The 72089-nt window shown below is 44.7% G+C and overlaps 2 protein-coding genes across 2 annotated transcripts; both read right to left on the bottom strand.

Moving 5' to 3' along the window:
• Positions 1 to 26266: 26266 nt before the first annotated feature.
• LOC124672761 lies at positions 26267 to 32581 on the bottom strand. The gene is made up of 15 exons (XM_047208940.1): positions 32376 to 32581; positions 31489 to 31579; positions 31323 to 31398; positions 31125 to 31209; positions 30260 to 30329; positions 29715 to 29784; positions 29404 to 29449; positions 29266 to 29317; positions 29070 to 29138; positions 28514 to 28719; positions 28319 to 28390; positions 27645 to 27714; positions 27494 to 27574; positions 27175 to 27254; positions 26267 to 27010 (listed from the first exon to the last, which is right to left on the bottom strand). Exons 1-15 carry the CDS (start codon positions 32579 to 32581, stop codon positions 26899 to 26901), a joined length of 1386 nt encoding a protein of 461 aa, XP_047064896.1. The 3' UTR covers positions 26267 to 26898.
• Positions 32582 to 33809: 1228 nt separating this feature from the next.
• LOC124678494 (transcription initiation factor TFIID subunit 2-like) lies at positions 33810 to 49222 on the bottom strand. The gene is made up of 25 exons (XM_047214370.1): positions 49084 to 49222; positions 45388 to 46024; positions 45143 to 45294; positions 44975 to 45041; positions 44593 to 44792; positions 44301 to 44454; positions 43758 to 43842; positions 43573 to 43664; positions 42136 to 42261; positions 42010 to 42063; positions 41592 to 41648; positions 41354 to 41451; positions 40919 to 41254; positions 40757 to 40844; positions 39878 to 40003; positions 39755 to 39811; positions 39162 to 39241; positions 39007 to 39049; positions 37338 to 37424; positions 37136 to 37225; positions 36419 to 36477; positions 36243 to 36333; positions 35981 to 36146; positions 35728 to 35911; positions 33810 to 35206 (listed from the first exon to the last, which is right to left on the bottom strand). The coding sequence occupies exons 1-25, from the start codon at positions 49194 to 49196 to the stop codon at positions 34156 to 34158; spliced, it is 4293 nt and encodes a 1430-aa protein (XP_047070326.1). The 5' UTR covers positions 49197 to 49222; the 3' UTR covers positions 33810 to 34155.
• Positions 49223 to 72089: the final 22867 nt, after the last annotated feature.

Raw genomic sequence — 72089 nt, 5'->3', positions numbered from 1 at the left:
GTTCCGCTCATCGCTTGTCAGTGCTTGAACCATGCGCAGGCAATCACTTTCTAACACTGCCCTATCGCAGGCCAGGGCTTCCGCCTCTTCAGCCCAATCTCTCTCGTACACGTAGCTAATTAGGCTCAAGTACGGATGTACTTGTGGCTTCAAATTAAGTTCAGATAGGTTAAAAGTGCAGCGACGAGATGAGGATCTGTTGCTTCTTGCTCTTGTCTTTCCGTTTCCGCAGGCCGCCACTGCTGGACCGACCAATCGCCCACCTCAAATAGGCTAGCCAAGCTTTTTTCAAGAGGAGTTTGAGACCCAACTTCCACATAGAAAAGATGCATAAATCTTCTATTATTTATTTACATGACAAATGTCTGATAAGAGTATACATCAAACAACATAAAACCACTATCAAACCCAACAATGGGAGAGTTCATGTCATCAGAGCCTTGTGCCCTAGACACACAACAACAACCCACCAGCTAGATCCGGGGAATCACCTAGTCACCCGATGGCGAGCCGGGAGCATACATCTAATCCAGCATATCATCAATGTGTACCGCATGCACACGCTTCAGAAGCCGCCAACGCCATCGTACCATCAACACATCTTTAGAGCAAAGATTCGCATAACCCTCGCCATACCTGCCATTGACGCTGCCACGATGCCAGATAGCGCCACAGCCCTGTGCTCGTCGATCATAGTGCATCTACCACTTAGACCCGCCTTCATCGATGCGGTAAATTCCACTTTGCGCCACCTTGTTGAATACAACCATCTTCCACTGTCACTGCTCCCACAAGTCCCACACGTTGCCCCCAAGGAGGAGAATATATAACACTAGGCTCGCCCAACATCCGACTTGGAAATAGGATCTAGGGTTTCCTTGGGATCATTTGGGCATGAGCCCGAATTTCATCACTGACGTCTTCAACAAGGTTACGATACCAGTGGGTGCCATCTTTGATGGCTCCAACCGACACCAGAGCCATGTATGCATGCATCGGCAGTCCCGCAACTAGTATGCCTAGCAATTCACCCATGAACTGCTCCGCCGCAAGGAACCATGCCCAAGCCCCAAGTTCTTGCAGTTGAAGGAACTAGAGATTCATATCAATGGCTAAATTTGAGGCGTTAGAGCCGAGGACGTAGGGTCCTAGCTAAGACCGTCTTGTCGGACGCCTCGTCCGCTGCCCCATAATTAACATGAAGGAGAGGCATTTTGGTACCCAGGTGTTTTTTCAAAGGCAATTAGTTGGCAGCTCAAAATGTAAAAAAAAAACATAGAGAAAAATATTCGCTCGTATGTTTTGGGCATTCTATGTGTGATCACAAAGTCGTTTCACAAGTAACCAATATTGTGTGTAAAAAAGATAATTTTTATGCTAAAAACGATTTTCACAAGACACTTGTTTTGCCTTCTTGCACAGTACACAGAAAAGTTGATTAAAATTTGTTATGCACAAATATAATATTACTATGTACTCCCAAAAATGATTTTATTAACATTTTAAAATATTTTTTATGGGTGGCAGGATCATTTCTCACATGTTCATTACTAAATTTCTCCTGCTGCGCGCTCTATTTACACGAGAGTGAAACTAGGCTTATTTAGAGTTTTTTTTTTTACCTAAATGGTCTTTTTTTCAAACTTTAGATCACTCTTGGCTCCTCCTAAAATTTTAAAACTTCTATGGTCCTTAGTCACGACATGTCTGATGGCTTAACTGAAATACATGACACTCTAGTAGGAATTTCTAGACTGAAATGACTTAGCCGTTTTTGTCCCAAAATCAGTTAGGTCACGTCATTTAGGTTGGCTAGTTTGCAAAGATCTTGGACCATCTATGTGTTTTCGAACCCTCTGGGTGAGAAAACACGGGTAGGTCACGCTATTTGGAATGGCTAGACTCAAATGACTTAGTAATTTTAAGCACAAATTTTGAAGAAACTTGCCAACCAAATTGGCATGTCTTTCATTTCAGTTAAGCCATCTTGCATGGCGTGACCAAAAAGAACAATAAAAATATTAAAATTTTAGAATGCGCCGAAAATGGTTTAAGGTTTAGAAAGGAACCATTTAGGATAAAGAACACCCTGATTTGTCTGGATGGAAAACTACAGCGTCCTGGATCGGCCGATCCATCTCGTCTTCTTTCCGCGCCTGCATGCAGACGTGTGTAAAGTACGTACGCACACGTGCAGCACAGTACACTGGTCGTGTACGTTTTCCCCTTCCCCCCTGAGTGCACATAGTACACTGGTCGTTGCAAAGCAACATCGATAAATGGCTGGGAACCCTAAAAACAAGAATCAAGAACCTTCAACCCCTACACCCAGGCTACAGTGCCTGCCTAGCTATGGCCAGTGCGGCTTCAAGCTTAGATGAGGGTTCGGCTGGCACTTGCAACGGCCACACACGTAAGGGAAATAAAGCAGGCGGCTTTGCGGCCTAGCTAGCAGCCGTGCGGGCGCGACTGGGTCATGCACACACTACGGGAACAACTTCATATGCCGACGGCCCCGTACCGTCGGCACAACCACTTCAACCGTCGGCACCGGCTGTGCCGACGGTGACCGTCGGCACAGGCTGGTCGGCACATTTCCGGTCGGGGCAGCTCCCATCACCGTCGGCACGAGTGGACCACCGTCGGCACACGCCGCACCGACGGGCCGGGACGGTGGCCGTCGGCCGTGCCACCGTCGGCACGGGGCGTTGGTCGTCCGCAACGGAGTGACGGCGCCGGCGAAGACCGTTAGGCTGTGCCGACGGTGAAACCGTCGGTACGGCAGCCCGATTTTCCCGAATGCGTGGGCGCGAAAACCGAAAAATTTCGAAACCGGCAAAAAAACGCGCGTCGGGCCGGGCTGTGCCGACGGTGTCACCGTCGGCACGGACCCCGCCATTTGGCACAGCTACGGGCCTGTGCCGACGGTGACACCGTCGGCACAACCGGCCCAGTGTTTTTTCGGTTTTCGCCATTTTTGCTCTATTAGCTCAGAAAATTGCTGAAATTGCACATATTATAATATTGAATGCCCAGTAACATATATAGCACCATATAGCACAAAGATATCACCGTATAGCACCAAATCTCACAAATATAGCATCAAATCTCACAAATAGCACAAATATAGCATACAAGACCATGGTACATACACCGGATCCACTACAAAGATGAAGCGTGTCATCATGTGCTAGTACAATGTAGAAACTATGGTGGTGCACCACCCGAGTGACGATCTAGCTACGGTGACGAGCTAGCTCCGAGTCGGTGAAGTGAGGCCGCCGTATCTCGACGGTGCTCGGGGAGGTAGAACCACGACGAGAGCCACCGGAACCGTGAAAAATGCCGAGGTTCGGCGGAAGCACCAGGAGAATGGCGACCGGGGTGCATCGGCGTACCACAAGGAGTGTCGTTCCCGGATTCTCCCAATCCCTACATGTTGGAGGGAGTTAGCAACTTAGCCATGTCACACCAAGTTAGCAACTTAGCCAAGTTAGCAACTTACCGGGGTCAACTGACGCTGACGCTTGTACATGATATAGAACTCCTCCTTGGACGGGAACACTGGCGTCGGCCCCGGATGAGGTGGCTCGGGAGTGGTTCCTCTCGCACTCCGGTCATCATGAACCGAGTGAAACTCGCAAGAAACGGGAGAGATTGCTCGGATTCAAACATGGGGACTTATGATGTTTTGCAACCATAGAGATTGAAACTTACCGCCATCTCGGTTGCTCGTCCACTCGGACATAGGCATCTTTCACAAGGTCATGCTCCTTAACCTTCTCGAGATACTCCTCGTAAGCTACCGCGTAGGCCTCCTCGAGCTGAGTCTACAATTTCAGAAATAATGCGTCTCATCAACATAGCCATTCGAGAACAAGAGTCAAAACAGAGGATGAAAGTGTGGATGACTTACATCTACCTCTACCCGAGAACGGCTCGTAGTCCGCGAGGAGGTAGCGTAGCCGCCGGAGGGGAGGGTAGCCTTGATCTGCGTGAAGTTCCTCCGAGGCTTGAAACCCCCGGCAAGGCAGGCAGGACGTCCATGCGGCTGGCCGGACCCCGCCGAGCATCATCGCCACCTCGTCGACCGGCTCGGTCATCGGGTCCTCCACCTCCGGATGGAGCTTGGCGTACTCCTCGCGAGATCTTTCCTTGCTCTCTTTGGCCTTGCCGTAGTACCTCTCGTGCGCGGGCCGAGGCTCGTTCGGACCGGGCGTCACCAGCTTCATGTGCGTCCACGCTTCCATCTCACCAACTTCCCTCCCGAGCTTCTTCCCCGCATCACAAAACAAATGTTATGCATATCATCGAAAATCAAAAAATGCAGCTTGTTCCATTTTTATATGTACCGTACGCTCCCGATAGCGATCGGTGCTGCTGCTCCCCGCACCGTGTGTTCCCCGGTTCCCACGGTTGGCCTTGTTCCGGCCGCTCACGGCCTTGAAATCGGGGTTTTCGCCGACCCAATTCTTGACCAACTCCATGAAGGCGGCCCTCTTATTATTATCAGCCCAATGTGGTACAACCCGCAAAATCAAAACTCATTTGAAGAACAAACAATATAGTTGCAAGTTAGCCGCAAGTACATAGAATCGCATTGACAATTACTTACCGACATGAATTGCTCTATCGTCATAGCCGGGGCGAGTCCCCGCACAATCTCAGGCTTTGTGTACCTTACGCCCGCTCGGCATAGAAGTGGCCGATGCACGTGATCCTCCGGTTGTACCACCGCCGCCGTGTCAACTTCCGACACATGCTACGGAGGATCACGTCCGCCCTCTCCTTATGCTCGCCGCCACCCTATAATTGCGCCGCAATCAAGCATAACGTAAAGTGTGAGAGGCATGAGTTATCACGGTGGGGTTATCAACTACATATGAACGAAACCCAAAGAGTATGCATTACGTACCCAAAACTTCTTGATCACGGCGTCGGCGGCGGAAGTAAAGCCAGGGTAAGGCGCTATCTCAAAGTCTTCCCAAGTGTAGGCTAGCTTCGACTCGCCCCCAAGGACCGGAGTGTACATCCCCGGCCGCACTTCCTAATAGCAGCTCCAATCGGACTCCCCGGCACGCGGACATTCCCCGTGTATGTGAAATTCCTGCACAATTATCAAACATTAGAAAATGCTAAGTGTCATAACGAAAATGAAATCACCTTACTACTTACTCTGTCTTTCCCGGGACAAGGAGCCACTTCTCATCCTCCGTAGCAGGTTCCTTACTCTCATCGGGAACCCGCGCTTCCCCACGAATCCGCAACTTCTTCGGAGCCATCTCCGTCGAAGCCTCCTCGTCCCTAGACTCCTCCTCCTCCTCCCTAGTGTCCTCCTCCTCCTCCCTAGTGTCCTCCTCCTCGTCCGGCCGACCGTGAAGCCACCGAGCCGAAGCGCAGGGAATGTCGCCTAGAAGGAGCCGTGCATTCCCCCTCGTCCCTCCGCGCCTCGTCCTCCCCCTCGTCCCTCCGGCCCTCGTCCTCCCCCTCGTCCCTCCAGCCTCGTCCTCCCCCTCGTCCTCCCCCTCCTCCGTCCGCGTCTTCGTAACGCCGGGTGGGAATAATGGGTCTTGCACTCCGTCCGGAAGCACCCGGCCCCGGCTTCCGCCGATGCATCCGATCAAGCAAGGAGCTCGATGATGCCTTCCGTCCGCTCATATTGGGCAATTACCTCGCATAAGAAAAAGAGAAAATAATTAATAAGCATGTTGAAAATTAATAAGCATAATGACAAATATAGGTACTAAGCATAATGAAAAATGTAGGTATTAAGCATAATGACAAATGTATGTATTAAGCATAATGATAATGTAGGTACTAAGCATAATGACAAATGTATGTATTAAGCATAATGATAATGTAGGTACTAAGCATAAAAGACCCTCACCATTCATCACCACTCTCATCTCTAGGCATTGGGTTCTCAGCCTCACTATCAAAATCAGCATCATATGAGTATTCATGGTCGGCATTGGGTTCCGGTTGAGTCTCGACAATGTTGTCTTTGCTCGCATGGCGCTTGGTGAGCATAGCTATGTCCTTCAGGTCCACCACGGTCTCACCACGCATTTGTACATCGTTGTGGAGATCCCGAAGACCTATGTCTATTTGAAGAGCCCCGAACCGCTCTTCCTCTTGATAGAAAATTCCCTCATATGTTACCGGGTCAATGTTGTTGTAATCGTCCTCGGAGGGGATGGGTAGCTTACCATGTGGCGATACTCGGAACACGACTTCCCAGCCCATGAGTTCCTCATTCCGACATGGGTAGGACAAATAATAAACTTGCTTGGTTTGGTGAGCCACAACATAGACGTCGGATCCGCCGTAGGTGGTTGTAGGCCTAACTTCAACTAAACCAATGGAAGGGGTGCTTCTCATTCCACCGTGTGGGTCAAACCAGTGGCATTTGAACACAAAGAGCTTGAGTTCTATGTTTGCGTTGTTGAACGTCAACTCGTATACCTTTTGTAACCTTCCATAGTAATCAAGATCATCGGCTCCGCGGGTGTAGACCCCAGTATTTATTGTTTTTGCATTAGGCCGGTTCTTCTCGGTGAAACTCCGTATGGAAGCGATACCCATTTACATCATACTTCTCATGCGTATGGACTCTACGGTTAAAACCCCGGGAAACGCATCTCAACTCATCTCGTCATCTCAACGTTGGGATCAGCTCCCTACAAGTTCGGCTCAGATTATTTTGTGCATTAGTTACGTGTAATAAGACAAGTCACGGATTGCAAAGTAAGAGGAACATTTGAGAAATTACTTTTTCATGGAACCAGCTTCACGAAGCTTTTATTTAAGGGCGGGGCACCCTCTTTCGTAAGAGTGTACCACCGCGTGGGAGTGGGACCATTTCTTCCCCGACCACATTTCATCATGGAATTCGCCGAAAGGAGAAAATACGTATTAGACCAAAACCAAGTTACCTGGTTGCAAAGTAATTGGTTCATCATTTTACCTCATGAAATCGACCACTTCCTCCATGTTCATAAGCACGTAAAGCATTATGCAATCCTTCTCTTCCGGCGAAATGTTCTCCACTTTTGAGGCACCGGCCTTGCCACCGGGATATTTGAAGAGCAAGAGCTTTGGGTCACGGTTGGGCTCATCGGAATTGTACCGAGCGACCGGGTTATGCTTAGTGGGCACATCATTGGCATAGTACATTGTCGTGGCGTCTCGCCATCTCATGGAGGAGAGTTGCCTCAGCTATGCATGCTTCAATCTTATTTTTGTTTCCACATTTGTACCGAATATACTTGAACTCCCTCTCAATACAAAACCGCCAACGATATCGCACCGGTCCCCCCAAGAGTGCCTCGTTGGCGAGATGCACGATGAGATGTAACATCGGAGTGAAGAAGCCTCGGGGGGAATATCATCTCTAACTTGCATAGCATGTCCGGCACTTGCTCCCGCAGCTTCTCAATCACCTCGGTACATATCCGCTTAGCACGTACCGTGCGGAAAAAATGGCTCACCTCCGCAAGCACTCGCCGTACATGATCGGGGAGATACCCTCGAAGCATCACCGGCATCGCCCGCTCAATCCATATATGATAGTCGTGACTCTTGAGCCCGTTTATTTTTCCCGTAGCAAGATTGACTCCCTTACTCATATTCGAACAATAACCATCGTGGAACATCACGTCATATTTGAGCCACGTAAATGCCTCCTTCTTGTCGGCGCTATCAAGACAAGTACTTGGCATGCGGCTTTAACCAACCTTTTCGATTGCCCTCGTGAGGCCGCATGTGTAGAGCCACCCCGTCACATATCTCCTCAATATCGACTCTAGCCGAAACATTATCCCTTGACTTGCCCGGTATGTTGCAAGCAGGTGTTAAGGAATGCCTCCCCACAATTCTTTTCGGTGTGCATCATATCGATATTATGGGGAAGTTCAAGGTCCTTGTAATACTCGAGCTCGTTATGCCCGCTATGTGAGTCCAATTGATGCGTTTTACCATATCCCTCAAATTGGTGGCCGGGTTCCTTACTAGGCCGGAGAGCACGTAGCTCAAGCATCACAGCTTGCACCATTGAACTTTGGTATTTCTTTATGTTCAAGCACAACTACGCCTTTCGTGAAGTTTTTCTTGTCGGATCTGAACCGATGCCCCGGATCGAGGAACTTGCGGTGTTTGTCAAAGGCAACATATTTGTGTCCAGCTTTTAGGTGCCCGAATTCTAGTTCGTGCCCGCACACTCGGGCATGGAAACTTACCAGCCTGTACTATGCCCACGTAATAGGGCGTACCCGGGTAGGTCATGCATCGAATAGTGGAACCAAACTTTCATGATGAAGTTTCTCTTTGATGCTCGGTCGTATGTCAATGTACCGTGATGCCACGAGTGGTGCAAATCATCCACAAGTGGTTGCATTAAGACACTCAATTTCTTCCCCGGATATTCAGTGCCCCGGAAGGATCATCGACAAGAATATGTTCTTCCTTTGCATTACGACTCCGGGAGGGAGATTGAGCGGAATAACAAACACGGGCCGCGCAGCTGTACGCGGCGATCGACATACCATATGGGTTGAATCCACTCGGTTGCTATCGCAATTCTAACATTCCGAGCCTCACTTGCCTCATTTGGGTGCTTTTGATCGAAGCGCTTCCATGATTGACCATCGATGGATGTACCATGGGTACCCGTTTCTGCTCGTCTTGCAATCTTATCCCGGTCTTATGCCATGTCATCTCGCTTGCGGCCTCCTCGAACATGTAAAGCCGCTGGATTCTTTTGATGAATGGGAGATAACGAAGAATCTTTATGGCTACTTTTGTCCGCCTCTTCCGACCATTGCCTACATCTACCTCATGATACCTAGAGTGACCACACTTGGCACAAGTACTTGTCATCCGCATAGTCTTTCCAAAACAAAAGGCAAAGTTTTGGACGGACATCATATGTTACATAATCCATTTTCAATGCTTTCAAGATTTTCTTCGTTTCGTACATGGTCTTGGGCAAGCAATGACCTTCGTGCAACATGTTACCTACCGTGCTCGCAGTCTTTTCAAAGGATGCTCGAGTACTCTCAAACATGCACTTGTCGGCTAGCAACTCGCGTGATGCCATCAAGTTGAGACATTTTTGCACCCGGTATAGAGGCCTCCTAGCCGAGGCCATCATATCAATGAAGGCCCTCGCGGTTGGCTCAGGGTTCCTCCTCCGGAAGTTCCTCCGGTTGTGGCGGTCCCTCCGGCTCGTGCGGTTCCTCCGATTCGGACCGTTCGTCCCATGGTAACTCTGGCATGTCAGCATCCCGAAGATCATCTAGCAAGTTTAAGATGCCATCGTTCTCATTGCCATCGATCCGCTGCCGCATCACCTCACCTCTATCACGTTCGTGCCGAGAAAAGTCGACCGGTGGGTCGTAGTCACGCATATACCCATTCCACCAAAGGTGTTTAGTCATCTCTAGAATATCCTTAGGATGACGCCTCCTGCAGACATTGCAAGGGCAACGGGGACGAACAATCCCCTTCGAACCACGAGCTAACTCCTTCACTAACAAATCGGTCTTCCATTTCCATTCATCCGTCACTTGAGTCGAACTAACACGGCCACCGTACATCCACTCATTATCAGCCATCCCGCTTTATTGCGTGACAAACAACAAATAGTAGCATGAAATTGAATGCATCATATTTTTACTTTTCTACCGGCGAAAACGCGTGCATCAACCTACATCTCTACTAGGTGGGCTCCTAGCAGCCCTCGAACCCGTAGTTGGGCACGCTCCACGTCGCCGGTGCGAGACGGAGCTCGGCAGCACCTCCCGCTGCTCTCCCGATACACGTCTCGGCAAAAGCCGAGAGGATGTGCATCCGGAGAACAACAGGGAGGCGCCGACGAAATCTCGTCTCGCACCCGAGCAGTAACGTGGAAAACGTACCCAACTACGGGTCCGGCGATCGTCCCGTAAATGCCACAAGCGTTACGGTTCAAAATATGCCGACCACTAATGCATATTTATCCGCGTAACGCTTGCGGACGGGAATTGACACCTAGGTTACGCGACTTGACGGAGAAATGAAATCTAATGACATAAAAAAGGCGAGGGGGAGTCGGCAATTCAGCTCACCCTCGGTCGTAGAGGAAGTAGTCGAACAACCGGCGATGTCGACGGCCGTAGAGATGCGCCGCAAGATCCGGGATCGTCACGCGGGATGCTCACTACTCGGACCTAGTTAAAATAATAAAAATTTGTCAATGCAAATTCATCAATTCATAAAACAAATGCATTTCTACAAAATTCTAATTTATTTCACTTCAATTTCCATTTCTATTCCTTCATTTTCATTTCAATTTACATTACAATTTCAATTTCAATTTCCAAATTCTTTACTTCATTTCAATTTCAATTTCAATTTGCAAGTTCTATTTCAATTTGCAAATTTACAATTACAATTCTATTTCAATTCTTTACTTCATTTCAATTTCAATTTGCAAATTTACATTACAATTTCAATTTCAATTTGCAAATTCTATTTTACTTCATTTCAATTTCCAAAATCTTTACATGTTTCTTTCAAATTATTTACATTTCAAATTACCTAGCTAATTGCAAATACTAAAAAGCTAAAAAAAAAAGGTAAGAAGCTTACCATGGCCGGCGGGCTGCGGGGCAGGGCGACGGCGGCCGGGAGGAAGGCGGCGGCGCGGGGCAGGGCGGCGGCGGCCGGGAGGACGGCCGCCGCGCGGCGGGGGCGGGTCGGGGAGGCCGGGCGGCGCCGGCTGGTCGGGGCGGGTGAGGGAGGCCGGCCGGGGCGGCGCCGGCTGCCGCGGGTTGGGGCGGCGCGGCGGTGGGCTGCGGGGCGTCGGCCGCTGCGGGTTGGGCGCGGCGGCGGCGGGCCGCGGGCGCGGCGGCGGCGGGCCGCGGGCGCGCGCGGCGGTGGGCCGCGGGATCCGGCGGCCGGGTGGCGTGGGGATCCGGCGGCGGCGGCGGGTGGAGGCGGGTGGTGGCGGCGCGGCGGACGATGGACAGCGGCGGCGCGGCGGGGCGGGGCGTGCGTGTGTGGCCGGCCCCGACCCGCGTGCGGGGTGTGGCCGTTATGGAGCCGTGGCCGTGCCGACGGTTATGGCTAGTGCCGACGGCCACCGTCGGCACAGTTAGGTTTATTTTTTATTTTTTTTAAATAAATACTGTTTTTTTTTTTGCGAAACAAGTACAATCAAAGAACGCGTACACACTCACCCCTATGAACGCACACACGCACACCCTACCCCTATGAGCACCTCTAAGAGACTGCGTTGAATAACTAATCCGGCGGGTCTTGAGGCAGTGGCGGCCCGCGTCGACCCCACTTAAGTGGGGTTCTGTGCCGACGGCCAGCTTGTGCATGCCATGTGGACACACACAACTTTTGGGGCCATTCCCTAGACCCGATGCTCGATTTCTGACGAAACCCTAGTTCTGTTGACCGCGTCGTCTACCCCTTTGACTGCATCCCATCGGGGGTCCCCCGGTGGGCGTATGCCTACGTTTGAGCTTGGTTAGGTCATAGGTACATGTGGAAACAAGTACCATCCCCTATGATCCCAAGATTCTCTCCGGTTCACCTCCGAGGGAGTTCCCCCCTATACATGCAGAATCTGCCTAAGTGTAGGAACCCCATGTCCGAGAAGCCGGGCACACCCGGAGGGGGTAGCATTGGATATAGAACCATCTTAAATCACTTTTATGCATGCCATGTGGACACACACAACTTTTGGGGCCATTCCCTAGACCCGATGCTCGATTTCTGACGAAACCCTAGTTCTGTTGACCGCGTCGTCTACCCCTTTGACTGCATCCCATCGGGGGTCCCCCGGTGGGCGTATGCCTACGTTTGAGCTTGGTTAGGTCATAGGTACATGTGGAAACAAGTACCATCCCCTATGATCCCAAGGTTCTCTCCGGTTCACCTCCGAGGGAGTTCCCCCTATACATGCAGATCCGCCTAAGTGTAGGAACCCCATGTCCGAGAAGCCCGGCACCCCCGGAGGGGGTAGAATTGGATATAGAACCATCTTAAATCACTTTTGTGCATGCCATGTGGACACACACAACTTTTGGTGCCATTCCCTAGGTCCGATGCTCGATTTCTGACGAAACCCTAGTTCTGTTGACCGCGTCGTCTACCCCTTTGATCGCATCCCATCTGGGGTCCCCGGTGGGCGTATGCCTACGTTTGAGCTTGGTTAGGTCATAGGTACATGTGGAAACAAGTACCATCCCCTATGATCCCAAGGTTCTCTCCGGTTCACCTCCGAGGAGTTCCCCCCTATACATGCGAATCCGCCTAAGTGTAGGAACCCCATGTCCGAGAAGCCGGCACACCCGGAGGGGGTAGCATTGGATATAGAACCATCTCAAATCACTTTTGTGCATGCCATGTGGACACACACAACTTTTGGGGCCATTCCCTAGGTCCGATGCTCGATTTCCGACGAAACCCTAGTCTCCGTTGACCGCGTCGTCTACCCCTTTGATCGCATCCCATCGGGGTCCCCCGTGGGCGTATGCCTACGTTTGAGCTTGGTTAGGTCATAGGTACATGTGGAAACAAGTACCATCCCCTATGATCCCAAGGTTCTCTCCGGTTCACCTCCGAGGGAGTTCCCCCTATACATGCGGACCGCCTAAGTGTAGGAACCCCATGTCCGAGAAGCCGGCACACCCGGAGGGGGTAGCATTGGATATAGAACCATCTCAAATCACTTTTGTGCATGCCATGTGGACACACACAACTTTTGGGGCCATTCCCTAGGTCCGATGCTCGATTTCCGACGAAACCCTAGTTCCGTTGACCGCGCCGTCTACCCCTTTGATCGCATCCCATCGGGGTCCCCCGTGGGCGTATGCCTACGTTTGAGCTTGGTTAGGTCATAGGTACATGTGGAAACAAGTACCATCCCCTATGATCCCAAGGTTCTCTCCGGTTCACCTCCGAGGGAGTTCCCCCTATACATGCAGATCCGCCTAAGTGTAGGAACCCCATGTCCGAGAAGCCGGCACACCCGGAGGGGGTAGCATTGGATATAGAACCATCTCAAATCACTTTTGTGCATGCCATGTGGACACACACAACTTTTGGGGCCATTCCCTAGGTCCGATGCTCGATTTCCGACGAAACCCTAGTTCTGTTGACCGCGCCGTCTACCCCTTTGACTGCATCCCATCGGGGGTCCCCCGGTGGGCGTATGCCTACGTTTGATCTTGGTTAGGTCATAGGTACATGTGGAAACAAGTACCATCCCCTATCATCCCAAGGTTCTCTCCGGTTCACCTCCGAGGGAGTTCCCCCCTATACATGCAGAATCTGCCTAAGTGTAGGAACCCCATGTCCGAGAAGCCGGGCACACCCGGAGGGGGTAGCATTGGATATAGAACCATCTCAAATCACTTTTGTGCATGCCATGTGGACACACACAACTTTTGGGGCCATTCCCTAGGTCCGATGCTCGATTTCTGACGAAACCCTAGTTCTGTTGACCGCGCCGTCTACCCCTTTGATCGCATCCCATCGGGGTCCCCCGGTGGGCGTATGCCTACGTTTGAGCTTGCTTAGGTCATAGGTACATGTGGAAACAAGTACCATCCCCTATGATCCCAAGGTTCTCTACGGTTCACCTCCGAGGAGTTCCCCCTATACATGCGGAATCCGCCTAAGTGTAGGAACCCCATGTCCGAGAAGCCGGCACACCCGGAGGGGGTAGCATTGGATATAGAACCATCTCAAATCACTTGTGTGCATGCCATGTGGACACACACAAATTTTGGGGCAATTCCCTAGGTCCGATGCTCGATTTCTGACGAAACCGTAGTTCTGTTGACCGCGCCGTCTACCCCTTTGACTGCATCCCATCGGGGTTCCCCCGGTGGGCGTATGCCTACGTTTGAGCTTGGTTAGGTCATAGGTACATGTGGAAACAAGTACCATCCCCTATGATCCCAAGGTTCTCTACGGTTCACCTCCGAGGGAGTTCCCCCCTATACATGCATGCAGAATCTGCCTAAGTGTAGGAACCCCATGTCCGAGAAGCCGGGCACACCCGGAGGGGGAGCATTGGATATAGAACCATCTCAAATCACTTTTTTGCATGCCATGTGGACACACACAACTTTTGGGGCCATTCCCTAGGTCCGATGCTCGATTTCCGACGAAACCCTAGCTCCGTTGACCGCGCCGTCTACCCCTTTGATCGCATCCCATCGGGGTTCCCCCGTGGGCGTATGCCTACGTTTGAGCTTGGTTAGGTCATAGGTACATGTGGAAACAAGTACCATCCCCTATGATCCCAAGGTTCTCTCCGGTTCACCTCCGAGGAGTTCCCCCTATACATGCGAGAATCCGCCTAAGTGTAGGAACCCCATGTCCGAGAAGCCGGCACACCCGGAGGGGGAGCATTGGATATAGAACCATCTCAAATCACTTGTGTGCATGCCATGTGGACACACACAAATTTTGGGGCCATTCCCTAGGTCCGATGCTCGATTTCCGACGAAACCCTAGTCTCCGTTGACCGCGCCGTCTACCCCTTTGATCGCATCCCATCGGGGGTCCCCGGTGGGCGTATGCCTACGTTTGAGCTTGGTTAGGTCATAGGTACATGTGGAAACAAGTACCATCCCCTATGATCCCAAGGTTCTCTACGGTTCACCTCCGAGGGAGTTCCCCCTATACATGCGGAATCCGCCTAAGTGTAGGAACCCCATGTCCGAGAAGCCGGCACACCGTGAGGGGGTAGCATTGGATATAGAACCATCTCAAATCACTTGTGTGCATGCCATGTGGACACACACAAATTTTGGGGCCATTCCCTAGGTCCGATGCTCGATTTCTGACGAAACCCTAGTTCTGTTGACCACGCCGTCTACCCCTTTGACTGCATCCCATCGGGGTTCCCCCGGTGGGCGTATGCCTACGTTTGAGCTTGCTTAGGTCATAGGTACATGTGGAAACAAGTACCATCCCCTATGATCCCAAGGTTCTCTCCGGTTCACCTCCGAGGAGTTCCCCCCTATACATGCGGAATCCGCCTAAGTGTAGGAACCCCATGTCCGAGAAGCCGGCACACCCGGAGGGGTAGCATTGGATATAGAACCATCTCAAATCACTTGTGTGCATGCCATGTGGACACACACAAATTTTGGGGCCATTCCCTAGGTCCGATGCTCGATTTCTGACGAAACCCTAGTTCTGTTGACCGCGCCGTCTACCCCTTTGACTGCATCCCATCGGGGGTCCCCCGGTGGGCGTATGCCTACGTTTGAGCTTGGTTAGGTCATAGGTACATGTGGAAACAAGTACCATCCCCTATGATCCCAAGGTTCTCTACGGTTCACCTCCGAGGGAGTTCCCCCCTATACATGCAGAATCTGCCTAAGTGTAGGAACCCCATGTCCGAGAAGCCGGGCACACCCGGAGGGGGTAGCATTGGATATAGAACCATCTCAAATCACTTGTGTGCATGCCATGTGGACACACACAAATTTTGGGGCCATTCCCTAGGTCCGATGCTCGATTTCTGACGAAACCCTAGTTCTGTTGACCGCGCCGTCTACCCCTTTGATCGCATCCCATCGGGTTCCCCCGGTGGGCGTATGCCTACGTTTGAGCTTGGTTAGGTCATAGGTACATGTGGAAACAAGTACCATCCCCTATGATCCCAAGGTTCTCTCCGGTTCACCTCCGAGGAGTTCCCCCTATACATGCGAATCCGCCTAAGTGTAGGAACCCCATGTCCGAGAAGCCGGCACACCCGGAGGGGGTAGCATTGGATATAGAACCATCTCAAATCACTTGTGTGCATGCCATGTGGACACACACAAATTTTGGGGCCATTCCCTAGGTCCGATGCTCGATTTCTGACGAAACCCTAGCTCCGTTGACCGCGCCGTCTACCCCTTTGATCGCATCCCATCGGGGGTCCCCCGGTGGGCGTATGCCTACGTTTGAGCTTGGTTAGGTCATAGGTACATGTGGAAACAAGTACCATCCCCTATGATCCCAAGGTTCTCTCCGGTTCACCTCCGAGGAGTTCCCCCTATACATGCGGAATCCGCCTAAGTGTAGGAACCCCATGTCCGAGAAGCCGGCACACCCGGAGGGGGAGCATTGGATATAGAACCATCTCAAATCACTTGTGTGCATGCCATGTGGACACACACAAATTTTGGGGCCATTCCCTAGGTCCGATGCTCGATTTCTGACGAAACCCTAGTTCTGTTGACCGCGCCGTCTACCCCTTTGATCGCATCCCATCGGGGGTCCCCCGTGGGCGTATGCCTACGTTTGAGCTTGCTTAGGTCATAGGTACATGTGGAAACAAGTATCATACCCTATGATCCCAAGGTTCTCTACGGTTCACCTCCGAGGGAGTTCCCCCTATACATGCGAGAATCGCCTAAGTGTAGGAACCCCATGTCCGAGAAGCCGGGCACACCCGGAGGGGGTAGCATTGGATATAGAACCATCTCAAATCACTTGTGTGCATGCCATGTGGACACACACAAATTTTGGGGCCATTCCCTAGGTCCGATGCTCGATTTCTGACGAAACCCTAGTTCTGTTGACCGCGCCGTCTACCCCTTTGATCGCATCCCATCGGGGTTCCCCGGTGGGCGTATGCCTACGTTTGAGCTTGGTTAGGTCATAGGTACATGTGGAAACAAGTACCATCCCCTATGATCCCAAGGTTCTCTCCGGTTCACCTCCGAGGGAGTTCCCCCTCATACATGCGAATCCGCCTAAGTGTAGGAACCCCATGTCCGAGAAGCCGGGCACACCCGGAGGGGTAGCATTGGATATAGAACCATCTCAAATCACTTGTGTGCATGCCATGTGGACACACACAAATTTTGGGGCCATTCCCTAGGTCCGATGCTCGATTTCCGACGAAACCCTAGTTCCGTTGACCGCGCCGTCTACCCCTTTGATCGCATCCCATCGGGGTCCCCGGTGGGCGTATGCCTACGTTTGAGCTTGCTTAGGTCATAGGTACATGTGGAAACAAGTATCATACCCTATGATCCCAAGGTTCTCTACGGTTCACCTCCGAGGGAGTTCCCCCTATACATGCATGCGAGATCCGCCTAAGTGTAGGAACCCCATGTCCGAGAAGCCGGGCACACCCGGAGGGGGTAGCATTGGATATAGAACCATCTCAAATCACTTTTGTGCATGCCATGTGGACACACACAAATTTTGGGGCCATTCCCTAGGTCCGATGCTCGATTTACGACGAAACCCTAGTTCCGTTGACCGCGCCGTCTACCCCTTTGATCGCATCCCATCGGGGTTCCCCGGTGGGCGTATGCCTACGTTTGAGCTTGGTTAGGTCATAGGTACATGTGGAAACAAGTACCATCCCCTATGATCCCAAGGTTCTCTCCGGTTCACCTCCGAGGAGTTCCCCCTATACATGCGGATCCGCCTAAGTGTAGGAACCCCATGTCCGAGAAGCCGGGCACACCCGGAGGGGTAGCATTGGATATAGAACCATCTCAAATCACTTGTGTGCATGCCATGTGGACACACACAAATTTTGGGGCCATTCCCTAGGTCCGATGCTCGATTTACGACGAAACCCTAGTTCCGTTGACCGCGCCAGTCTACCCCTTTGATCGCATCCCATCGGGGGTCCCCCGGTGGGCGTATGCCTACGTTTGAGCTTGCTTAGGTCATAGGTACATGTGGAAACAAGTATCATACCCTATGATCCCAAGGTTCTCTACGGTTCACCTCCGAGGAGTTCCCCTATACATGCATGCGGAGATCCGCCTAAGTGTAGGAACCCCATGTCCGAGAAGCCGGGCACACCCGGAGGGGTAGCATTGGATATAGAACCATCTCAAATCACTTTTTTGCATGCCATGTGGACACACACAAATTTTGGGGCCATTCCCTAGGTCCGATGCTCGATTTACGACGAAACCCTAGTTCCGTTGACCGCGCCGTCTACCCCTTTGATCGCATCCCATCGGGGTCCCCCGGTGGGCGTATGCCTACGTTTGAGCTTGGTTAGGTCATAGGTACATGTGGAAACAAGTACCATCCCCTATGATCCCAAGGTTCTCTCCGGTTCACCTCCGAGGAAGTTCCCCCCTATACATGCAGAATCTGCCTAAGTGTAGGAACCCCATGTCCGAGAAGCCGGCACACCCGGAGGGGGTAGCATTGGATATAGAACCATCTCAAATCACTTGTGTGCATGCCATGTGGACACACACAAATTTTGGGGCCATTCCCTAGGTCCGATGCTCGATTTCGACGAAACCCTAGTTCCGTTGACCGCGCCGTCTACCCCTTTGATCGCATCCCATCGGGGGTCCCCGGTGGGCGTATGCCTACGTTTGAGCTTGCTTAGGTCATAGGTACATGTGGAAACAAGTATCATACCCTATGATCCCAAGGTTCTCTACGGTTCACCTCCGAGGGAGTTCCCCCCTATACATGCATGCAGAATCTGCCTAAGTGTAGGAACCCCATGTCCGAGAAGCCGGGCACACCCGGAGGGGTAGCATTGGATATAGAACCATCTCAAATCACTTTTGTGCATGCCATGTGGACACACACAAATTTTGGGGCCATTCCCTAGGTCCGATGCTCGATTTACGACGAAACCCTAGTTCCGTTGACCGCGCCGTCTACCCCTTTGATCGCATCCCATCGGGTTCCCCGGTGGGCGTATGCCTACGTTTGAGCTTGGTTAGGTCATAGGTACATGTGGAAACAAGTACCATCCCCTATGATCCCAAGGTTCTCTCCGGTTCACCTCCGAGGGAGTTCCCCCTATACATGCGAATCCGCCTAAGTGTAGGAACCCCATGTCCGAGAAGCCGGCACACCCGGAGGGGGTAGCATTGGATATAGAACCATCTCAAATCACTTGTGTGCATGCCATGTGGACACACACAAATTTTGGGGCCATTCCCTAGGTCCGATGCTCGATTTACGACGAAACCCTAGTTCCGTTGACCGCGCCGTCTACCCCTTTGACCGCATCCCATCGGGGTCCCCGGTGGGCGTATGCCTACGTTTGAGCTTGGTTAGGTCATAGGTACATGTGGAAACAAGTACCATCCCCTATGATCCCAAGGTTCTCTCCGGTTCACCTCCGAGGGAGTTCCCCCTATACATGCAGAATCTGCCTAAGTGTAGGAACCCCATGTCCGAGAAGCCGGGCACACCCGGAGGGGGTAGCATTGGATATAGAACCATCTCAAATCACTTGTGTGCATGCCATGTGGACACACACAAATTTTGGGGCCATTCCCTAGGTCCGATGCTCGATTTCTGACGAAACCCTAGTTCTGTTGACCGCGCCGTCTACCCCTTTGATCGCATCCCATCGGGGTCCCCCGGTGGGCGTATGCCTACGTTTGAGCTTGCTTAGGTCATAGGTACATGTGGAAACAAGTATCATACCCTATGATCCCAAGGTTCTCTACGGTTCACCTCCGAGGGAGTTCCCCCCTATACATGCAGAATCTCTCCCGCCCTTTTTTCCCGCCCACCCTTTTCCCGCTGCTTCTCTCCCGCCCTTTTTTCCCGCCCACCCTTTCCCGCTCCTTCTCTCCCGCCCTTTTTTCCCGCCCACCCTTTCCCGCTGCTTCTCTCCCGCCCTTTTTTCCCGCCCACCCTTTCCCGCCCATTCTCTCCCGCCATGTTTTCCCGCCGTTTCGGCCCCTCGTCGGCCTATATATAGCCATGGCTTCTCCACTAACAACACCGACAACATTTCTCCCTTCATCACTTCTCTCATCCAATAGAACCAAAAAATCCTCCGAGCTGAGCTGCCGCTGAGATGGCTCCTCGTCGCCGTAGCAACACGGGCTTCATCGGCGTTCGCTCGCGGCCTGCGGGAAATTTCGCGGCTGAAATCACCGCCGGTGGTACGCGTGTGTGGCTCGGCACCTTCTACACGAAGGAGGCTGCTCGCCCGCGCTTACGACGTTGCGGCTTGGAGGTTTGGCCGGCCGCGCCACGAAATGAACTTCCCGGAGGTCGGGTCTCCGACGGAAGCTCGGAGTCTCTCTACCGAGCCACTACTTCGCTCCACGGGGTGAAGCGCGGCGGTACAGGGCTGGCCGGCGGCGGATTGATACCACCGAGGCGGACGAGCAGTTCATGGCACGGTGGCGCGCGAGACCATCCCGGAGACGTCGAGGCAACGCGCGCATTCCGGAAGGAGAAGCGGACGTACGGAGAGAGAGAGGAGGGCGGGAAAGCGGCAGAGGAAGGCCGAGGTTGAAGCAGAGTACGCCAAAGGAGAGGCGTCGACATGGGGGGAGAATGATGAACGGTGGTTGTGGAACCTCACAACCACCGCTTCAGAGGACACCCCCAGCGAGGATGAAGATTTCGACTTCTCCGATTAATATGTGTGTGTCGAGTCCGTGTGTCTAGCGGGTCATGTGTCGACCCGAGTGTTCTTTAAATGCTTTGGTTTGTGTGTGGGTCTAGTTCTTTAAGTGTTTTGGTTCATGTGTGTGGGTGTAGTTTCTTTAAGTGCTTTGCTTCCTCCGTGTGGGTGTAGTTCTTTGTACTGTTTCAGTTCGTGTGTGGGTCTAGTTCTGTAAGCGCTTTGGTATGTGTGTGAGATTAGTTATTTAAGTATTTTGTATCGTGTGTGGGTCTTAAGTATTTTGCATCGTGTGTGGGCCATTCACCCCCTCCGAGGTTCGATTTACGGCGAAGGGGTTCTATACCGCCCTTATACATATATATAGGTTTCCCGCAAAGGGGTTCGCCAAAATAGCGAGTGAGAAATAAATAAACAAAAAAAATGATTGGGATTAATAATTATCTCTTTGGTGCAAAAAAAAAATGGAAAAACAAAAAAAATAGCCGTGCCGACGGCCTTGTTTGTGCCGTGGGTGACCGTCGCCGCACGAAGAAGGGGGACCCGGTCTTCGGTCCCTGTGCCGACGGCCGCCGTTGCGCCGTGGGCTACCGTCGGCACACTGTAGACGGCGCCGTCACAGCCTAACGGCTGGGCCCGCCTGTCTGCGCGTGTACCGACGGCCGTGGCTGTGCCGACGGTGACCTTCGGTCGCCACGTTTCGTGGCCGACGGTCCGATTTGCGCCGACGGTGACCGTCGGTGTAGCCGGCAGTGTGCCGACGGCCGGCCTGTGCCGACGGTCAGTTCCGTCGCCGGTCGACCAGGGCCTCTGTGCCGACGGCCCCGACATTTGGCCGTCGGCACATCGGCTGGCCGTCGGCACATGCCGTCTCTCCCGTAGTGACATGATCGATCGAAGGCCAAAAGCCCAAAACGTACGGCAACGTATGGAAAGCAAAGCGGCTACACGCCGAGCTATACATATGTACACACGGCATAGTGGATGCCCTATTGTAGCAGTGTTCTTAGCTTGTCGTGGACAACAAACGCATGAGAGCTTTGAGTTGTCTCTTTCAATTCCCTTTCCGTCTTCCTTGCCAGCTGAATTAACGGATATGCATGCTTGCACGTAGATGTACTAGCAGTAAGATGACGTACAATGGATAGGGTATAGACAAGATATAGAGGCGGAGGCGGAACAAGAGTGCATTAGCCGGTGTCAATTGCCACCAGTGCCCCATGGCACAATCCCTTATAGCTACGGTGCATAAAGAATGATCCAACTAAAAAAGTCTGTGTTACCGGTGATCCAGCTAAAAATAGCAACTAATTAAGGAGTAGAGGTTTGTGTTATTGTTTGATTGGACCCTAGCCACCGTTTATTTAGCTCCGCTTCTGTTAGAGCAATATCATACCGCGTACCCATATTATTCATATAACTCGTGATACAAAATGTTATCCGTGGATATAAATTTTTTACTATTGGGTATCATTAATTGGGTAGATCAATATTACACAATAGTTCATAGTCTACCTTGCGTCGGTGCATCAAAAAAATTGTGTTCTCCTTGTCCACCACCTGCATGCTGGGCTTAAAAAATAGAGAATGGAGTGGATATAGAGGGGCATTGTCAGCGTGAGGGGAAGGGTCGGTGGATCAAGAACTCGAAGGCTCACATATCAGGTCGTGATGGATAGGATATGTGTATACCTATGTGGACGGGTGGCGTGTCATGGAGGGCGGAGGCCAACCTGGATGGTGGCCAAGTCTTCTCAAAGTGAAAATTGTTTTTATCATACCCATAGATCTTCTAAATAATGGCCCATTGAGGATATTTGTATACTACCACCAAGAGTTAACAATTTGGTCCATACTAATATTTCAGTCACGCTCTGTGCACATGCCCTACACATAAATTGATGGGTAAGGTATGGGTGGTACCGGTGGTACCTATAGATATCAAAATATGCACATACCCAATTTATATGGCTAGAGTACCTGCAGGTACCCGTGTTCATGGGTAAAATTACCATCTCTAACAAGCGGAGCAACAAGAGCTATACATACATCAAATCACGCATATTCCGATCCACTCCGCGGTCATTTTTTTCCAACTGGGATTTTCTCTCCCCTTTCCATTAATTGCTCGACGGAAATACAAATGTCTTCAGATATGTGCACCAACAGTAATTCAAAGGAACACATGAAAGAAGAGAAATTATTTTGGTAGGAAAACCAGAGCTGCATGGCCTCGGCATCAAGACCATACCATGGGGCAAAAAACCTACCCCTAAACTACTACAGAACATCCAGTCTTCTCAACAACAGTCACAACCATCGATAAACCAAAAAAGCCACAAAACAAAGAAGACAGTAGCACGCATCAGCAACACACATCCCTTTAGCCTTCCATGATCATTAACCTTCCTGGAACAACAGAAGCCGAGTGCGCCACTCCATCACCAGCCATCGTTTTCTGGAACCCCATAAGCTCTGACGCCTTGTACATCAACTGCTCAGCACCCCCTTTGATCAACATCTCGTCATCAGCTCCATATAAACCTGCCCAATAACGAAGAAACGAGCACATAGAGAAGATGGTTACCATAGGAGACCTCACCACCTTTTTTTCAAAGGTTATCAAATTCCGAACATTCCATATTGCCCAGCAAGCCGCTGCCAAAATCAACATATGAAACCTTTTACCATGTGGGAAATAAACATGAAATCAAGTAATACATTGCCACAAGGAATTTGGGAAAGTTGCAGTATTAAGAGCATTGCCTACCACACCCCACACAACTTTCGCATGAGAGCAGGAGAAAAACAAATGTGGGACATTTTCCTTACAACCACAAAAGGAGCACAGCTCAGAGCCCTGCCACTTCCTTTTTTCAAATTATCACTGGTGAGAATAGCATTTCTAAAGACTTGCCACAAGAAAATTTTGATATTAAGAGGGAAACGCCTTCCAAATCCACTTACTATTGGCCCCAGCTAGATCGTTTTCCAAGCACTGATACATCGATTTTGTGGAAAACCTCTTATTAGCAGTGAGACTCCAAACCACACCATCCTCAACATCAGGTCTATTGCTTTGCAAGGCACCATTTTTTATGTATAGCTTAACAGAGCGAACGATTCTTTACCATGAAAGTCGCAAGTACGTACTGTGTACATGGGTTCAATGCACCTTCGTGGAATCGTGGTGTTAGCATCCAGAGGCAGCTAGCTCTCGCACGATCTGGTTCTCTGCACCTGCGCGCGGTTAGTGCGCGGGCGCCTCGTCTGATACAATCCGTGTGGCCGGCCGGTGGTGTAGCTACGAAATGCGCCTGGACGTAAAGCGTACCGAAGATCGAGCGATTCTCTCCGCCAGACGGCGCCGAGATCCGAGATGTTAGCTAGGGATGGTGGAAGCTAAGCAGCGGCTAGGATCGTTCAAAAAAAAAAAAAAAAAAGCAGCGGCTAGGAGACGAACCGTACCGTGTGTAGTACAGAGAGTTGCAGACGAACCGATCGATCGACGCGAACGACGGCACGCGCGCCTGGACCTCCATCGCCACCTCTTGCCACGAATTCACACTCAATTGTGCAAAGTTATTGTACCCCAAAGTTGGGTATCTAGAGAGTAGTCGTCGTTAAGGCAACGCTAGCTTAGAAGGGTATCGACAGTTTTTTCTTTTTCTGACTTGGGGGTATCGATAGTTAATTAGTAGGGTGAAGAGTATAAATGGATCCAATAATTTTTCGAATCCGCTTCAAGATATTCATATCCGATTTTAAGAAATCTGGCGGATAAGAATACTCGATTCTGAAATGGTGCCTAAATACGATATAAGATATGGTATAGCAAAGTAGCATGCAAATGTAGATTATCCGAAAACTAAGTAGGATTATCTAAATGTTTTAAACCGAATAATCCGATTTTCGAGTCAAAACCAAGGCCAATCTCACAGAGTCAATAGTTGAGTTACTGAGTTCATTTCGCCAGCATGCGTGTCTAGCTCTAAATTTTTACCACATGATTGAACTATTTATTTTATATTTATACCATCACGTTGGTGCTTAGGTTTTAAACTAAATAGTGTCTCTATTTTCTTAACTACTTAACTCGTGCAAAGATGAAAGGTTAAAATCCTCTCAAGTTTTGTTGGAATTATAGTTATTTGCCCATGAGAGTATTTATCCGATTATTTTCGTTAGGCGTCCAATTCTGCGCCATTTTTTATTTAAGTCACATGTGTCTAGTATATCCACATTCAAATCCACAACCGGTCAATATCGCCTTCGATATAAATTCGTAAAAAAATATATGATAAAAGACACGAGCATAATACAATTCGATCTGATCCGTTTACACTCCTACTAGGGTGTATACTCCGACAATGTGCCAAGCCCACCATACACCATACCTGAGGCTACATCAAGAAGCTACTAGCCACACCTCTAGGTTCTTTCCTCTTGGACCTCTCACTTGACATTTTTCTCACTTTTTTTTTGACAAGAAGCAGTCGGTGCATAGGTGACCTTGAAAAAAAACTTTAGTTCGAGAGGCAGATTAATGCTAAGTTGGAAGTAATCAGTATTGTGTGTCACGAGATTTTGTGTCATGATTTTACCCATGTACTTCCTCTGTCCCAAAATATAAGGCGCCTAAGGTTAGTTAAAAGTTAACGTCTTCTAACTTTGATCAATTTTATAAAAAAAATTATAAACATCTACAATACTAAATCAATATCAATAGATTCACCATAAAATATATTTTCTCAAAGTATCCATTCAATATTATAGATATGGATATTTTTTTCCTTTTTTATCAAAGTAGTAAGGTTTGACTTTTGATTAATCTTAGGCGTCTTATATTTTGGGACGGGGAAGTAGCATCTATGATGTAGTGTTTTCTTGGAATTTTGCGTGACATCTATGATGTGGAGTACCTCAGTGTTTTTTTTCTTGGCATGGCCCCTCTAGTGGCTCGTGGGCTGTGAGCAGGATAGTGGGGAGGCTTTGTTGTTAACTCCACTGAGTTCTTTACTTTCCTGGTTGGAGCCGACCTTGCTTCAGTAGTTCAGTGTAAAAGTTCATGTATTGGGCCTCTTTCCTTTTGGAACTGGTGTAATTCTTCTGAAAGTAAATGGCTGACTAAATTTCTCCCATGCTTGTAAGGGAACGACAATGGCTTCACGCTGTTTAAGTTTACCGTGGCAGATCGAATCGACAGAGATTGATATTACATGTTATCCATTACCGAGTCCTCTGCAGCTATGAGTAGGATGTGATATTCTCAAACCACCTGCTAAAGTCCTTTCATCCTCGGCGTCTTAGGGCTGCAGTTAAGTAGACTAACCGGAAGACTGACTTGAACTCAAGCTTCAAGTCAAGGCAAACAAAAACATGTAGTACTGCTACATTGCTGAATTGGATGCCACCAGCTTGCGGAGGTGCAAAAGGGTTGCCGTCACGTTCTGGCACCATCTGCATCATCACATAAAGACAGAGGCAGCAAAAGCAAATCTACAGCAACGAACAAAGGCGACCTACCTGAATGCATGAAAGAAACACGGATAAGCATCACACGAGTGGAACAGCCCGTCCTTGTGTCACGCGGAGCAATGCAATTGGCGACCTTTTGGAAAGCAATGGCAAAGAACAGGGCGATGTAGGCCACAGGACATGCTAAATCATGGCAACCTGACGGGAGCGATGAGAGGCCATGGCCAGCCACAAATGTTGACTTGTGCACCCATTCTCGTACTGCAAAGTTCAATCTTCCCGGTGCGCGCAGGAGAAAGGGCCGACGCATGAGCTCGATCGACAAGCACGCGCCAGCGATGGATGCCCACTCATCATTTGACAGGACCAGGGATGGAAGCTTTTCGTGAAGTTGAAACTTCAGGTAAAACTGGGTAGCAGATGTTAGACATGATTGCATTGCCTCATCTATAAATGTACAATGAAGGTATAGCAAAAGATGGTTGTTTACAAAATGTGTATCTACACTCTAGAACGAGAACCGACAAACTTGTCAAGGTAGGGATGAACCGTTTTCTCAACACTAAAAAACAGTTATAAACCTGAAGTCCCTTGTAAGCTAGTATTAAGCAGCACTATTTTTGAAGAACTAGCCAGGTAGCATACATGTCACAACATAGCTGCACGAACTGTTGAACTTGTCAAAGTAGAATAAGATGTTTCGACTCTAAAGAACAGCAGTTAAACAACCTCATGTCCCATGTTAGCTGTTTGAAGAACTGGGCAGGTTAAGTGATTCGAGTGGTTATTCATGTTGGCGCCATATATGGGCGAGAATCCAAAAACTCAGGCACTTCCATCCTGTCATATCACTGAAGAGAAATTGTGTGGCACGGCTCTTCATATACTTGGGCTACATTCTGACACGAGACATAGTCTGCCTTCCCCTTTGAATTTCATGGCCAAAAATCCAAAATAGTTTGTCTACCTCTGCTCGGAATCAGTGTGCTCTGTCTTTGCTGACTCTAGAAGTTGCTATTGTAGAACTACTGTCGACATGTGAACTTCTAAACTATGTCACTTAACGGATCAGCTGAACTTGCTGCATCATTAACGGGTAACTTGCTCTCAATAGGCACTCGACAAATCGGGCATGACTGGCACTTGTTAGAGCAGGGTCTGCAAGAGAAACAAAAATTAAGCTCTGAAACTGCGCTCAAAGATAAATAACAAAGCATACCCATAATGTGGCGAAAATATGCACCAAATATCTTCTTCCATAACTTCAAAATTAATGACTGATAAACATAGCGAGCATATCCTAGTGAATAAACAAAGCTTACTCGCATAGAACATGATGGCGGCATGGAAGCAGAACAATGCAGATGTCCCACTCGAAGCAAATTCGACATAAGATCCGTTCCTGTGTTCACGCAAAAATTATCACAAGTATTAGTTCACAAAATGCTTTAACCTTTATAATTATGAGAACATTCTCCCCCAGTCATATCACAAAGTGATTAAACTGTCCAATCGTTCCAAAATGCAAATAAAGCCAACGCTAGAAGTTGCAGCACGCCGACAATTCAGAGGAGCTCCTGATAGATACTCTTAAGCTGTACGTATTGGTCCATTAAAGAAAATAAAACGGGAAATGTATACATTCTTTAGCCTCTCACACCGCTGTTGGCTAAGCTTTGCCACTTTGCTTTGCTCTCCTAATGCTAACTGAAGTCTCTGTACCTGAAAGTATACAGGACTAGTTAGCTCCATGTAAACAAATAAGATAGTGCAGAGCATACAACGACATAACCTCTTTGACAAGAAGTTTCTTCGGCATCTCTTTTACCATCTCTGGTGGATAACTGCAAAATGTACTATACCTGCAAAGTGCCGATAAATAACAAGACCAGTCAATGGAAGAATTTATAAAGCTTTTCAAGTGATTACTTTATCTATAATTAAATGTTGAGTGCTTAGCTTTATTATACCTAAACACACAGGATTTGTTGCTTTTACATGTATAGGTGATTTTTTTGTGTGGTTAATGAAGGAGCACGCAGTTGGAATAAATTCATATATTTGAATCATTCCCAATTGAACTGTACTCAAACAAGAAATTTGTTTTAATATCTTTTAGATTTTGGCTCATCAAACATTAGATAGGATTCTTCATATTCAGTTGTGGGTTCAACATGGCAAGTTCTTTTAGACACTGATTATCTTGTTTGTTTCTCTCGACACTCTACAAGCAGACCCTTATCTTTGCACCGTGATGCATTTCTGCAGCGCACTACCGCAATAAGAAAATGTTATGCGGTCCTGTATTAAGATGGCAGTGACCTCAACATAGGCATTATTTACTTAATTATGTTTAACTTCTCATAGACTTACATACAATTACTGGTGACCAATAGATCCACATATTTATATTAACTCGCAGTGATGTTTACACAAGAATACAAGATAGAATTATGCAGTGAATACCCAATGTTATTTGTATAGCATAAATGGGCTTCTTCCTCTTTGCTATGTTCATCAATGGACCACGCAATGAGCCTGAACAGTATGAAATTAACTAAATGAGAATCCAATCTGAGCTCCAGTGATAAATATGCAAGTTCCAGTTTACAGAATAAAGAGGCCTGAGGTAATAAAATGAAAATAGAGAGCATGTAAAACCTTGAACCATGTTGTACCAGCATAAACAACTCATCAATCTTTGATGAGATAGAAATATATCTTTCACTTGTAATGCCATCTTGTAATTTAACAACAAGCCTTTCAAAGAATCTCCAAACAGCAATAATTGCAGTGACCACTTGTAGCAGAAGTATAGGTGAGAAAATAGCTCGAACTGGGATAAATCGTGCATTAGAAGGAGTACCCTGCATAGAATATAGAGATAAAATGTACTTAGTCTAGTCACTGTGGTAGAGGAATAGCTCAACAAACATAAATAAGTTGGTAATCATATTGGCCTTCACAGACACTAGGTGACTAGCGGCTTTCACCTCGAACATTCAAAGAACAAAACTGGGATTTACATCTCACATGTGGCAGGCACAATCTATGTGCAGAACATAATACATAGATGTTGGTATGTCAGCTCGGAAATTAGACATTTGTATGTGGTATCACACTGAAGATAAGTTAAAGCAAAGAAAGATGGTAAAACAGTGCCTACCAGTAAATTTTGAAGGAAACAAAGCATTTAGAAAAATGGAACTGAGCATACCTCTAAGCGCATACATAGAAGAACTTGAAAAATCAGGATAGGAATTATCAGTACAGGGCCACCAATATCCTGCAGACCACATGGTTTTCCACATCAGAATTCCTTTTGGAGAATAATGGAGCACTGATATTCGAGTTGCACACTCTGTTCATATGAGATAATTTATTTCTATACCAAGCACTGGCTCTATACCGACCATGGGATTGGACCACCTTGCGCAGACAAGAAAAGCAAAGCACTGGGATATTCTGCCAAAAAAATGTCATCAAGCAATTAACAAGAACTCTCCCATGAAATCAGAGCATGATTTAAAATGAGGAAATGTATTTGTTACCCAAAGTTAATGAATAAATCCCACCACCCCAGAGTAACTGCATCACCTGTGGCGTATAATATAACTTGGTCAATTCAAAACCAAAAAAGTTACTATGGTATTCTGGTACATGGACAACTGCTTCAAATTCTTAGCCAAGGTTGACTATGAATGCTACTACATGTAAACAAGTTATCCTCACAGATTTAGGTGCTAATCTAGCAACAAAATACATAAGCTAGATATTTCGATGTAATATAGTAAACAAGGGGAAAATATATAATTTCCAACAGCACAACTACAACATGCTCAATAGTATTTGTATAGCTTACCGCATAATTTAAGAAGCATGAGTGAAGTAGCCGCTAGTAGAAATACCATGGAAATGGCTATCCAGAAGTGCTAATGAAATATGAAGTTGTTAGTATGATCAAGGTTAAGTCTACATAAAATTCATCTAGTAATCAACATTGAAGGATTTAAAGCAATGTCAAGAGTTTTGGACATCCCTTGCTGATATCTAGTATCTTAAAATACAGTACGGTATGTGTATATAAGTATGTTTACATCTAGATGTAGTCATAACAAGTAAGAAGTGCAGTTGATTAGAGGGAAATTCATGTGCAAGTGCCTCCAAGAAAAGCCATGTGAGACACCTTTGCCACAAAATATATATTTACTTGATAGAACTAGAATTAGCACAGATATATCACATTTTTGGGAAAGGTAACATTTTAACAACATTTTTGGTTAAAAGTTTACAATTGATATTCGAAACCTTATAGGTCCTGCTGATTCGATTTAATTGTAGACAAACAAGCCAACACAGTCGAAATGTTAAGGAACAGCAGGTGCAAAGAGTACTCTGGATTCTTACAGGAAGCCTCTCCCAAATCTCTTCATCAGTGATTGTTTCCCCATGTCCAGGCATTAGAGCACCAAACGTCCTAATGAGTGAAATATAGGAAGCACAGCAAACAATGATCATAATGCACTCTAGTGGAAATGATAGCTGAAGTATTCTTTATTACAACATAGTTCCTGACAACGGTGAATTTTGTTCGCTCAAGAGCTAGTCATTTGTTCACATTAACCTTCAGTAAATTGCATGGCAATTTGCATCCCAAAAAGGTATTCAGCGACACAGTAGCAAATAACAAATATACAAGAGACAATGAGAGTAACACTATACAGGTTGGGTTATAGTTGATTAAAATGTATTGTTGAGTAAAGTCTATCAGTTTGCACCACGGTTAAATATTATCATGGGTAGGAAGTCAGAAGATTGCTTTCAAACCCTGCAAAGGTTACAACAATACAGTATGGATGCTTGCCAAACTGTTTTATCAATGCATGGAACTTAAGTTCATAAATCTGCACACTTGTTGGTATAGCCAGGCAGTTCACATGGTCTAGATGTTAACTTATGGACAATTACTGACAGTGGCTGATCTTGACTGGATATTAAGTGGGGGCTCATCAATAGCATGCCCCAATTAAGTATTTAACCAAAAAAATGAGTCCACCTTAATGGGATGTTGATTTGGAGGGATGGTGAGGGCCCACCAAGGTAACTATGCTACTGTTGATTGGACATACAGGTGTTTAAAGTATAGGGTTCAAAACGTCAATGAATATCATAAAAGAGAAACACTGACTTTTCGACAGAATCTAGTAGTAATTTCCAGTAGTGATACATAAAAAAACCATTTGCAGTTTTTCCCTGAGGAATTGCCACTTACCTAAAATTGTCAACCAGCGTAATGATTTCCAAGGCCAAGAGTGGAAGGAATACGAGCTTTAAATCCAGAAAAGATTCACCGTGACCTGCAGATGACAAACGCACATTCAGCTGGAAGGTGATAATAAAGAAATACATATATAATTGAATTGTGTTTTTTTGGAGAATACATACTAGGCTTTAGATTCACCACTATTACCTTCCAGGAAAATACAGAGAAGCAGCTCAAACGCAACTAGCAAAGGTGTGGCAACAATGGAATGGCATGGAATCCGCTGTGAAGTCTAATGTTCTAATTAGCATGCTGCCAACAAGTTCAACTTCAGAATGGAAGAATGAATTTGGACCAAAAGAATCGAACGCACCTGGTAACTTTGAGGCAATGCTGGAGAAGGCAATGTGAATCTATACCGAGCAACAACAGCATGGAATAACCACAACGGGATGAAAAGCACCCTGCGGATTTGTTAAGCATCTGGGTATAATTAGGGTGTGAATATGAAAGCAACTAGTTCAGATTTTTTAATCTGAAAAATAGCTGGAGCCTGATTTATACGACCAGTTGCCACCCAATTCCTCTCCAATGGCTCTACTGAGTTCTGGGCAGTGGACACTTACACATGCGCCATGAGTAACCATGCAGTACAACACTAGAAGTTGATGCAAGCAGCACACCATCAGACGAGGGGAAAAAATTGGAAAACTTGGGTATGCCCCTGCCGACAGGGTTCCTCGCATGTTAGGACAGTCGTTTCTCCCTTAAAGTACCACGGTGCTACTTCCCCGTTGTACTCATCTTTTTTCCCTTTCAAACCACTAGTATCAATAGACCAGATGCCATACCATAGAAGCACCAATCTGCTGGCCAAATTGAAATGCAGCTTTCGAACAGTAACAGGTCGGTCGTGGGCTATTTCCTATTCTATTCTCGTCTTCCTCAGTGATTATTAATCTAAATAAAACGTCCAGAAACAGAAGCGTGCCCAACCAAAGGAATAAGAATGCTAAATATAACTATAGTACTCCATATTTGCGACAACTAATATGAATCGGAGGGAGTAGATGTTTTTTAGATGCACAGGGATTTTCTCCCCGGTTCCATTTCATCAAAATGAAACCACAGACAACTAGGTACACTAGATTTAAACTACACACGGCAAAGGACGCCCTCCAACCCAACTTTCGAACTATTGCTAACTGGCAAACTCGAGAATATTTGCAGTAGGGAAGGGGATTGGAGTGGTGAGCTCACCACCAGGAGCGGGAGAAGAAAATGCCGTCGAGCTTGAGGGCGAGGAGGACGGTGAAGCAGAGCAGCAGCGCGTGCGCCGCCGCCTCCTGCGCCGCCCTCCGCACCCGCCTCCACGTCCCCGGGGCGCCCCTGCTCACCCGCACCGCGGCAACGGCGGCGGCGGCGCTTGCTCCGTCGGCTTCACCTAATGCTGCTACCCGTGCCATGATGCGGGCCTGTCACGGGCGGCGGCGGCTCCGCTCCGCTCGTTTAGAAGCGACGTTTTTCTTCGTCCGTGATCTGCGAGTGGAGTGCGAAAACGATGTGGGGGCCCGGCCCGTTGGATTTTGCTGCTCCTGTACTTGTCACTTTCAGCTTTAGGAGCCCCGTCTCATACTCTCATTATCCTTTTCTTAGCTATAAAACCAAACATGGTACAGTGTACATACACAACACAACTTCAGGTGCACTTTTCAATGGATATTATCTACTCCCTCCGATCCTAAAAAAGTGTCTGACAGGTAGTATAATTCACGTTTTACAATTAGGTCCTTCGAAAATCAGAAAACTATGTTGATTTCTCTGCTCGTCGCCCAGCGCACATAATCTTGCTCAGGCAACCGTGCTCTGCAACCAGGAGGCTCCCTGCAACCCGCCCTTCCCTTGCACTGCCGGAACCGGTGGTCCTCCCCGCAGCCATGACCCCTCCCGCAGCGGTGGAGGCCTACAACCTCGGCCAGGCCCGGATCGAGGCAGAGGCGGTGGCCCAATGAAGTTGCAGTGCCGGCCCCGCGTCGCCTCCATCGCCCTCGCCGGAGGGCCGGCGTGCCTCTTCTCGTCAACGGTGGCGACGCGCCGCCCCAGCATCAGCTCGGGCGCATGGTCGCCCACTACTCTCGACCACGCCCCAAGGCTCCGGCGACCCATCCTCCTCCACAGGGGAGCCGTCCCCCACCACTGGTCAGCGACGACGGGCACTAAATGAGCGGCATCCACCGGGATCCATGGGGAGGTGGCGGAATTGGGGATAGGATTTGGGGTTTCTGTCCCTAACCGCACCTCTCCTCCTCTTGTCCTCTGCGTGCGTCTGCGGGTTGAAGACGATACGGTGGCTGGAGTGCGGGTTGACGAGCAAATAAACGCGATGGCTTTTTTGCAAAAGGTACCGTCGGACAGTTTTTTCGGATCGGAGGGAGTAAAAGAGACAACAAAAACATGTTGTATAATGGATATTATCTCTACCCCTATCTTTAACTGGTGCACATATAAGTGGAAGACAACCTTCTTTCTTTGTTCTCTGTGCCAAAACAGCAAAAAATTCATACATCTGATGACTCTAAGGGAAAGGCTAACACTCCATTGTACATGCCCTTACTACACATTTTGAGTTTCTTTTCACAGAAACACAACACTCCTGTGCTAATTAAGTAATTATTCACACAACACCCTAATGCAAGCAACAAAAAAATTTGTCATACAAGGGCCTGAAGAGTATTTTCACATCCTTCGTCAAGTAAAAGCCTCCACAGCAGAGCATCATACATGATGGGGAAACCCAACCTGGAGCAATCACAGAATTGGCGCCTTCTCATTCATCACCCTAAGTTTCCCTAGAACTTGGTCTGAATTACTCCCAGAAATTACTGGGGCGGTATTTGTTTACAAGATACATTGGGCCATTCACAAAAAATCTGGCTACTCCTCATACAACCTACAGCTCGCCTGTTTCTTTCCTACTGTACACCGATTAATCCTCACAAATGGTGGCGTAAGGACAATCCAGAACTTCTTCCAACTCGGATCAGTTTATCTTCTTCAAGGGCTTGAATCTGATCTTTATTTTCTTGGTCGGCGGTGTCCTTGCAGTATCTACAGCAGCATCCTTGTTTGGAACCTGGGGTTCAGCGCTTTGCTCCGGAGCTGGTGGTGTCGCTGCCAGTGCCAAAGTACCCTGCGAGTCCGAAGGTTTCAGTATTTCTTGCTGAGAAGAAAGTCTGGCGCCTTCCTTCTGCTTTCTGGCCAACTCTTTCTCCATCTTTTTCTTCTCTTTCTTGAGTCGCTTTTTCTCCAGATACTCTGGGTCATCTTTCTTGTCTCGTTTTTCGTCTCGGTTCCGCTTCTTATCTTTCTTGTCCTTTCTCTTCTTCTCTTTAGAGTCCAGCCCGTTGACAGATTCTGGAGCTTGGGTTCCAACATAGCTGGTGGACACTCCTTCAAGCTGACTGCTCGGCTTATCTACGCTTTCTTGCACATTAATGGCAGGAGAGAACTGATCCTTAACAGCATCTAGCCTTGAATCAGCACCATCTAGCCTTGAGTCGGCTGTACACTGTAGTTCCTTGGAAACCTCATGTGTGTCCATCTGTTTGGCATTGCTGACACTCGCAGACATCCTTGATTCACGGTCATGACATGAGTTCTGCTCCTCGATATGATTACTTGTGTTCAGTGGCTCATTTGGCGCTCCAACCATGGGGGCATCCACCGACATTGAACTACAAGGACCTACTTCGTTTTCGTTTCTTCCACCATGTGAATGAACTTTGTTATCAGCACCATTTGCTTTACTCACGGAAGATGCAGCACCATCTGCTTTACTGGAAGATGCAGCACGTCTAACCCTGATTTTGACAACATTCCTTCTCTCGCTGCAGTTAGATATATTGTCAGCCTCTTTGGAAGGTCCAGTGGTAGGTAAAACCTCACGAACACTAGGAGTGCTAGTGGAAGGTTCTTGAGGCCTAGATAGTTGAGGAACTGAGGAATCAGCTTTAGTATGCTGATCGATAGATATCTCCTGGACCAGTGGAGAAGGGGCGGAAAACTTTGGAACTCCATACAGTGTTGGAGGCCTGCAATGGAAAACATATCAGTACAAGGTACAATAGACAGCAAAACATATTTTATGTCACGCTCCATGACTTCAGATTTTGTGTGTCATTAGAAGAGACTATATCTAGCGAGAGGAGAGCATGTCCAGTGATACCACTGTTTAGGTGATACCACTGTTTAGGTGATACCGATACCAATGTTGAAATAGTACACTTCTGAAAAGCATTCCATATTTCTTTTTAAATAACCATATATACTGATTAATTACCACAAATAAAAAATGGAAACGCGAGCCACGATTAGTATTGATCAGGCACTACTTTTTCAGAGGAATGATGCACTACTTAGCATAACAAAAGAGACACTACTTGTCACACCTCAACAACATGCCAGTTAGCTTTGCAGTTAAAAAATCATATTGACTAAACAAACTTCATTCCTTTTATCCCATTTCAGTAGTGCCAACTTATATGCAAAGGTTGCATCTCACAATATAACAGTTGAACATGAGAAAATGTGTCAAGTACTAACAATTACTAACCTTCCAGCAGCAATTTGCAAAATGCAGAATACATTGTGGCGGAGTAGAACATTATTGTACGATTTTTTGCTACCAAGCAAGTGAAGGAGACCAACCAGTGCTGGTAATTTTATCTGATCAGTGAGGTTAGATTCAATATTTGCTTGACATATGCGCAACACATGAACAGCCAACTTTGTGCCTCCTGCAATAACTCCATGTCACAAAATCAAATCATACAAAAACAAACCTAAAGTACTATACAAAATCCAACCTCGTAAAGATTTTTCTTCATCGGCATATTTCAAGAACAACAAGAGAGCTGCATCTACGCCTTTATGATGAAGTTCGAGATCAAGAAGAACCCTGCTAGCTTCTATTCGGACTTTCCATGGTTTATCCATGTTACGGAAAGGGGAGATCAATTCACAAATACGTTCCTGCAGCAACAAAAGGTTGCACCACATGATTGCAATATGGAGGAAGCATCTACGCTGGGAAAATATAGGGAGGACAATTAAAGAGATAGTTCTTACAAGGCAAATGGAGGATGATACCCTCTCCGCTATACGTGCAAGGGCCCGAATACAGCTGACAGTCAAAACCCCATTGTAACCAGGCATAAAGCTGCACGGAGATTTCAGGCCAGTTAGAAGGAATTGCCAAGATAGGAGTACAAGTACATAAACAACAGTACTAGGGCAAAACATACTTGTCGAATTGCAGGAGTCGGTCAATACGCTTCAGAAGAGAGGATAGCAGGCCTATACCCTGAAAAGAAACACAATGTCATTCCTCAATATTAATGACCTCTCCCAAGGTTTTCTGAAAATAACACTTTGTGATCTCTCAAAATAGTGCCCAGTAATATAAACCAGTATATACTTTAGGGCCAAACAGATCAACCTACCAACACATCTTGCTTTGGTGGCCAATCAGAGGCAAGGAAAAAGAAAGTGCTAAACCAAAAGGAATTAGGATGGACCAATATATCAGCCCAACCTGACCCACTTGCATGTTGCATCGTTAATTTTATTGTTGGCAGAATAATTAATGTACCAGTTGAAACAACAGTTGCTCACTAGGCCAGGACAGGATTCAGTCAGCCTGTGCAATGACGGTTTTAAGCAGTTTTAGCTGGTTGTCAACCCGGTGAAATACTCTCTGGTTTTGACCAGGTTGGTTTGGTTTTCGCGGGTTGGTGTAAGTTATAGCTGTCATATAACACTCTGGTATGCCCTTAAATATGGTCTGATCTAAGTGTAGGAAAAAACCATGATTAGTTCAGCTATAGTGCCTTAACTGGTAAAATATATTTCCCCCAGTAAGACTGATCATCCAGTTACTGCATAGTTAATCCCACACAGAAGGTATCTAAAAGATATACATGAGAAAATGTATGTAGTAAACGGGGTGCATCTATACAAACCTGCTGGCCAAATTCTACTTCACCTATTGCCTGGACCATTGCAGCTAGCCAGTAGGCATCAGAGTATACATTTCCGTTGTTATCATTGTACTGAAAATGGACGGTAGAAAGAAATATACAAACGATTAATGGGCTAATTATTATTGTTAACAGATCAGCAAATAAACATGGGACTACAAGTTACTCAGAGATAAATGCAAACCTTTAGAAGCTGAAGAATAAACTCAATAGCTTGTCTCGGGCTACTCTTATCTGATGATCTAACAAGAGCTACTGCGTGGGGAATTGCCTAATCGAAGGAGCATAAAGATACATCAGTCAACAATGGCTTGTGATCTCAAAAACAAAAACAATGGCTTGACAGAACACGACTTGATCAACAACCATAAAATAAATCAGATTACTGCAGCATCATTTTACAAATAATGCAATGAGATAAAATCATGAACCAAATGTAGGGATGCAAGTGAAGTCCCGCTTATACTAGAAGCAGGATCCGGTTTGACACCCTAGTCATGACCCAAAAGTCTTTGATACGTTTGATTGAAAGTTTGTCCTTGCAATTTGAAACTTCAGAAAATTCCAGAGTCTCAGTTTGTACAACCAAGGTCCAGGACCCACAAGATCCCAACCCTGATTGTTTGTCATTGACCAAAAAAAAAGTTTGCTTCTAGGTTTCTTACAATAGAGAGAGAGAGAGAGAGAGAGAGAGAGAGAGAGAGAGAGAGAGAGGGGACGGGCAATCCACTGCAATAATCTTTTAAATAGCTTGTTACTGTTGAAGTATATGTGGATTGCCCGACCTTCTCCAAAAGTTCGGACTTTTGGTTCTACTAGATGGCACCAAGCAGTAGAAACATAAGCCTGGACTGATGGAAAAGGTCTAGCAATCCACATATACTTCAACACCCCCTCTCACATGTGGCTTCATAAGGTTGTTGTTGTTGTTGTTGAAAAAGCCAAGACTTAGAGCCCAAGACCTATGTTCCAATATCATATTAAGGGCTTGTTTGACTCGCAGGATTTCAAAAACATAGGAATGGCAAAAACGTAGGAATAGATTTCAAAAACATAGGAATGGCAAAAACGTAGGAATAGGATGTCATGACATAAGAAGTAAGAACTGAAAACAAAGGACTGTGTATTACATGTTGTTTGGTTGCGTTGTAGCAAAAACACAGGAATTTTTCTGGAGGATTGTATGTATGTCATAGTTTAGTTGTCATAAAAACAAAGTAAAATTTCCATGAGGTTGGACATAAGGTAAATTAACTTATGGACTTGCATACAAAGTAGATCGTAGGAAAAAAAATCTATGGTTTTAAGTCCTACAGACCAAACAAGCTCTGTGGGAAAAAAAATCGTAAGGAATATTTTTTCGAGAAAACGCAAAGGACCTTTGCGTTTCATTGCATTGAAAAGATAGGGGTTTGTTTACATCCTCCTAGGAGGCAGAATACAGGCTAAAAAACACAAAAATCGTAAGGAATATAATCCTCCAAAATCCATATGGAATTCCTTTGAACCAAACAAGCCCTAAGTTTTATGCGCCAACCAGAAGAACCAAAAGTACAAACTGACGGAGAAGGTTGGGCAATCCACACATACTTCAACATGAAACTTAATGCTGGTTATTTCATGCATGTAAGCCTAATTTTCCTTTCTAATGACCCAAGAAAAAGAATATCTTGCTATTATTGGTAACTGTAAGCCCAACTCTTCTGATATTTCCAAAAGGATGTTGAAAGTGCATTTAGCAAACTACAGACAAACACTCCTGAATATGCATAGATAATGTTGGTGATGATGCTATACGATGGATTATGTTGCCACAGTTAATCACAAATACAATTCCTACCTCAGTGCATTACCTCAAGAACAAAGTATTCTGGAATATCATGGAAGTCGTTTGGCCTATCAGTAAAATAAAACAATGTTTATTACACGTTTAGAACTCAAAGCAAACAGTTATGGATACATGACGGTTTGTGATCAAAAAGTTCTATTGCAGAATGTAGATCTTGACCTGGGTAATCCAATATCTGCATCGAACCGGCGGCTTTTATAGAATTTAACCAGATGAAGCAGCCCAGCTAAGTCGGTGTCCTAAATGAAGAGCAAAAGGTTCAGGTAAGCAACAAGATAACAGGGAAGAAAGTCTTACACCAAAGCATGATTCCTTGAAAATGATAGTAATGTACAATCTTCCAATTTTTCAACTGAGTAAGAAAGCATGATTCCTTGAAAATAAAAATGACAGTAGTGTAAAATCTTCCAATTTTTCAACTGCACAGTGTAAACAAATGCGCACATCCTAGCATAAGCTATTAAAGTGGGACGACATTTAAAGATCTAGTCACCACAAAAGCATACTGTACACACTATATTTTACTTCCAATTCAAGTATATTTTAATCCTTTGATTTTTCACCCTATCTGCATCCACATCCACATCCACATCCACAGTTGAAATATTAATGCTACATTTCACACCCTGGATCTCCCTTGGTAAAACTCAGGAAAAAAGACGACCTTTCCAACCCTTCCATCACAAATGTGTGAACTAAATCATCCTATAAATCATAAATAGTAGCAAACAAACGAGTTTAAAGAAGTGTACCTCAGACGCAGTTACAGCTAATGCATATGCCGCTTCAACTCTGACTCTCCAAAAGGCCTGTCGCGTCACAAATCATTATGGAGTGACATTCGACTTACAATCTCAAGAATGATGTCAAAATACCTTTGTATCATTTAGGAAATTATTGAGGGCATTAATCACAGCAAAAGAGAGCTGAGGTAATTTCTCCAAAACAGCTATCGCCTGTGACTGGGAAATGACATCTTTGTCCTTCTCCAACTGATTGATCTGCAAAAAAATGATTCAAAACTTGAAATGCTGAGGCATACAATAAAAAAACAGATATATATCTTGATGGTATCATGCTCAATTAATTATTAATTTCCGTTCTCCCCAAAGCTTGGGGTACTGGAAAACAGTCATTTCAATAAGCGTCAATGCATCATATACAGAAGCCTGACAGAGATGAAAGTGATGTGTTCAAGCTCATTTACTTATAAGGATCATATTTTCCACAATGTATAAGCGAGGATACTCACACTCTTACAGACACTTGTTAATGTTTCGCTGGTATGAAACAAAGAAAAAAATACATTATTTGAAATGCACTATGGATATTTTATGGATGTATTTTTAGATCAACAAGGAGGCAAGACCATCTGTATTTATATACAACAAACATTCAAAAGATGTGGTAAACCAGAGGCTGGGTAAGACATGCAGTATAAATCTAACCAAACTCAGGCAATATTTATGGTGCCATCCAGAATATAAGGCAGAAAAAGATCTGAACCGTGAAGGCAAAAGCTACACTAGTCCTGACTTACAAACACCTTCTGAACTTATAGCGTAGATTTCCCTAACCAGTAGATCTTCACAACCAAGTATAGAGTTTAACACATTGATCAAAATGATAAAAATAAAATAGAATAACCACAGATCTGGATCAATAGGGAAGGCACCGTGGTAGTTAAACAAGAAATAACAACTAATTTCCTTTGCACAAATTATTCAGCATTAAGTTTAACTGGTGATACGTACCCACATCTGAATAGGCTGGTGAAAATGGATTTCAGCAAGGTATTCCATTTCTGGGTCCACTCTGATCCATAGTAAAGGTGCATCCATGCTGCAGTACATAGATCCAAAATAAGTTTCAGGCAAATAGCAGGAATAAAAAGAAGTGAATTAGGCAAAATAGACCTCATGCGGTTCTCTTGAGTCGAAGCATCTACGTTGTCATCAGAACCATCAGGTTTGGAGCCCTTTTTGGTTTTCTGAAACCGCTTTGCTGCTACTTTGGAATGGCACTGTAATTCCACCACCTGCAAAGCTTCACCAGCCAATGGTAGAATTGGATGATCATACACTCCGTCAGTTTCATGAACGCGCACGCTCATCATTCCAGGCCATCCAGTAGCACCTTCTTGAATATCTCCATCCGTGTGACTATCAGAACCAGGCTCAGCTTTTGCTGTGCAGCCCCGTGAAACAGCTAATTCAACCATATTTCTCCTTTTGCTATAGGAGATTCCCAATCTTAAAAGCAGAAGAAATATGTGTGTGTAAGCACATGGGGATGACAAAAGGATGGATTTCTCATAACTGGGCAAATCTGAACAAGGAAGGCTCGTTTACCTCATAATTGGACATCCACAAGATTCAATCCACCGTGGGAAAAATTCTTTCAGGAATGGACGTTCCAGATTACCAATCTTATTCGCAAGGTGCCTAAACTGAATAATTGAACATAATCTAATAAATCATATCGTGTGCAGACTGCGAAGTGCAGGTACTGCTATGCCAAGAGAAGTTCCAAACTCAAGATTATGATCACAAAGTGAACAAACAGCTAAGGTAGATGAGATTGATATACCTCTTTCGTACTTAGTGTTCTTGAAGCACGAGCCGAAGCCACTATCATCTGCAGAATCTGAAATTGGAAACGATGAGCACATCAGCCTAAATGTGCGTGTTCATAGTTGACAATCAAGAGATCTATAAGTACCCAAAGATAACCAGTAGGTAGATAAGAAAAGGAATGTTCAGTCACAACGAACCATTCCTTTTTCTTTTGCAGATAGTATTAAGTACCGAAAATTTGAGCAAGTGGTGTTCACTAGTAATAATGTAATCAATTGAATATCAATATGTATCCTACAGGTACTACATCACAAAAAGTATGCAAGTAGCTTTCAGAAGTTAAATCAACTGCTTAGGCAAACTGCTGCATTGATGTAGACAGGGACTGTCAAATATACAAACAACAGAACAAGAAAGAGGCACATAGCAACCTTCCGAAAAAAATCTGGTCCCATCTGCTTTTCCAATGTTTGAAGAACAGCTACCTGTTTAAAACGGAAAAAATGTGAGGGAACAGTGCACAAAGCTAGTTGTATAGTTCAAAAATCAGTACTTACTGCCTTCAATGAACGAATTTTCCCATATGAGCCAAACGTTTGAGTTCCATACAGATCCGTTGAAGCAGCAGGAGACCCCAAACCAGTTGCACCACTGACATCAAACTGGCATACGGTGCAGTTGGCCTATTGCAAGTACAAGAAAGGGTTTTAGTAGTAACAAACAAGAATCTAATGAGTAAGATCAAGATGAGAACGCATTGCTGCAGAGAATAATTGGAGCTTCAAAGCCAGATATTAATATTTAATCCTTTCATCAGATTTATTAATCTTTTGTTCTTCTCCCTTCAACCAAGACAGGCAACTTAGTCCCAAAAGGTAGGGAAAAAATGCTTGGAACCAATTAAGGTGAATTCTCCAGGCCATATCAAGGTGAATGAATATAAAACAAAAGGCAATTGAATCCTGTTCAACGTGGTGGGTTAATGTTTAAATGATGATGCAAATCCACACAACAGCTGTGCACAATAGCCGATAGGTATATGCCTCAGTTTGAAGAGCAAAGTTGGTTTAACCATACATCCACATATAGAACATATAAAAAGGAGCTTAAGTCAATGACACAGTGTGACCAAAGATTTGTTGGTTAACGATTAGCAACCACACATACATATAACGAAATAACAAGTGGCTTCATCAGATAAAATCCTTGTAGGTGTTCCATGTATAATAGGAACATTTGTTTCAACATGGCGCACTTCTGCATAACATGATATATACATCATATTTACAATTTCCAAGATATAGTTATGGCCTGAGATGCATGTGTACCTGAGAATACACAAGGTACATCATGTGGCGCCGCAAGTGCAGGTATACTAGGCTGTGCTTTAGCATTGAGGTGGATTATTATCACAATTTCACTTGGCTGACCAGTTTATGGTTCGGCAAACAAATTTATTTCTATTTCCATGGCTATTTACTGACAGAACTACAATAATAATTTCAGAACAGCAGGTTCAGCAACTGCAAACTGAGCTCTAGTAGTCATACCTACTCCAAGGACGAGAATCAAATTACTATTATTAGCTATCATATAGTGTTCTAACAGCAAGATCAATTAGAATAGCACTCATTTGTTAACAAATTAATAGAAGGCAATGCACTACAGTAAGAACTGTATATCAACGTTTCTGATAACAGCAACATCATGACAGCCATTATTTTCAGGACACTGTAGCATAACGAACTAAGATACAGAAGCATTTCAACATTAATTAACTCCAGCTTTCCTTTTAAAAGAAATATAACAACAAAACCAGGTAACGAAACATGAATAATTTTCAGATAACTGATTTAGCATTATATCTTGATTAATTAGAGAATCCTGGTTCAAACTTCCAAATAGGTAGTTCTCACTCATCATATATGTATAATTAACAATTGAATGTTTAAAGAGAAAATCAATATAAGTATTATGCAAGTAAAAAAACAAACCTTGAAACGCCTATAGCGTGCCTCATTATTCCCAAGGTAACGCTTGATAAAAAGGTCCGTAAGAAAACCAGCCAAACCATCCAGTAGCCATTCTGCTCCAACAGAATATTATACCGTCAATACTTCGGCATTTTTTACCTATGTAAGTAGTATCACATCTGAATTAGCAGGTAGAGATGAATTACCATCATTTGGCTCTTCTGCACTTGTGTATACGCCGAACCACTGCCTTGCAAGGGCGTATGCTAGTTTGATTCTCGTGCCAATAATCTGAACTATTTTATATGTTAGATACAGCAGAACTATCTGTTATGTCTTAACTAGGTAGGTTAAGAATTTGCCAACAAAATTTTAATCGAAATGTCTTCACATAAAAGCAAAATATGCTAAACAAGCAGACCTCAGGATATTCTTATTAATAATAAGAATAATAATGGATCTATCAAATATTAATAACAGCATGAATGATCATTAAAGCATTATACATCCATCATAACCAATAAAGAAGTTGCGCAGAGATGACAGAATAATTTCACATACAGTTCTGCTTTACGCTGTGAGTGGACGAACGGAGATGGAAATTTAAGAACCATGACAAGTACTTCTGAACAACCAGTTTGTTAAATATTGCATAATGTGGTTTGTGAAATAGTCACATTATTGGTGGACTAGCAGGGGAGAAAGCAAGAGAACACTGGGGAGAAAGCAGAGAGAACACAAGCATGCACCTGATCTATAACTTTCTCATCATTCAAGATATCTGCACTGAAGATGCATGTGGAGGCTCCAAAGCTCATTGGTGATACAACCATTTCAGATGGAAGAAAAATTTGCTTGTATAAACCAAAGGGAAATGGTGCAGCAAGATAATCTTCGTAACAGCTGCAAAACAACAATCATGAAAAGCAAATGTCAAGTAAAAAAGTTCAGTGATAAATGCCAAAGCAGAAGCTTCTCAAGATATTGCTACTATATATTAACTCCATACGGTAATATTTGACTAAATTCTGTTTTTAGCACCTGTAAGCATCGTGGAAAAATGATATGGTGTTCTCAAGCTTTGACAAAGTCGGAGATAAACACATGTGTGATACACTTGTTCCGTTCTTGTCAGGAAGAACTTCAAATGGACCAACAACCAATGATATCCACTGTGCACTAACAGGAGTGTTCAACTTATATACATAAGTTTTCCTTGGAGGATCTTCCTTGCTTAAGACCTGCATAACAGTGACGCAGCATAAGCAGAATGTAGAAGCACAACAACCTTCCACCATCAGAAAATAATCATTATGCAGTCAATCATATAGAAGGTTCATCGTCATTATGAACACAAAAAAAACACCAGTTTTCCATTTGTAGGTATTTAATCGGATCAATTCCTGGCCGCATTGCAACATACCTGGTAAAGCAAGTCGCCATTGCTGACTGCGACTAGATCTGTGCTAACTGTAAACTCTAGGTCAAATCTGGGAATAGCACCATTGTAGAAAGAGGATTGTTAACATAAAACATCAACTAGAATAGCCAGATAGACAAGCAGAATTAAGTAAAATCTAAAATCACTTACGGACAACGTTGTGTGGCACTATCAATGCAAGGGAACCAGCAGTGTGCACGTCTTATTTGACTGTTACTATGTAGAACATTGTTGACAAAATGGACACCGGTTTCAGCCTTCTCCAAAATATAATCTATACGAACCAGTTTTGTGTTCTTCACCTGCAATAAATTACAATAACACATTACAACTACACAAGTCCACTCCAAATTTGAAAAAAAAAAAGACATTTGCATTAACAAAAACCATAATACCTTCTCATTCTCAATTTGCATTTCATTTTCCTTGCCCTTCTCATTTTCACTTACGCCTTTCTTTTCTTTTTCCTCCTCATTCTCCTCCCTCTCCTTTTCCTTCTCCTTCTGTGTCTCCTTCTCCTTCCCCTCTTCAGTTTCCTTATCCTTGTCCTTCTCCCTCTCTTCCTCCTCTGTCTCCATCTCAGTTTTCTCTTCCTTTGCGTTCTCCTTTTCATCTTCCTCTTTGTTTTCCTTTTCCTCTTCCTTGTCATTTCCCTCTGCAGAACCATTGCAGATTTTAACTGCTTTGTCATCAGAAAATTTAACAGAGTTTCCACCATTTTCTTCATGATGTTCACCATTTTTTCCTTCGGGTAACTCAGTGGTTGACTTGACTGATCTCTCAGATGAAATGATGAGATTAGGTACAGATTCGCCATATAGAGAAGAAATGTAAGCTGAGCACGCAGCATCAGCTGCAGTCTTCGGGCATGATACTGATAACCAACTCGGTTGACCGTCAACATTTTTCCAGTGAGGAGAATACTCAAACTCAGCAGCCTCACCATCCACCAATATGTTCCGAATTGTCATACTGTCAGCATGTAGAGCGAAAGTATCGTTCTCAGCTAGAAGAACTTTTATCTCAGTGTACCTTAATAAATGAAGCAAACATAAATTTCAGCAAGTTCCCACCGCATCACAAAGGAAATTTGCACGGTACCATTGCAAAATAGCCACAAAATGGTAAAGTACGATCAGTGTGAGGATGACATGTGGCGTGACATGATAGTGTGACGGGATACTATTTTCCAACTCAATGATCTTTAGAAGGTACACACATGCGAGAAGGCTACAATGTGAAGGGCCAGTGCTGCAACACCATGTAACACTATGATGCACAGAATTTCATATAATAAACACTCTGTCCAATCATCTGTATTGGGCTAATGTGCAACCAAAGCTATGTAGTGAGATACTATGCATGAAGGAAGCAGAGTAAGACCAAGAAAAGCAAATGTGTGATTCATAACATGAAATATTGACAAATTTGCTGCTTGCAGGTTTCTGCTGATCTCTCGGATGCTGACTATTAGTCATAACCGCCTTGCAACTATTGAACCAGTGGGGTCCTTGCACTAGCCAATGTAAGAGAACAAACAGGTGTATTTCCTATATCAAGACCGTTGCAACATGTCATTGTTACTGGCATACACTCTTATGATCTGAGAGCTTATTGCTAAGGCAGTAAAACAAAATGGGTTACAAACAAACTTATCCACACATTTTGCCAGCGATTTACTGAAAAACAACTGTTCACCCAGACCCACACCATGAGTCTAGTCTAGAACATAAATGTTTTTAACTAAACCGCTGACTCCAGCTAAAATTATTATAATGCGCATTGGAGAACTACAAAAAACAATGAAAGCAAATTGGAACATCAAAACACTGTGTGTGTGTGTGCTCGCGCACCTGTGCACATTCTGCCTGGCATGTTATACTTGTTTATGTTTTATTCATCCCTTGAAGACAGTTCACACAAAGAACATGACACCAATGCATTACCAAATTACCAGTCAGCGTTAGCAAAACTGCCCTAAGAGGTCACGATGAAAGGCCTAAAAGAAAACGGGCTTCCGCATGCGGGGGTGTCTGTTCTAGTTAAACCTGAGAATGGTTCCATAGCTGACCTAAACCTGGGGTATACGCAATCAACGTGGGGGTTACAACTAGAACTGAACCACACCACTAATCATTCCGTGGAACCAAAACTAAACCAAACTATATGCCTTGTTCACCCAAACCAAAACCAAACCACCTATGGAACTATGGGTTCAGCCCATTCCGCTGTTTCGGTTTGAAACCAATTCGACTGCCTTGATCTGTGTCCATATGAGCTCGCAGGAGGAGTTAATGACGCTGTGGTCACGAACTGGCTCAGCAGAAGGTCAAAGTACGCAAGCTCGTGGTACAACTTGTATCGGGCGCGTATCAGCTCGATCGGAGTAGCAGTTAGAAATAAAAGGAGAGCAAAGGCAATTATGTAGCACAAAACACTCTGCTTTTTCATGTTGTTCAGAGAGACAAGGAACCATCCGAAAAAATTGGGTCTCCACCACAGTTTACAACTTTTTGGAACCGAACTGTTCAGAACCAAACCCAACCGTTACCCAACTGCTCTCCGTACAGACCCAAACTAAACCCACCTATTTACTTGGTCGGGCCATAACAAACCGAACCATTACAGCCCATAGTGAAAACCAACCATTTGCAACCGGCTATTCCAAAACCATTCCCAGGTTTAGTACTAGTCGGTATGGCAAACCGTGGAAGTAGTGACAGTAGGGCTCCTGATAGCTGTGTGGAAGTCATCAGCACAACAAGCATAGCAGATCAGCATGTAAACACGTCAAAGTTATTTGGGCAGCTTTGGGTAATTCACCCAATTATCCAATGACCATACTCACATCGAGAAGTCAAAAACATGGACTGCACATCTGAGATATGGAAACATGAGAACCAACTCACATGCAACAGATCTGGAGGGTAAGGGTGAGTTTGGTTCCCAGGAAAAATCACTGCTAGCATAGCTAGGCAAGACTTGGTATCAGACAGCTAGCCTAGACAACTCTGGTGACTCTAGAACGTACTGCACTTTCTGTGTGCATTAAAGCCGCAAGTTATGCAGTGTCTCCAGACATTTTGGGCTAATGCACTCGGTTGAAAAACAAGAGCTTCTGTTCAACTGTTTTAACACCACGTTAAGTGAACTGGTACATGAACATACAGGGTCAACAGAGTCGAACATGGTACTTTAATGAACTATAATCTGAACATCTTCCTTATGTTAAGAAGAGAGCTACATAGAATTGTGTACATTTTAGCTGACATGTAACATAAATCCAAACTCATATTTCGTTTGGAATTCTGAAATTAACAGTTTTTGGTTGTTTCAGTTGTTCCTTGTAGATTTAAGGCAGTCCAATCCCTCCATTTAAATTTTCCAAATCAAGTGAACTAGCTTCTGATGGAACTTTCATTAAAAGTTTCTTAATACTGTGGGAGCTAGATGTTCCCAATAAATTACTGCACTCCCAGCATGCCTCAATTTTATTCTCTTTTGCTTCTGTACATGAATCTAGCAAGCATGAGAAAGGAGATGGATAGCTAAGCATGACAAGACTGGTGTATATGGTTATATCAGGCTATTCGCTAACTGGAACTTCATTTTTAACAGTTCAGCTGAGGTAGCTACTGGGCATTTGCCTAAAGCAAGGAGCATTACATTTCCTTTGGTACAAGGCACACTGCGTTGCATGATAAACCCACAGGAAAACCAAAAACAACAAACCCTGACCAAATACAATGTTAAAACACTACGGCCGCAAGTGAATCCTCTATTCAATTAGCTCTGATTCGTAGACAAATCAAACAAGGCGACAGTCAATCCTCTGGAACTAGGTGGCCCACTGCATTGCACAATTCCAACGACCACTGAACATGGACCGAACAATTCAAACTCCAAAGCACAAAGGCAGACGCTCACGCCCCACTCAATCACCGACTCCAAACCCTAGGCACCGCGGCCGGAACCATCAACGCGCTAAGCATCCGCGAAGAGCAGCTAAAGTCGAGCGCATTAGGGCACGGGCGTGAGTTGGGTGGAGGCTATTCGGGCACAATAAGCGGCGGCGGGGCGGGGCGGCTCACCCGTAGATCAGCTGCTTCTCCATGTCGATGGAGAGGCAGAGCTTCTGGTGGAGCACGGTGGCGCCTCCTCCGGCGGCGCCCCCTTCCGGCTTCTGCTTCCGCGCCTTCGCCATCCCGAAGCTCTCCTCCGCGCTCCTCCGCCTCTTCTAGGGTTTGGAAGCTTCGAGAAGGGGGATTGGTCGTCGGAGTGCGGTGGCTTAGCGAGGTGGTGGTGGCGGAGGCGTGGAGGGGCGCCACGTCATCGCCGGCGAGCGCTCTGGGAGACGCGGGCCGGGGAGAAGGGGGCGGACGATTTATAGACCGGATGGGCGAGCGCTCGCCGGCGCTGGAGCCCGTCGCTCGCGGCTCAGATCTTTCGCCGCCCGGCGACGGGCCTGCGTGGACCCGGTCTATGGGCTTCGGCGTGGGACCGGAAGCCTCAAGGGCCGCGAGGACTGACATGGTGGAGTTATGTCACGCCGGTCTATGGACCGGGTGTATGGTGCTGCTGACGTTGCCGCTATCCACTTTTCCTGTTCTCGGTAAACCGGTTCGGCCATGGAACGGCTTTTAGGCCGAGTAAAGGTTCGAGGATGGGCTGGTATATGGGCCTAGGCTTTGAAGTCCATCTAGGATTCTGTTGAAGATAAGTACCACTAGTTATGGGCTTAGTCACCCTCAAGAAAAAACTTATGGGCTTAGTGACTACGGTATCCCTTTCGCCGTTGTTCAATGGTGCACCACATGAGGCCTTGTTTGGTACTAGTGTTTTAGTGGGAATTAGTGGGGATAATACTCTAGAGTATTGGGTGAATCACTTTTGTCACCCAATCCCTACAAAACCCCAACCCCAATCCACTAGGTAGGGGTAGAGTATTGGGGATAGAAAAAATTACACTAAAATTTGGGGAAAAGTGGGGATAAGTGGGGATTAAACTCGCTCATACTCTAGCACCAAACATGTGTTGGGGATAAGTGGGGATTTGAAGTTTGGAGCGGATTATCCCCGCTAATCCCCAATAAAACTCTAGTACCAAACAAGCCCTGAGGAGTTTTAGTCCCACCACGGCACGGAGACCCAATTTTTCTATAAAACAATATATCTTTACTATTAAGGTGAAACTTGCGAATGTCTGATGGTGTCGCACATCCCACAAATTACTCACAGAATGTCATCGCACTATCTCCTCCTGCTTCCCGCGCTTGACTTTTGATCCCTTAACAATCGGTGATTTTTTAAAATTATATTTTATATAAAGATAAATATATATTATATGTACTATAATATATTTCATTTTTATATGTAAGTTATAGATTTCGTGTTTTTATAGAAAGCCGTAGCAATGCACGGGCATTCACCTAGTATAAGGACAGCAGGCAGCCTCATTAAAAATCTTTCAGTCCTTTTCGGTATCCTGGAAGGAAAAGAGTGCATCTGAAACCTGCTGCCCAACATTACAATAAGGTTACATCGTTCACGAGCTTGCTAAGAATGAACCTAGGGGGTTCATCGATCCAAGTACAAGAACTACCTGAACTACAAGAGACTTTAGCACGCTCATGAGCTACCTGATTTGCTTCCCTATTACAATACTCGATGCAAATCTTCTCGAAACCACTCCAAAGAATGCTACAATCATCATAAATAGCGGCCGACGATGTTGGTGAAAAACCTCCATTCTTCATCCTATCCACCACTTGGGTATAATCAGTCTGAACCGTGAAGTTCTGAATACCAATCTGTTGTGCCAAAGTCAAACCATCACGGAACGCATATGCTTCAGCCATAGGTGCATCAACCACATAGGGTAAGAAAGTCTGCAAAGCTGCAATACCACTACCCATGCAGTCTCTAATAACAACACATGTCGGCTCCTTTCTCGAGTCTGGATCGAAAGCTGCATCCACATTCACCATTAGATTACCTTCCAGTGGTTTCTTCCATCCTTCCTTTGGTTTTGCATCATGCTTCTTTAGTACATTCATATAGTTCTTTGAAGAATCAGAATAGACATAGCCGATCGAAAAGGGACTGCTTACATGTTTTGTTTGGTTGTAGAGAGCCTTTCGTACTTCCTAAAATATCGATATTAGTCATCTATAGTGGCTCCCACTGCTCCCGATGATGAACCATCCACTCCTCGCAGAAAAAAACTATGTCATATTTCAGAACAAGTATAGAGGGAGCTTTAGAGGCGAAGGAAACATTGTGAAAGTACTGCAATGCTATAGTCATGGGATAAATATGGAAAAGTCTTCTATCTTCTTGAAAGGATTTCCATGAGAGAAATGCATATTACAACCATCAACTTACCATGAAGTTTAAGTTGCAACCACTACAACACCACCACCCCCCCCCCCCCCGTACCCTGCGGGATTTCTTGGACGGAACAAGAAAAAAGAGGCTGCAAAAACATTTTTGGTCGGTGGATGCAATATCGCATCGGCTATCAAGGTCGGTGGCCAAGTTTACGCCGTGGTCTATACGATATCGGCACAAAAATATGTCGTGGTAGGTGACATACAATAGTTGCACTCTTTTATACCGTGTTGAGGGAAAAGAGGCGTTAATTATTGTGTCGTCCATTGCAGTGTGTTGTTACTTCTAGGTTGTCACATCCCAAAAAAAAATTGGAATGTGAAAATAAAATAAAGCGAGTGTTTGTTTGTTTGTCATAGTTGAGATTTCACAAGGAATTAAAACTTTTGCGTTATTAAAAAGGTATTTCAAAAAATAGAGTTTTCATAAACCTTGGTTTAAAAAAAATATTTGCCAACAATACTCTATTTTTGTTCGGAGGTTTTGAAACTTATAAAATCATTATTTCGAGAAACCCTTAAACCCTAAAAAGGCACTATAGCCACATAGACATATATGTCAAATTTTAATTTTTATAAATTTTGTATTTTTGTCCCAAATTTGATCTCATATTAAAAAAAAATTCATAACGAATCCAACGGTACCTTATTTGCATTTTTCTGATTATTTTTGAGCCTCCAAATATGTATTTTCAATTTCTGGTATAAAGAAAAAAAAGGGCGCGCGAGCCAGAGAAGGGCCAAAGGGGGGCCAAGGGGCTCCCACACCATAGGGGGGCGCGGCCCCACCCCTGGCCGCGCCGCCATGTGGGTGGGCCCCTTGGGACTCCACCGACGCTGCCCTTCCGCCTATATATTCTCCCAGATGCGAAAACCCTAAAAAGATCAGTCATATTCCACGAAAAGTTACGTAGCCACCGCCATCGTGAAGCCAAGTTCGGGGGACAGAAGTCTCTGTTCCGGCATGCCGCCGGGACGGGGAAGTGCCCCCGGAATCCATCTCCATCGACTCCATCGCCATCTTCATCGCCGTTGCTGTCTCCCATGATGAGGAGGGAGTAGTTCTCCCCCGAGGCTAAGGGCTCTACCGGTAGCTGTGGTTCATCTCTCTCTCCCATGGTGTGATCTTTATGTGATCATGAGCTTTGTAATCTAGTTGAATATGTAGATGTTACTCTTGTCTTTTATGCACTCTAGAGGTTACTTTAATATGAACTCCGGATTCACTCTCCACGGTGTGATGGTGACAGTGTGCGCATCGTGTGTGATTCCTTTATGACGTTGTGGAGCTTTTTTACTCCGGCTTGAGGTGTGCTTTTGCAGCCCTACACAATGAATGGTGTTTGTTATCCAACAACAGAGTGTTTGAGAGTAGCATTTATTTATTCAATTATGTGATCATTGTTGAGAGTGTCCACTAGTGAAAGTATGATCCCTAGGCCTTGTTTCCAAACATCGAAACTCCGTTTACTTACTATTCTGTTGCATGTTTACTCGCTGCCATATTTTATTCAGATTACTATTACCACTCATATACATCCATATTACTTGTATTTCACTATCTCTTCACCGAACTAGTGCACCTATACATCTGACAAGTGTATTAGGTGTGTTGGGGACACAAGAGTCTTCTTGTATCTTAATTGCAGGGTTGCTTGAGAGGGATATCTTTGACCTCTACCTCCCTGAGTTCGATAAACCTTGGGTGATTCACTTAAGGGAAACTTGCTGTTGTTCTACAAACCTCTGCTCTTGGAGGCCCAACACTGTCTACAGGAATAGAAGCGTGCGTAGACATCACCTGTGGTAATAATGTTAATACTTCTTCTCTTGATGGTACTTGATTTTCACTTTCTGCGCCTAGCTGAAAGGCGTTAAAGAAAAGCGCTTATGAGAGACAACCCATTATTTTATTTCTGAAATTTTTGTTTTATATTTGAGTCAAGGTGCTTATTACTACTGTAGCAATACCTTTGTATATTTACTTTATTTCATTGTTGTGCCAAGTAAAGTCTTTGATAGAAAGTTGATACTAGATTTGGATTTCTGCGCAGGAACAGATTTTTAGCTGTCACGAATTTGAGCTGTCCTCTCTGTAGGAAATTCGTAAAATCTTGAAAAAATTCATGACTAATCCTCAGATATGTACGCAACTTTCATTCAATTTGATCTTTTTCATCTGAGCATGTTAAGTGCCTCGAAAAAATTCGTCTTTGCGGACTGTTCTGTTTTGACAGATTCTGCCTTTTATTTCGCATTGCCTCTTTTACTGTGTTTGAGTGGATTTCTTTGCTCCATTAAATTTCAGTAGCCTTGGATAATGTCCAGAAGTGTTGGGAATGATTGTGTCCTTGCTAAATATGTGAATTTTTGATTATGCACTAACCCTCTAATGAGATTATTTTGAGTTTGGTGTGAAGGAAGTTTTCAAGGATCAAGAGAGGAGGATGATATAATATGATCAGGAAGAGTGAAAAGTCTAAGCTTGGGGATGCCCCCGTGGTTCATCTCTGCATCTACACTACTTAAAAAGGAGGAACATGTTCCCTATTCTGCCAAACCCGCACTACGACCAAGGCTTTCGTCGTCCTCAGCCTATACCCGTTCCGCCCGTCGCTTCGCCCTCTTCCCTGCCGCAAGCTACGCCTCCCTAAAATAACGCGTCATCGAGCCGCTTCCTCGGTCAATCCATCCAAATCCCACACAAACCCAACGCCCCGCGTGCCACTTCCTCCCCTCCCCGATAACCCTTTCTCTCGCGATCTCCCTCTGTCCGTGTCGCCACCACCATGCCAGGCGGCCTCCAATCAGAACCAACTCCACCGCCACCTGCTCAATCACACCTACGACGGCGTGTGGAAGGAGCCCGCACGCCGTGCTCATCCCGTCCAGAGTCCATCCCACTTGGTGGCTTAGGTTTGGATCAGATCTGCCCTTGGTTGCAACTCCGCCTGGCTCAGACCTCGGCGAGAATCCCAGCGGCGCGGCCACCCAAGAAGGTCCGCGGGGCAGTTGCCTACGTCCCGTGCGGCCGCGCATGCCGTACAACCTCAAGCCGAGGGAACGAACCAGGGCGAGCTCGACCCGGGTCTCATCTCCTCCAAGACGACAAGGTGGATCAGACGAGCGGCGACTGGCCCTTGTGCTCCTTCAAAGCTGGAAACGGCAAAACGGCCTCCCATGCTCTCCCGCTGGTAAGTGCAATGATTTGAGGATATACACGGCACTTACTGCTTGATGAATCCTTTCTGCTGCAACCATCTCTCTGTTTTTTTAACATCAGCATATTTGATGCGTATGTATATATCTTGGCTAATTGATGTTTTATCATGTCCATCTCATGCTTTAAAATACAGACATATTTGTTGAGAATTGATTTGTTTTCTATAAACAATGCAAGACATATTTTTGTTTCTGAAATTTGTTACATAGATCATGGACAATGCATAACTTTATAGTGGCGATCGGCGCAAAACTTGAATGGCAACACAACCGGGAGGGAGTTTCTCACCTGAGCGCCTCGCCAAGGCCGCTGCCATCAGCAACCGTATGTGTAGCCGGTATGTGTAGCTGGACTTGTCGCTTCTTTAAAATTTGTTCTCGCTTCCTGATAGTTTTGATTATCTGATCATAGGCGTGTGGGCACTACAACCTGGAGAGTTCCAAACACAGTTTACATTGCATGCAGTTACAGTCATGCGGTTGAGGAGATGCTTCTCCAAGTAGTAAGGTATGCAAGCCGGTTACTTGTTCCATCAACACGATATATGGGCGATTATTCTGCTAAAAAACAAAGATGGATGATTAACTGATTGGCATCAACACGATGTTAAAATATGTAATGAAAGTTCTGTTAATACATGTGTAGAAACAGGGTTCTCGCCGAGACAATGCTGCACGCGCAGTTAAGGGATCCCATTGGGTGTTCGCCGCCGCCATGGTCATCGTCGGCCTCGCCAGCGCGTGCGTGTAGGTATAAAAATATTAATCGGCTATGCAAGTTGGGTATATTATTTGGTAAGAGATGAAAATAGCAAGTTTGGTGTATTAATGGGATGCCTATGTGAATATAATAGACAGAAATAGTATTTTACATGACATGGGTAATTTTGCAGCTACTTATTTGTATTTTACCTTTTACAATAAAAATTTTGTGGCAGCTATATCCTTCCCGTTTTCATTTTTTTATGCATTGCAAATTTACTTTCAGGTACAAAAAAACCTTTGTAATTCTTATGCTTATGCATAACTTCATCTAGCTGCCTTTTACACTACACATTCTATGATAGGGAAGTTTCCTCGGTTTGAGCATCTTTCCACTATAAGAACAAATATTCACTTCTGGAATTTTAGTAACTCTCTTTTTTCGGGTGTCAAGAATAGATGCGTACGCAATGGCCTTTCTTGCATTTCTATAGTGTGGACTTTAATATTGTTGCCCAACCAAGGAACATGTTATTTCACCATGAAATTGAGAATCGATCTTGTAGTTGCTAACCATGTGTAAAATAAATCCTTATGTTGAGAGTTGTCAATGTATATAGCAATACCTGCGTTGGATCTATATATGATTCATTATGTTGTTAGCTATATATACATGAGATCTTCAGCCAGGAATTTTTTTTAGATTCAACAAGTGGCGTGTGGAAAGATCATCTTGTTCCCTGAGATGTCATCCTCATGTATTTTCTGTAATTATCGTTGCCTCCTGTATAAGCACCTTCAAGATGTCTCACAAAATGCCTATAGAGACTGTATGTGAAAACATGCATTCAGAATAGGTTAGGATAAATGTCATGTTTGAACTACTTCATTGAAATAAAAAAAAACTAGCAGCTTGCCATGTACAGCTCTAGGCCAATGCTCTTATATTCTATACATGTGAGTGATTTCAACAATATTAAGACCTTATATGCATGTTTGATAAATGATAGCAGCCCCTTGCTTCTTTATATTATGCTCAAGCTGAGTTATAATATATGTGATCCAAGTGACGATGTTTCAGGTGATCAACTTGACAGGATGTATGTAGCCCTCCGAGTTTTTGTTTCTCTAATTGTTCCGGCCATTTCGAAACTTTTGTTTCCTTCAACTTCCTATTTGCATCAAATATTCTGATGATCAACTTGACAGCTGCATTCTTGCGGAGAACTTTTGTAGTTTTTCTTTCCAATTTTACAATAGTGTATTCTACCAAGTTATGCTTCTGCTTCCAAAAAAGATGCCATTAGACCAAATAAATGTCTCATATTTCCATGGTTAAATTTTTTCCTTCAGTGATCTCATGGGTTGCTTTAAATGATAAAAGATGGTCAGGTAGTTAGGAATTTTACTACGGGTTTGACGATCTTGGGTGATAATAATTAATGGTCACAATCTTTGTTTGTTGTATCACAATCTTTCATTCAATGGAGTTTTTTTGCCTTTGTGTGGGTTTCACATAAAAACTATCTAAAAGATTTGATCTAAGCAACCTTGATCAGCGGGAACAGATGAATGGCATGTTTCTCATTATTTAATCGTCTACATCATTTTCAAGGTACTCAAAACTTGTAGTCAAGATATAATACAATTGTATTTGCATAGAAAGCTACAGAAAAACAGTTGCCCCGAGAAGGATGATTATTACATATGTGCTCAATTAGAGCCAGTGAATACTAGGTTTGGTGCTTTTCTTGAGCATTACCATCTATTTTCTCTTCACTATCTGGTATGGATATAGTTGACCTAATGCTCGCTTGAAATATCATGAAATGAGAACTTTCTGCAGAAATCAATAGTTTAGTTTGTTGCGTCTGCTCATTTTTTGCATATTTTTCTCTTAGGTCATACAATGTACATGTTTGAAGAGGAGGCAAAGAAACTAGGCGGTTATTTTTTTTTGCATCATTATGAATATTTTCGGAGAAGGAGAAGAGGGAATGCAATATATTTTTCAAATTACTTTGTTTTTCCTTTGCGGGAAATGTGCATTCCTGTTATAGTGTAAGAAATTAATACTCTGAACGCCATATATAAATCAGATTTGTATAGTTTTACTTGTTAGTTGTTATCGTATCTAAAATCTTTCTACATAGAATCATATTTCAGTTCCATAATAAACTAAAGGCTTACCGTGTCAATCCCCAATCCCCACTGTACTTATTGTAAATGTCTAATCAAGTTGGTTCCTTTGATTGGCTTTGAGTAAGCACTCGGTTTATCAAATACACTCGATTGCGGATATTACCTTTTCTTTGTTAATCTCCCAAATGACTTTGATTATGAAATTACTCTTCTATCTCATATTATATTGCTGTTTCATTTTCCATGTTGAAGTAAATGTCAATCATTAAATTTTACAGTGCTAATTGCAGAAAGATCAGACGAGTGCAATAGAAATTATCTTCACACGTATTTCTTTAATTTGAGTGAGAGTTGGAATATTCAATTTCTGTGTATATAGACGTTTTTAGTGTATATAAATATATGCGAATCCAGATAAATAGTTACATCCAATTCAGAATGAAGTGAGTACATTATATTAAAATGTTGGGTTGATTTTTTTCTAGCCTCCGGCGTATAACACACCACGATGGTGCGTGTGGGTGAGAGGGAGGAAGATTCATTACATTTGTTTGGCAGTTGCCCTCTCTCGAAACCATATGTCAACTCATGCAGATTTGATGGGGCCAGTGAAGAACTAGGCTTTGCCAATGTAAAAGGGATGATTCTATAACTTTGTGATGGAGATTTTTTTTTGTTCACCCGTTGCAATGCACGGGCATTTGTGCTATATTTCAAGAAGACTCAAGCATCTAAGCTTGGGGATGCCCAAGGCATCCCCTTCTTCATCAATAACTTATCAGGTCACCTCTAGTGAAACTATATTTTTATTCCGTCACATCTTATGTGCTTTACTTGGAGTGTCTGTGTGCTTTTATTTTCGTTTTGTTATTTTCATTCTCTGAATAAATCGGATCCTAACATGCTTGTGTGGGAGAGAGACACGCTCCGTTTTTTCATTTGAACACTAGTGTTCTTCGCTTTAACTTTTAATGTTCATGGCAAAAGCTGAAAGCCGCTGCATTTATTGCTATTTGGTTGGAAACAGAAAATGCTTCATGTGGTAATTGGTATATTGTCTCGAATAATTTGATACTTGGCAATTGTTTTGAGCTCTCAAGTAGATCATGTTTAAGCTCTTGCATCATGTAGTTTAAACCTATTAGTGGAGAACTACCATAGAGCTTGTTGAAATTTGGTTTGCATGATTGTTCTCTCTAAGGTCTAGATATTTTCTGGTAAAAATGTTTGAGCAACAACGAAGACAGTGTAGAGTCTTATAATGCTTGCAATATGTTCTTATGTAAGTTTTGTTGTACCGGTTCATACTTGTTTTTGCTTCAAACAACCTTGCTAGCCAAAGCCTTGTACTGAGAGGGAATGCTTCTCGTGCATCCAAAACCTTGAGCCAAAAACTATGCCATTTGTGTCCACCATAACTACCTACTATGTGGTATTTTTCTGCCATTCCAAGTAAATACTTCATGTGCTACCTTTAAACAATTCAAAAGTTATTATCTCTTATTTGTGTCAATGTTTTATAGCTCATGAGGAAGTATGTGGTGTTTTATCTTTCAATCTTGTTGGGCAGACTTTCACCAATGGACTAGTGGCACATCCGCTTATCCAATAATTTTGCAAAAAGAGCTGGCAACGGGGTTCCCAGCCCCAATTAATTAACTTTCATTAATAATTCTCTTCACATGTTTTGCCCTGATTCATTAGTAAGCAACTTAATTTTGCAAATAGACACTCGTCCATGGTAAGTGAAATGTTGGAAGGCACCCGAGGATTCGGTTAGCCATGGCTTGTGAAAGAAAAAGGTTGGGAGGAGTGTCATCCATAAACAAAACTAAAGTACATGTGTAAAAAAAAAGAGAAGAGGGTTGATCTACCTTGCTGGTAGAGATAACGTCCTTCATGGGAGCCGCTCTTTGAAAGTCTGTTTGACAAGGGGGTTGGAGTGCCCACTACCATTCGTTGACAACAACAAACACCTCTCAAAACTTTACTTTTATGCTCTCTATATGATTTCAAAATTTGAAAAGCTCTAGCACATGATTTAATCCTTGCTTCCCTCTGCGAAGGGCCTTTCTTTTACTTTATGTTGAGTCAGTTTACCTACTTCCTTCTATCTTAGAAGCAAACACTTGTGTCAACTGTGTGCATTGATTCTTACATGCTTGCTTATTTGCACTCATCATATTACTTTGTGTTGACAATTATCCATGAGATATACATGTTGAAAGTTGAAAGCAATTGCTGAAACTTAAATCTTCCTTTGTGTTGCTTCAAAACCTTCTATTAAGCATGTATCATTTTTATGCATTTTCCGGTACTAACCTATTAACAAGATGACAAAGCGCCAGTTCCTGTTTTCTGCTGTTTTTGGTTTCAGAAATCCTACACAAGAAATATTCTCGGAATTGGACGAAACAAAAGCCCACGGCCCTATTTTCCACGGAGGTTTCCAGAACATCGAAGAAGAGTCGGAGGCGGCCAGCAGGGGGGCCACCCCATAGGGCGGCGCGGCCCCACCTCCTGGCGCGCCCAGGTGTGGGGAGCCCACCCCTGGCTCCCCCGACGCTGCCTCTTCGCCTATAAATTCCTTCGTATCGGAAAACCCTAGTACCGAGAGCCAAAATACGAGAAAAGTTCCAGACGCCGCCGCCGTCAACCCCATCTCGGGGGGGTTCTGAAGATCTCCTCCGGCACCCTGCTGGAGAGGGGAATCATCGCCGGAGGGCTCTACATCACCATGCCCGCCTCTGGACTGATGCGTGAGTAGTTCATCCTTGGACTGGGTCCATAGCAGTAGCTACATGGTTGTCTTCTCCTATTGTGCTATCATGTTTAGATCTTGTGAGCTGCCTATCATGATCAAGATCATCTATTTGTAATGCTACATGTTGTGTTTGTTGGGATCCGATGAATATGGAATACTATGTCAAGTTGATTATCGATCTATCATATATGTGTTGTTTATGATCTTGCATGCTCTCAGTTGCTAGTAGAGGCTCTGGCCAAGTTGATACTTGTAACTCCAAGAGGGGGTATTTATGCTAGATAGTGGGTTCATGCCTCCATTGAATCTGGGACTGTGACAGAAAGTTATAAGGTTGTGGATGTGCTGTTTCCACTAGGGATAAAACATCAATGCTTTGTCTAAGGATATTTGTATTGTTTACATTACGCACAGTACTTAATGCAATTGTCTGTTGTTTGCAACTTAATACTCGGAAGGGGTGCGGATGCTAACCCGAAGGTGGACTTTTTAGGCATAGATGCATGCTCGGATAGCGGTCTATGTTATTTGTCGTAATGCCCTAAGTAAATCTCATAGTAGTCATCATGATATGTATGTGCATTGTTATGCCCTCTCTATTTGTCAATTGCCCAACTGTAATTTGTTCACCCAACATGTTATTTATCTTATTGGAGAGACACCCCTAGTGAACTGTGGACCCCGGTCCATTCTTTTACATCTGAAATACAACCTACTGTAATCATTGTTCTCTGTTGTTTTCTGCAAGCAAACATCATCTTCCACACCATACGTTTAATCCTTTGTTTTCAGCAAGCCGGTGAGATTGACAACCTCACTGTTAAGTTGGGGCAAAGTATCTTGATTGTGTTGTGCAGGTTCCACGTTGGCGCCGGAATCCCTGGTGTTGCGCCGCACTACACTCCTTCACCAACAACCTTCACGTGGCCTTCATCTCCTACCGGTTCGATAACCTTGGTTTCTTACCGAGGGAAAACTCGTTGCTCGTACGCATCATACCTCCCGATACGTCCAAAACGTATCTACTTTCCCGAACACTTTTGCTATTGTTTTGCCTCTAATTTGTGTATTTTGGATGCAACTAACACGGACTAACGCTGTTTTCAGCGAGAACTGTTCGGTGTCTCGTTTTTGTGCAGAAATCCAACTTTCAGGAAAAACCTCGGGATTTTGACGGAAGGCCCTATTTTCCCAGAATACTTACGGAGCCAGAAGTACAAATCAAGTGGAGGCCCGAGGGCCCCACACCATAAGGCGGTGCGGCCTAGGGGGGGCCCGCGCGGCCCTATGGTGTGGCCCCCTCGGCTGGCCTCCGACGCCCTCCTTCGGACTATATATCGGCCTCGACCTAAAACGCACGGGGAGAAGTCGAAGTCGCCGTGAAACCCTCCGAACGCCGCCACATCGCGAAACTCCGTCTCGGGAGCCGAAGTCTCCGTTCGGCACTCCGCCGGGACGGGGAATTGGAGGAGATCATCGCCGCCATCACCGCCAACGCCTCTCCATCAACCAGCCATGTTTCCCCCATCCATGTGTGAGTAATTCCCCCGCTGTAGGCCGAAGGGGATGGTAGGGATTGGATGAGATTGGTCATGTAATAGCATTAGATTGTTAGGGCATAGTGCCTAGTATCCGTAGAAGTTACTTTTATGATATTGTTGCAACTTGTTATGCTTAATGCTTGTCACTAGGGCCCGAGTGCCATGATCTCAGATCTGAACATGTTATTGATTCATGAAGATATTCGTTGTTTATGATCTTACCCGCAAGTTGTATACACATGTCGCCGTCCGGAACCAATGGCCCCGAAGTGACGAAATTGGGACAACCGGAGGGGATGGTAGTGACGTGAGGATCACATGTGTTCACGGAGTGTTAATCTTTGCTCCGGTACTCTATTAAAAGGAGTACCTTAATATCCGAGTAGTTTCCCTTGAGGCCCGGCTGCCACCGGCCGGTAGGACAAAAGATGTTGTGCAAGTTTCTCATTGCGAGCACGTACGACTATAATTGGAACACATGCCTATTGATTGATTAGTACTTGGATACCGTTTTATTATTATCTCGCAAATGCCCTGCTATGATTGTTACATGAGTTTCTCTCATCCATGCAACGCCCGTTATCCGTCCCCGTGCCTACGTATTTTAATCCTGCCGTTTACTATAATCACTACCGCTTGTCTCTATTACTCGTCGTTGTTGTTTTACTACTGCTACTACTATAAAACTGTTACTATCGATAAACTCTTGCGAGCAAGTCTCGTTTTCTAGGTGCAGCTGAATTGACAACTCCGCTGTTAAGGCTTTCAAGTGTTCTTTGTCTCCCCTTGTGTCGAATCAATAAATTGGGTTTTACTTCCCTCGAAGACTATTGCGATCCCCTATACTTGTGGGTCATCACCTCCTCTTGGGGTTCCCAACGGACGTGTGCTTTACCGTCACAAGGAGCTACTTTTCTGGCGCTGTTGCAAGCCCCGCCACGCGCAAGCAGTGGGCCGGCCCATTTGCATGTTGACCGGTCAAACGAGTGCATTCAGCCCGCCCCGCGGGCTTACTGGGCCGACCCATATAAATTTTGACCAGTCAACCTTAGAGGTTAGGCCCGGCCCACGTAACTAATGGACCAGCCTAGCTGTATAGTTGACCGGTCAAACTAAGTCAGCTGGCCCGGCCCGCAAACTAAATGGGCCGACCCGCTTAAGGCGTGGCAGGTCTCGTGTGGGCCTACCATCTACCACGGGGTTTCTGCCGGTTAACGTTGTTAACTGCCAGTAGCTTGTTTTCTGATGATGTTAAGAAGCGTACTTACTTTGTTGCTAAAATCTTTCCATTCTCATTAAAGGATGACGCTAAAACTTGGTATAATAGTTTGCCACCTCGTTCTATTAAAAGTCCAAAAGAATTGCTTGATGTTTTCTTCCGTAAATACTTTCTCGCTAGTGCTCAACATATTGCTTTGCGAGAGAATCTATAATTTTGATCGGGGAGATGGAGAGAAATTGCCCGAGGCTTGGGCGAGATTTTGCTCTCTTATTAGAGCTCGGCCCGACCATGATTTGGAAAAGCATGATTTACTTGATATATTTTATAGTGGACTAACCATTGAGTCTAGGGCATACCCGGATAGTTGTGCTCGGTTGTGTTTTCGTGAAAAGAACTCCGGACGAACCCGAAGAATTATTGGCTAAAATAGGCCGGAATCATGATGATTGGACTACTCTCGAACCAAATCCAATGCCAATATTGAAGAAGAGGGGTTTAATTAAATTGAATGATGAAGATATGAGGGAAGCCAAGAAGTCTCTCAAGGAGAAAGGTATTAAATCCGAAGATGTGAAGAATCTTCCTCCCATAGAAGATATATGTGAGATAATTCCCCCTTCATCCATGATTGAGGTAAATTCCCTTCGCCGCTTTACTAGGGAAGATATTCCGTATTCAAAACCTCCTCGCGCAATGCTTAGATGAGTTTGATAATTATATTGTTAAGCAAGAAAATTTTAATATGAGAGTAGAGAATCATTTAATGGAAAATTCTCAAGCTATTAGTGAATTGCATGATATTGTGGAGAGAACCTCCAATGATGTTAAGATGCTTGTTAAACATTTTCATATGGTTCAAACTCAAATTGATCAACTCACTAAAGTGCAAAATGACTTGTTGGGAAATAATGCTAAAGAAAAACATGCTTATGAAGTAACAACTAGAGGTGGTGTCTCTACCCAGGATCCTCTATATCCCGAAGGGCATCCCAAAAGAGTTGAACAAGATTCTCAACGAACTAAAACTAGTGCTCAATCTAAGAAAAAGAAAAAGAAACATAAAAATGTTGTAGAATCCTCTCGAACCTGTTAATGATCCTAATAGTATTTCTATTTCGATGCTGAAACCGAAAGTGGTAATGAACATGATAAAGATAGTGATAAGAATGATACTCCCGATAAAGAAGAGGTTGAAAAAGAACCCGAAAAGCATGCTAAAAATAAAAAGTATACTAAAGAAGATTTTATTACCGAGAAACATGGTAATGAAAGAGAACCTTGGGTGCAAAAGCAAATGCCTTTTCCTGCTAAGAAACTAAAATCAAAGGAAGAAGAACACTATAATAAATTTTGCGATTGGATGAAACCTTTATTCTTGCAAATCCCTTTGATCGATGCTATTAAATTGCCTCCTTATTCAAAGTATATGAAAGATATTGTTACTAACAAAAGGAAAATCCCCAATGAGGAAATTTCCACTATGCTTGCTAATTACTCTTTCAATGGAAAAGTTCCAAAGAAATTGGGCGACCCAGGTATACCTACTATTCCTTGTTCTATTAAGAATAATTATGTTAAAACTGCTCTATGTGACTTGGGCGCCGGTGTTAGTGTTATGCATTTTTCTCTGTACAAGAGACTTTACTTAGATAAGTTGATACCTACTGATATATCTTTGCAAATGGCTGATAAATCTACTGCTATTCCTGTTGGTATATGTGAGGATGTTCCTGTTCAAGTTACTAATAACCGCTTGATATTAACTGATTTTGTTGTGTTGGAAATGCTCGAAGATGATAATATGTCTATTATTCTTGGGAGACCTTTTCTTAACACCGCAGGGGCTGTTATTGATTGCAATAAAGGAAAGGTTACTTTCAATGTTGATGATAAGGAACACACCGTCTATTTTCCCAAGAGAATTGAAAAAGCGTGTGGAGTTAATACTATTTCTAATGTGAGAACTATCAAAGTGGGAACTATTGATTGTCCTATATATGAGCCTAAAGAAGAATATCAAACTCTTGTGATTGGATCCATATCAATACAATTCAAGGTAACATGATTGATTTGAGGTTTATTTCTTCATATGCTATGTAAAATTTATTTGGTGGCAAGACTTGATCAACCTTGTTAACAAATACATTTTATATGCATAGAGGAGGTAAACAACATCTCTTTCTTCCTCCACTTGCTCTAGTTGCTGTAGCACCTTTATTTTTCAAAGTTCCTTAGTTAATTGGAGATTTCAAAAAAATTCCTGGCCAGTAATAATAAACTTAATACCCAGAAATGTGCATTTTTCAAAGTTTTCAAAAATTCGCGAAAATTATACCGTTGGTCCTATTTTTCGACGAGGCACTCGGGAGTACCGGAGGATGACTCGTGGGGCACCACAGGGTGCCACACCACGAGGCCGGCGCGGCCAAGGAGGGGGCGCGCCACCTCGTGGTGTGGGCCCCTCCTTGCCCCACTACCTCATCTCTTTCTTCCGAGCATCTTCTCTCTCCCAAAAAAACTCGAACCAACTTTCTCTCACTCGCGTTTTTGCTCAAGAGCTCGGGATTTTTCGATCTCTTTGCTCAGCCCAGATTTCGTCCGAAATTTGGCACATTTGCTCTCCGGTATGTGACTCCTTCGATTATCCAAGTAGAATTTTGTTTGGTGGAGTATATCTTGAATATTTTGTCTGCTGTAGGTAACATGTTTAGTGAGCTTGCATGCTTGTTCTAAGTGGTAGAAACTAGTTTTGATGCATGATTAGTACTCTAGCAAGTTCCTATGGTAGTTCCCCCCAATTATATGTCACCAAATCAAGTTTTATATTGTTTGTTGAAAATTTCAGAAAAGAGATGAAGAAGTTCAAATTTGGAGAATTGTTCAAGAAAGTAACAACCAGCACCGGGAGGCCTTCTAGGACCGCCACCCAAATTAGGCGATCGTACAATGAGGATATCATCGCGCCTAGCTTCGCGCCCGAAGAGGACAATGGGGCTCCTAATGCTTCATCCTTCCCATGTTATGATTTTCTGACAAATGCAGGGATATTGGATGATTTCTTTACCCTTGTCAACAGTGCGGGGTTAGCCACCTACGTGGGAGATGAAAGGGAGCAATACTACATGCTCACCAAAATCTTTGTCGAAAGCTTCAAGTTCCAAAACACGGAATATGAGCCGACAGTTGCATTCAAGATTTATGATAACCCTATTACTATGGAATTGGAAACATTTTGTCGTGCATTGGATATTGCCCCTGTAGGTACAGCAAGGAGGGTTGCTGACAACCCCGGGACTTGTTGGAGCTCTATCGAGGGATCACCAATGATCACCGTCGCACCATTCAGCGGGGCAAGATAAGGAACATTCAACTCCCCGCCATTAAATATTTTGCATATTACATTGCTACTAGCATACTTGGTAGGGAGAACACTAGCAATATTTCTAGTTACCGTCTTGCCTTCTTGAATATTGCACTTACTGGACGGACATCTTATCATCTTGGTTCTCTTATTGCTCGCCGCCTGTCTAACAGGGGGCCTATTTTTGGAGGAACTATTGCATTGCGCATTTTAACACATTTAAGACTTCCTATTGATCCTAATGATGTGCCATTAACCTCTAGGAGGCTTGATATCACTGCTATGAAAAGCCATCATTTTGTTACCACCGATTCCACTTTAGATAATATGGTCTATATAATGTTGTTTGCTGACGGGGATGAGAAAGAAATACCTCTTCCCCGACCAGGTTTGTTCTCGTATTGACAGGCAACCATGGTCGCGCACTAAGGAGGAGGTGGATGAACATATGAAGATACAAGATTTCCACCAGCAGCATGACTCCGAGGACGCCTAGCCCTCCTACGACTACACCGTCACGTATCCGGGTGCTTCTTCTAGCACATACCCGGAATATGATCCATCTTCGCCGTACTACGGGGATACTACCTCATGGCCTCGATGGGATTGAACTCCACTTAGGCCAAAAGCCTAAGCTTGGGGGAGGTATACCGGCATCACTCATTCTTTGCATATTATGGTTGCTGGATACTTGTATATACTTGTTTAGTTTGTTTGAGTGGTTTTCTAATGAGAGGAAGATGATATTTGGGGAAGTGCTGCTCGAAAACAGATTCTGGACTGTTACTAGAAAAATTCGTGCGCACAGCCGTAACGTTATTTTGAGCTGCCAATTTTTGTGCAGGTTCCCCAGGTTGTTATCTAACTTTAATTAGTTGAACACTTTTCGAGCTGAGCAACGTAAGATTTTTGTAAAAATCGATTTCTGTACTTCTGTCAGGTTTTGGCAGATTTCTGCTATCTCGCTTTTCTGTGTTTCTTTTAGTTTGCTATTTCTTGCTTTCACTTTGTTTCTTTCCTAAAACACAAAAAGACCAAAAATATTTCTGTTGTTTCTCTTCACCATTTGTTTATCTTGGTTTCTAGCATTTGTTTCGCTTTGTTTGCTATAAGAAAACCCAAAAAGATTTTGCTTTGTTTGCTTGTTTCCTTTTGTTCTTGTTCTCAAATTCGAAAACACCAAAAATATTTGTTGTTCTTCTTTGGTTTGTAAAGTTCATTATGAGTTCAATGGTATTCGGTGGCTGGAGCGTGGGTTTCATTTCATATTATCCAAGCTACACAAGTGAAAAGGCAATAATGACGATCTACGACAATCTGATTGTGGTGAGAGGCTTGTATGAACTCTATTTGTTTTCATTTTTGTACATATACTCATCCATGTGAGCATGCTTAGTTGGTTCATGTGAGGTGTATGTTATTTAAGAAAGTTTAGTAGTTCATGATCTCTCATGTTTAGCTCCAATTTATTAATATGAGTAGCATGTCATGGATGTTTGCTTGCATTGTTTTATTCATAGATAGGTATGATATTGTGGTATCCTCCTCTGAATAATTCATTTATATCGACTTGGCACATGCTCATGCATGCATATGACTGAACAAAAGTCAATTAAGCCTCAATGATTTACATTGCTTCGGAGTTCTTGTATCACTTTTATGCCTCAGTTAATTTATTTTGCCGCAAGCATGATTATGACGATTATTGCTCTCTTGATTTGTCGCTCCCTAGTCTTTTGCTAGCCTTCACTTGTACCGAGCGGGAACGCTGCTCGTGCCTCCAAACACATGAAAACCAAGTTATTCCAGAGTGTCCACCGTAAATACCTATGCATGGCATTTCAAACCATTCCAAGTAAATTCTCATGCGCTACCTTTAAACCTTCAAAATGCTTCTCAAATTGTGTTAATGTTTCATAGCTCATGAGGAAGTATGTGGTGTTTAGCTTTCAACCTTGTCATTTACTTTTGACGGACTCTCATATGGACTAGTGGCACATCCGCTTATCCAATAATTTTGCAAAAAGAGCTGGCAATGGGATTCCCAGTCCCGAATTAATTAACTTAAATAGACACTCCTCCATGGTTTGTGATTGTTGGACGGCACCCGAAGGATTCGGTTAGCCATGCCTTGTGTAAGCAAAGGTTGGGAGGAGTGTCATCATCATAATAAAACTAAACTAAAAAGGCACTCCTTCATGGTATGTGATTGTTGGCAGGCACCCGAAGGATTCGGTTAGCCATGGCTTGTGTAAGAAAGGTTGGAAGGAGTGCCACATAAACATGCAAATAATTCATGGGAGCTGCTCTTGAAAGTCCGGTTGGCGAGGTAGTTGGTGTACCCATTACCATTCGTTGACAACAACAAACACCTCTCAAAATAATTTTACTCTCGCTTTACAAATGAAAAGCTCTAGCGCATGTTAATCCCTCGCTTCCCTCTCGCGAAGGGTCAATCTTTTACTTTTATGTTGTGTCTCCATCCTTTCTTTGAGCACTTTCTTGAGAGCACAACTGTCATTCTTAGTATAATATGCTTGTCTCAAAATATGATTGATTGTGGTATAACTTTGATGCTTTTACCTTTGACAATCACTATTTCTAGTCTTTCTATGAACTCCAGAGGTGTCTGGGCATTTATGTTTTGCCGATCAAATATAGGCAAGCGAGATACCACTCTATCATACTCTTTTATGAACATTGCAATCCTGCTTATATACATGATTCATGATGCTTATTATTAATTGTTGGTACCTCTTCATGATTGACATAGCTGTTAAGATGATCTTATTTGCATGTATCTTATTATGAACTGCTTAAGTATTAGCCATATCATGAGAATATATACATCATATGAACAAATGTGTTCGTGAAAGTTCTTTTATCGCTTAGTTGTTAATCGAATTGCTTGAGGACAAGCAATAAGCTAAGCTTGGGGGAGTTGATACGTCCAAAACGTATCTACTTTCCCGAACACTTTTGCTATTGTTTTGCCTCTAATTTGTGTATTTTGGATGCAACTAACACGGACTAACGTTGTTTTCAGCGAACTCGTTCGGTGTCTCGTTTTTGTGCAGAAATCCAACTTTCAGGAAAAACCTCGGGATTTTGACGGAAGGCCCTATTTTCCCAGAATACTTACGGAGCCAGAAGGACAAATCAAGTGGAGGCCCGAGGGCCCCACACCATAAGGCGGCGCGGCCTAGCGGGGGCCCGCGCGGCCCTATGGTGTGGCCCCCTCGGCTGGCCTCCGATGCCCTCCTTCGGACTATATATCGGCCTCGACCTAAAAACGCACGGGGAGAAGTCGAAGTCGCCGTAAACCCTCCGAACGCCGCCACATCGCGAAACTCCGTCTCGGGAGCCGAAGTCTCCGTTCGGCACTCCGCCGGGACGGGGAATTGGAGGAGATCATCGCCGCCATCACCGCCAACGCCTCTCCATCAACCAGCCATGTTTCCCCCATCCATGTGTGAGTAATTCCCCCGCTGTAGGCCGAAGGGGATGGTAGGGATTGGATGAGATTGGTCATGTAATAGCATAAGATTGTTAGGGCATAGTGCCTAGTATCCGTAGAAGTTACTTTTATGATATTGTTGCAACTTGTTATGCTTAATGCTTGTCACTAGGGCCCGAGTTCCATGATCTCGGATCCGAACATGTTATTGATTCATGAAGATATTCGTTGTTTATGATCTTACCCGCAAGTTGTATACACATGTCGCTGTCCGGAACCAATGGCCCCGAAGTGACAGAAATTGGGACAACCGGAGGGGATGGTAGTGACGTGAGGATCACATGTGTTCACGGAGTGTTAATGCTTTGCTCCGGTACTCTATTAAAAGGAGTACCTTAATATCCGAGTAGTTTCCCTTGAGGCCCGGCTGCCACCGAGCTGGTAGGACAAAAGATGTTGTGCAAGTTTCTCATTGCGAGCACGTACGACTATAATTGGAACACATGCCTATTGATTGATTAGTACTTGGATACCGTTTTATTATTATCCGCAAATGCCCTCGCTATGATTGTTACATGAGTTTCTCTCATCCATGCAACGCCCGTTATCCGTCCCCGTGCCTACAGTATTTTAATCCTGCTGTTTACTATAATCACTACTCGCTGTCTCTGTTACTCGTCTGTTGTTATTTTACTACTGCTACTACTATAAAACTGTTACTATCGATAAACTCTTGCGAGCAAGTCTCGTTTCCAGTGTGCAATTGAATTGACAACTCCGCTATTAAGGCTTTCAAGTGTTCTTTGTCTCCCCTTGTGTCGAATCAATAAATTGGGTTTTACTTCCCTCGAAGACTGTTGCGATCCCCTATACTTGTGGGTCATCACCTCCTCTTGGGGTTCCCAACGGACGTATGCTTTACCGTCACAAGGAGCTACTTTTCTGGCGCTGTTGCAAGCCCCGCCACGCGCAAGCAGTGGGCCGGCCCATTTGCATGTTGACCGGTCAAACGAGTGCATTCAGCCCGGCCCGCGGGCTTAGTGGGCCGACCCATATAAATTTTGACCAGTCAACCTTAGAGGTTAGGCCCGGCCCACGTAACTAATGGACCAGCCCAGCTGTATAGTTGACCGGTCAAACTAAGTCAGCTGGCCCGGCCCGCAAACTAAATGGGCCGACCCGCTTAAGGCGTGGCAGGTCTCGTGTGGGCCTACCATCTACCACGGGGTTTCTGCCGGTTAACGCCGTTAACTGCCAGTTAACGGCGTCTGCCACGTGTCAGTTTGCATGACGTCAGCAGTCAACGGGCTCCCGAAAACACATCTGCAACGGTCCGATTTTCCGTGGCGGAAGGGCGCCCGAACGCGACGGACCGACAAAAACGTGGTAGGACTTTGCCTGACGCAGTTTGGACCACAGAACCCATATCGTCGGGTTAGGCCCATAGGCGACGAAAAATGGTCCTTAGCGGACGATTTTGGGACGTTGTCTATTTGAACTTTTCTTGTAGTGATAGTTGTCATTCTTAGTGCAATGTGCATGGTCCCAAAATTATTATTGATTGATTCATGATTGTGCTATTGCTTGCTCTCAAATTACTTGTATCTACTCACCCTTCGAACTTTAAAGGTGTCATAGCATTTATGTTTTGCTATTCCATAAGGATATGTTGAGTACCACTTTGTTATGTTTACTCTATGCTCATAAACAAACAATTGCTTTGAATGCACTATTATTCATGATCCTTTGTTTGAGTTACTCTTCATGTTATAACATAGTTGCTAAGTTCTATTGAATTATATCTATCATGCCTATGTTAGAGTATTTAGATCCCAGCTCAGAATGCTTTACATTCTTGATCAAGATTGTGTTGGCTTCATGTCACCTCAAAAATTATCTTTGTTATCACTTACCTACTCGAGGACGAGCAATGGTTAAGCTTGGGGATGCTTGATACGTCTCAAACATATCTATAATTTTTGATGCTCCATGCTTGTTTTACACCAATTCATATCTACTTTGCTTACACTTCGTTGCACTTTTACATGATTTCCGGCACTAACCTATTAACAAGATGCCACAATGCCAGTTCCCTGTTTTATGCTGTTTTTGTATCTAAAAAAAAGTTGTACATAAAATATTCTCGGAATTGGACGAAATAACAGCCGAAGTCAATATTTTATCGAAACGAAGACGAAGTCCAGAGGGGGGTCGAAGAGGCGAAATAGGGCGGCCAGACCTGCCCTTGGCGCGACCTGCCTTGGCCCGTGCCAAGGGGGGGGGTGGGCCCCCCAGGC

The sequence above is a fragment of the Lolium rigidum genome, chromosome 7 (assembly GCF_022539505.1).
Source record: "Lolium rigidum isolate FL_2022 chromosome 7, APGP_CSIRO_Lrig_0.1, whole genome shotgun sequence".
In the NCBI taxonomy this organism is placed as follows: Eukaryota; Viridiplantae; Streptophyta; class Magnoliopsida; order Poales; family Poaceae; genus Lolium; species Lolium rigidum.
Note: the sequence above shows the minus strand (reverse complement) of the source record. Positions and strands in the feature narration are given on the sequence as shown.

Excerpts from the sequence above, each read along its gene's own strand:
- LOC124678494 (XM_047214370.1), bottom strand. The coding sequence starts at position 49,196 with ATGGCGAAGGCGCGGAAGCAGAAGCCGGAAGGGGGCGCCGCCGGAGGA. Across the intron at positions 39,242-39,754 it reads TAGCTGTAACTGCGTCTGAG|GACACCGACTTAGCTGGGCT; the intron begins GTACACTTCTTT and ends CTCTTCATTTAG. Across the intron at positions 36,478-37,135 it reads AAGTAGAATTTGGCCAGCAG|GGTATAGGCCTGCTATCCTC; the intron begins GTTTGTATAGAT and ends GTTTCTTTTCAG.
- LOC124672761 (XM_047208940.1), bottom strand. The coding sequence starts at position 32,581 with ATGGCACGGGTAGCAGCATTAGGTGAAGCCGACGGAGCAAGCGCCGCC. Across the intron at positions 31,399-31,488 it reads CATTGCCTCAAAGTTACCAG|CGGATTCCATGCCATTCCAT; the intron begins GTGCGTTCGATT and ends TAGACTTCACAG. Across the intron at positions 28,720-29,069 it reads TTCTATGTATGCGCTTAGAG|GGTACTCCTTCTAATGCACG; the intron begins GTATGCTCAGTT and ends TATTCTATGCAG.